At 50.0% G+C, this 71,444-nt stretch overlaps 1 protein-coding gene across 1 annotated transcript; it reads left to right on the top strand.

Annotated features, from left to right (window-relative positions):
- Positions 1 to 47,028: 47,028 nt before the first annotated feature.
- Positions 47,029 to 50,670, top strand: APLNR (apelin receptor). The gene has a single exon (XM_019975655.2). The coding sequence runs from the start codon at positions 47,296 to 47,298 to the stop codon at positions 48,493 to 48,495; it is 1,200 nt and encodes a 399-aa protein (XP_019831214.2). The 5' UTR covers positions 47,029 to 47,295; the 3' UTR covers positions 48,496 to 50,670.
- Positions 50,671 to 71,444: the final 20,774 nt, after the last annotated feature.

Raw genomic sequence — 71,444 nt, 5'->3', positions numbered from 1 at the left:
CCCAGGGATCGAACCCACGTCTCTTACCTCTCCTGCACTGGCGGTTGGGTTCTTTACCACTAGTGTCTCCCGGGAAGCCCCTCAGGAACTGTAATTCCTCTGACTTTAAAGTCTTCCCTGAGTGTTTGTGCAGGGGGCAGGGCAGAGGCACAGAATGGGAAGTCATGAGCTCCGAGGGCCCGGGACCCAGCCAATGCTATGCTGAGACACTCCACAGACTTCTCCATGCAGTGCAATCCCACAGACGTTTATCGGGCCATCTGTTACTCATGCTGGGGATGTGGAGATGAGTCAGGAATAGCCCGCATCTCAGTCAAGAGAGATGACTACAGCAGATAAACTGAAATCCGGTGTCTTAGAGATAGCTGTGGTGACTAGGTACAGTGCAAGACAGGGCAGAGTGCTGTGCTGACCTGGGGGAGCTTGAAGGGAAATATCGTTAACCACTTAACAAAGTGCGCAAGGTGGAGCTTGTCGGGGGCAGGTGGTGAGTGGGAGAAGAGCGAAGGAATAGCACCCCAGGTGGGTGGATCGAGGGTGGTCAGACTGGGCAAAGTCAGGGTGAAAACCTGTGACGCTGACCATGGGAGCTGTCTTAGTCTGCTCTGGCTGCTATAAGAAAACACCACGGCCAGGCAGCGTAAGCAGCAGGCCTCTGTCCATGGCTCGTAGGTGCCACCATCTCCTGTGTCTTCCACACGGTCTTCCTTCTGTGCGTGTCTCTGTCCTAGAATCTTCTTCTTCTTTTTATAAATATGTATTTATTTATTTGGCGGCACCAAGCCTTGTGGCATTCGGGATCTAGTTCCCTGACCAGGGATTGAACCTGGGCCTCCTGCTGTTGGGAGTGCAGAGTCTTAGCCACAGGACCGCCAGGGAAGTTCTTCCTCTTCTTATAAGGACACTAATCATATTGGCTTGGGGCCCCACCCACACACCCTCGTTTTCATAGAAGCCCTCTCTAAGGATGGTGTCTGCAACCATGGTCCCAGTCCCAGGTGTTTCTACATGTGACTTCGGGGCGGAGGGTACAGTTCAGGCTGTGGGAACAGGAGTTGTTTGTGGAACTCGGAGGACCGCTGGGGGTGGGCGTGGACAGACCTGGGTCAGCAGAGGCCTTGGCTGTCAGCGTTAAGCTCTACCTTACAGGACTTCGTGGTCCTAAGCTGGAAAGTGAAAGTAGCTCATCTGTTCCTGTTCCCAGCGCCCTGGAAATTCTGGGCGGGGTGCGATCTCACAGGCCTACTGCTCCCCGCAGGACTGCTCATCGGGGCCCCGCCCCAAGGAGGGGCCAGCCCCCCCATCCACCCGGGTCCTGGGCATGTGGGAGCCCTGCCCCACCCCGCCCCACCCCGCCCCGCCCGCTGTGCGAGTCCCAGATGCCTGTCTTGTAGGAAATCTTCCTGCTGTCCAGGAAGTCCCATCTGCATGAGCAGGGTTGTACGAAGACCTCTCCAAGCAGAGCCCGGTGGACAATGAGCGCTCAGGCCTGCTCGCCAATCACAGGAAGCTGGGCGGAGCTCTGCCTGGAGGGCGTGGGCCATCCCGGGGCTTGGGCCCCGAGGAGGTGTGAGGTCCCACGTTCAGATCCCTCCACTGTTCTCTTTCCTGCTTCCTCCTCCTTAACAAGAGGGCCCTTCCTCCACTAGCTTTAGGATTCCGAACCGAGAAGGAAATGGGGGCAGAAGGGCCAATTGAGGGCGTGGAGCAAGGCACCCGCCTCTAGTAAGAGCCTTTCCGCGCCACCACCCACCCAGGACTGGGGAGGCACCGGAAGCTGGCTGGCCGGGGATGGAGGGTGAGGTGAATACTTCTGCTGGGTGATTAAAGGAAAAAAAAACAGTTTGTTGACTTAGGGTGTCCGATTGATGAATTTTAAGCACAGAGCCTTGATGAATGTTTGCATACGAATAAGTTTGTGTAACCACCACTCAGATCCAGATATAGAATGTACAGAGCCCAGAAGACTCCCTCCCTGGTAGCCTTTGCACCCCACCCGCGCGTCACCACTATTCTGACTGTAGATTAGTTTCCTCCTTGAAGGTCCATCAGTGGGCTTTCTGGGTGGCTCAGTGGTAAAGAATTCACCTGCCAATGCAGGAGATGCAGGTTTGAGCTCTGGGTCAGGAAAAGGGCATGACGACACACTCCAGCGTTCTTGCCTGAAAATTCCTTAGGCAGAGGGGCCTAGTGGACATGGAGTCCCAAAGAGTCAGCCACGACGGACCACGCACACACATCACATAAAGGGAATCATAGGGGACCTACACTTTTACCTCTGGCTTCTTTCGACACTTGTTGTTACATCTGAGAGATTCTCCCACTGGATTCTGCAGGAAACAGGGCAAACCCTCCTCAGTCTCTTCCTTATACGCCCCTGAACTTGGCCCCCAAATTCCTTGGCATTTCTCCTGGCAATGTGTCCCTGCCCTTGAATCTGGGTGACTTGTGACTGCTTTGACCAAGAGTGTGGAGAGCGATGCTGGATTTCCGAGGTGAGGCATAAGAGGTGAGGCAGCTTCTGCCTGATTTGCTGGAAGGCTGCTGGTTGGAGTGCTGGCTCCCCAAGGAAGAAGTCTCACCACCTCCATGTTGTGAGGAAGCAAGCCGCAGGGGAGACCACGTGGGTGCTCCGTCCGTCTCGGAGTCTGTGCAGCCCAGGCGTCCGGCAGGTGGGTCAGCGGGTCCCTGAGGGTTGCAGCCCCCAGGTGTCCGTCATCCTCGGCCAAGTCGCTGCCCTGATTGACCTGTGTCCCAGATCCCTGACTCACAGAATGCACAATTAAACGGCTGTTTTAAGTCGCCAGGTTTGGGAGTCGTTGGCTACCCCGATAATAACTGGAATACCGGGTGAGAAGTGGCTGGATTTGGGAAGGCTGAGTGTAGCCTTCTCCCTGGGTGGGAAATGGCGAGGAAATCTGCTTTCTGGAGCCTGCCAGCTGCTTCAGAGCCCTCCTGTGGTCCCATCTTGTGGCCCGCTCTTCAGACCTAGTCTTCCTGGTTTTAGGCCAGTTGTCCACTGATCCTCTGCCTTCCTCACCCCAGAAGCCAAAGGCTTTTCCTAGTGAGGATGTGATTCCTCCCTATCAGAAACTCCTGAAAAGGGCTATGTGTGGAATATTGGGGGAGTACAGACAATCTCTGAGGTGTGCAGAGAACACAGAACACAGCTCCAGGCACAGAGTGCTCACGAGAGGAGGGTGTTCGTCGCTCAGTCATGTTTGACTCTTTGACTCCATGGACAGTAGCCTGCCAGGCTCCTCTGTCCATGGAATTCTCCAGGCAAGGATACTGGAGTGGGTTGCCATTTCCGTCTCCAGGCAGTGCGTGAGAGACCTGTGTATCCAAAGCACCATCATCCGCACCCCGCCGCCTCCAGGGGTCCTCTCGGTGGGTGGAGACCCTGCTCCAGGAGCAGGACTTCGGTATCCTGGCTCTTGGAACTCTTTTCTGAGAGTGCAGCTCTGGGTCACACTCATTACCTACACTGTGAATGTCATCCTCGGTGGGGGATGGAGTGTAGGATGGCACTTAAAGAGACAGACAGAGGTGGCACAATGGCTCTCCCTCCTATTGGCTGTGTGACAACCGAGAAGCTGTCTGACCTCTCTGAGCCTCCAGTCCCCAATTTTGTAAAAATGGCATAGTAAAAAATAGCCCTGGCTTTGTCCAGGACTGCAGGAAAGACTAAATGAGGTAACAGTGCATTGACAGCATCAGCTTGGTGCAGAGTAAGCCTTCCATAAATGCCAGCCCAGCCAAACTAAAGGAAATGGAGTGGGGAGGAGGGGAATTGTATATGATAGGAATTATTATCGAATTTTTTCAGACGAAGAAAAGCCCTAAGGTCGCGGAACTAATAAAGGGAAGCGGTGTGGTGCCAAGTCGGATCTGACCGTTGGTGGATGCCCACACTCCTCTCACTCTGTAATTCTGTCGTCAGAGCAGGTCTGGAGCCCATGCATGACCTTGCAGGGCTTCCTGACCCGCCCAGGCTCACAGCCATGTCCAAGGTCAGTAGAGCTGGCTTGCTCTCTTTGCAGTGTGGTGGGCAGCCCACTGCAGTGTGTCCTCCAGCCCCAGTGAGCCAGGCCCTGCCGGGCTGCAGCCACCGAGGAGCCCTCTGGGTCTAGAAGGTTGTATTGCAATACAACTGTCCTGCCTTCCAGAAGGCTCTTGATTTTTTTTTCGTAACCTAGACTGAATACAGGTGCTTAGAAGTTGTGCTTGCTTCAAGCAGGTGTACCAGTAACAGTCTGACTGATATTATTATTTCTAACAGCTTTATTGAGATATAATTTACATATACAAATCACCCATTTAAAGTGTGCAATTCAATGGCATTTAGGATATTAACAGAATGGCGCACACTCCATCAGTTTTAGAACATTTGTGTCACCTCATGAAGACACATTGCACCCCTTTCGCATAACTGTCTGCCCTCCCCTGACCCCCGACCCCAGGCAACCACGAGTCTACTTTCTGCCTCTATAGATACGTCTCTTGTAGACATTTCATATAAATGGAATCATGCGTGTGCTTTTGTGTCTGCTTCTTTTACCTTGCCTGTTTTCAAGGTTCATCCATGTGTGGCAGGCACCTTTCCTTTTTTATTGCCGAGTAATATTCCGTGTAGGACTACACTCCATTCTCTTTGATAAGCTTGGGTTGTTTTCACTCTTTGGTTGTTCTGAAGAGTGGTTTTATACATATTTGTGAAACAGGAGGGAAAGGGGCCAGGGCACACCCTCTGAAAGGGTGACCTAGCCCGAGGCCACGACAGAAACTGATTAGAACCAAACAGGTCCACAGTGGTGGACGAACTGACTTCCACTAGACTGCGAGCCTCAGTATCTGCTCACTGTAACACATCAGCAAGCTAAATGACACACCCACAGCTGCCATGACAGTCGCCAGGCTGACAATAAAGACCAAAAAGTGCACAGTAGCCCAATTCCTGGAAATCCCTACCCTTGCCCCCAAATAGCTGGAATACTTCTCCCACTCATTAGTTTATGAAATTACCCACTCCTATAAAACTGACAGCCTCATCCCGTGGTGCCTCTCTACCTTCTGAGATGGTCCAGGCTTTGTGGAGTGTGTTTCTCTTTAAATAAATCCACTTCTTACCTATCGGTTTGTTTCCCACTGAATTCTTTCTGCGATGAGACATCAGGAACCTGAGCTTCATTAAGTCCTGAGACCAGGTGTGTGTGTGACCTCAGTTAGAAGACTGCATGTTCAAGACTCAACCTGAGTTTCAGTTTCATTTGTGCACATATTTCTGTGTGGACATATGTTTTCATTTCTGTTGGGTACATACCCGGGAGTGGAATGCCTGGTTACACGATAACTCGATGTTTAATCTTTAGGGAAAGTGCCAGGCTGTTTTCCAAGCAGTTGCACCCTTTTACATTCCCACCAGCCATGCAGGAAGGTTCTGATTTCTCCAGCTCCTCACCAACAGCTTTTTTTTGATTCCAGCATCCTCACGGGTGTGAAGGGGTGTATGTTTGTAGTTCTGCTTTGCATTTCCTTGATGGGCACCGATGATGGCCACCTTCCATTTGCATTTTGACCTTTTGTATATTTTTTTTGGTGCAATGTCTCTTCAGACCCTTTTCCGATTTGTCTTTCTGTTACTGGGTTGTAAGAGTTCTCTACATATTCTCCATATGAGTTCCTTATCCCGGTTGATTTGGAAGAGTCTTTAGGTAAGGCCATTTCATAACTTCTCCGATCCTGTGTTTACTGGCTGGAGAATTGCATCAGAAACAAAACATTGCTTCATTCCTGGGGCAGAGCTGATACCTCTTGGAAGCAATATACATTCCTGGTGCTGGTGAAAACAGATGAGATCGTCCTGCTTCTCATTTCTCGAGCTTCACTTAAATCAGTGAGTCTCATATGGTATAGAGGGGAGGTACATGTCAGAAGCACCTGTTGGACTCTTTCTTGTTTTTTTTTTAGAGAGAATTAAAAAACTTGCTTTATTTATTTGGTTGTGCCAGCTCTTAGCTGCAGCAAGTGGGATCTCGTTCCCTGACCAAGGATCCAACACAGGCCCCTGGATTGAGACTGCAGAGTCCTAACCACTGGACGACCAGGGAAGTCTCTGTGGGACTCTTCAATCCTCAAAAGCCTCAGCTTCCTCCGAAAGTTAGATATGCTTTCATCTTTCCTCCGGTCCCCGTTATCTTTTTGAGAACCACTGTCCTAAAAGGAATGCTTTGAGATTAACACTGGCATGACATGAAATGGCCCCTATGTTTGTTGCTGTTCACTTGCTCATTCGTGTGCAACTTTGTGACTCCATGAACGGCAGCATGCCAGGATTCCCTGTCCTTCACTATCTCCCAGAATTTGCTCAAACTCTTGTCCATTGAATCGGTGACACCATTCAACCATCTCATCCTCCGTCATCCCCTTCTTCTCCTGCCTTTAATCTTTCCCAGCATCAGGGTCTTTTCCAATGAGTCAGCTCTTTGCATCAAGTGGCTGAACTATTGGAATTTCACCTTCAGCATCAGTCCTTTCAATGAATATTCAGGATTGATTTCCTTTAGGATTGACTGGTTGGATCTCCTTGCAGTCCAAGGGACTTTCAAAAGTCTTCTCCAACACCACAGTTCAAAAGCATCAATTCTTCGGCGCTCAGCTTTCCTTATGGTCCAACTCTCACATCCATACATGACCACTGGAAAAAACCATAACTTTGACTGTATGGACCTTTGTCAGCAAATTGATGTCTTTGCTTCTTAATACGCTGTCTAAGTTTGTCATAACTTTCCTTCCAAGAAGCAAGTGTCTTTTACTTTCATGGCTGCAGGCACTGTCCATGGTGATTTTGGAGCCCCCCCAAAATTAAATCTGTCACTGCTTCCACATTCCCCCATCTCCTTGCCATAAGTGATGGGGCTGGGTGCCACAATCCTAGTTTTTTGAGTTAAACAAAAGTCTGTATTTCTTAGTCTGTGTCAAGTCTTAGTTGCGGCACTTGGCATCTTCACTGCATTACGTGGAGCCTTTCACTGAGATACATGGACTCTCTAGTTGCTCCAAGGCATGCGGGATCTTGGTCCCCAACCAGGGATCAAACCAGTGTCCCCTGCATCACAAGGCGGATTCTTACCCCAGGCCCGCCGGGAGTCCTCAATGTTGAGTTTTAAGCCGGCCTTTTCACTCTCCTCCCATCGCCCTCATGAGGACGCGCTTCAGTTCCTCTTCACTTTCTGCCATAAGGGTGGTGTCCTCTGCGTGTCTGAGGTTGTTGATCTTTCTCCCAGCAATCTTGATTCCAGCTTGTGCTTCTTCCAGCTCAGCGTTTCTCATGATGTACTCTGCATAGAAGTTAAATAAGCAGGGTGACAATATACAGCCTTGACGTACTCCTTTCCCAATTTTGAACTGGTCTGTTGTCCCGTATCCGGTTCTAACTTTTGCTTCTTGTCCTGCATACAGGTTTCTTAGGAGACAGCTAAGGTGGCCTGGTATTCCCATCTCTTTAAGAATTTTCCACAGTTTGTTGTAGTCCACACAGTTAAAGACTTTAGCGTAGTCAATGAAACAGAAGTAGATTTTTTTTCTGAAATTCCCTTGCTTTTTTAATGATCCAACAGATATTGGCTCTGGTTCCTCTGCTTTTTTTTTTTTTTTAATTTATTTTATTTTTAAACTTTGCAATATTGTATTAGTTTTGCCAAATATCGAAATGAATCCGCCACAGGTATGCATGTGTTCCCCATCCTGAACCCTCCTCCCTCCTCCCTCCCCATACCATCCCTCTGGGTTGTCCCAGTGCACCAGCCCCAAGCATCCAGTATCTTGAATCGAACCTGGACTGGCGACTCATTTCATACATGATATTATACATGTTTCAATGCCATTCTCCCAAATCTTCCCACCCTCTCCCTCTCCCACAGAGTCCCTAAGACTGTCTCTACATCAGTGTCTCTTTTGCTGTCTCGTACACAGGGTTATTGTTATCATCTTTCTAAATTCCATATATATGCGTTAGTATACTGTATTGGTGTTTTTCTTTCTGGCTTACTTTACTCTGTATAATAGGCTCCAGTTTCATCCTCTGCCTTTTTAAAATCCAGCTTGTACACCTACAAATTCACAGTTCACCTACTGCTGAAGTCTAGCTTGAGGATTTTGAGCTTATCTTGCTAACATGTGAATGAAATGAGCACAAATGTTGGAACATTCTTTGGCATTGCCTTTCCTGGGTATTGGAATGAAAACTGACCTTTTTGGAGAAGGAAATGGCAACCCACTTCAGTATTCTTGCCTGGGAAATCCCATGGACAGAGGAACCTGGTGGGCTACAATCCATGGGGTCGAAAAGAGTCGGACACGACTGAGCGACTTCACTTTCACTTTCAAGAAATAAATAAATGTATTTATATTGCAAAAAAAAAATTAAAAAAAAAAAAAGAAAACTGACCTTTTCCAGTCCTGTGGCCACTACTGAGTTTTCCAAATTTTCTGGCATATTGAGTACAGCACTTTCACAACATCATCTTTTAGGATCTGAAATAGCTCAACTAGAATTCCATCACCTCCACTAGCTTCATTTGTAGCGATGCTTCCGAAGGCCCACTTGGCTTCACGTTCCAGGATGTCTGGCTCTGGGTGAAGGATCACACCATCGTGGTTATCTGGGTCGTGAAGATCCTTTTTTGTATAGTCCTTCTATGTATTCCTCTCACTTTTCTTAATCTCTTCTGCTTCTGTTAGATCCTTGCTGTTTCTGTCCTTTATGGAGCCCATCTTTGCATGAAATGTTCCCTTGGTATCTCTGATTTTCTTGAAGAGATCTCTAGTCTTTCCCATTCTGTTGTTTTCCTTTATTTCTTTGCATTGTTCACTTAAGAAGGCCTTCTTATCTCTCCTCGCTATTCTCTGGAACTCTGCATTCAGTTAGGGATAGCTTTCCCTTCCGCTTCTCTTCCTTTCTCAGCTATCTGTAAGACCTCAGACAGTCACTTTGTCTCCTTGCGTTTCTTTTTCCTGGGGATGGTTTTGGTTACTGCCTCCTGTACAATGTCATGAACCTCTGTCCATAATTCTTCAGGCACTCTGTCTATCAGATCTAATCCCTTGAATCTATGAATCTAGTTCTCACCTCCACTGTATAATCATAAGGGGATTGATTGAGGTCATACCTGAATGATCTAGTGGTTTTCTCCACTTTCTACAATTTAAATCTGATTTTGGCAATAAGAAGTTCATGATCTGAGCCATAGTCAGCTCCCAGTCTTGTGTTTGCTGACTGTATAGAGCTTCTCCATCTTTGGCGGCAAAGAATGTAATCAATCTGATTTCGGTGTTGACCATCTGGTGAAGTCCATGTGTAGAGTCTTCTCTTGTGTTGTTGGAAGAGGGTGTTTGCTATGACCGGTACGTTCTCTTGGCAGAACTCTGTTAGCCTTTGCCATGCTTCATTCTGTACTCCATGGCCAAACTTGCCTGTTCCTCCAGGTATGTCTGAGTGGCAGCAAAACTGAGATGAAGACCCTGGGATTGGCAGCTACGGCCACTGCTGATCCTGAGACAGAGAAGAGTATGGAGTTTCCTCCAAAAATTAAAAATAGAGCTGCTCTATTTTTCAGCAATCCCACTTTTGGGTGTATAGACAAAGGAATTGAAATCAGGACGTAGAAGAGATACCCACACCCCATGTTCACTGCAGCCGTGTTCACAATAGCCAAGACACAAAACATGCATCTGCTGTTGTTCAGTTGCTCAGCCGTGTGTGACACTTTGTGACCCCATGGGACTGCAGATGCCAGACCTCCCCGGCCTTCACCAACGGAATGTTATTCAGGTGTGAAAAAGAAGGGGCTCCTGCCACTTGCAGCAACATGGACATTTGTGCTCAGTGAAATAAGCCCGTCACAGAAGAAAAATACTACATGCCAACACTTACATAAGTCGTGTAAAATAGTAAAACTCATAGCAGCAGAGAGTAGACTGGTGGTTGACAGGAGTTGGTGGGGAAGTGAGGAGATGTTAATCAAGAGGTACAATGTTTAGGTTATACAAGATTAGTAAGGACTACTGGATGGCCTTGTGTCTATAGTTAATAATACTGTGTCGTATACTTAAAAATTTGCTAGAGGGTAGATCTGTTATTAAGTGTTCTTATCACACACACAATGATGAGGATAGGAGGAAACCTTTGGAGGCAATGGATAGACATATCGATGGCACAGTACAGATGATGGTAATGGTCTCATGGGTATACAGTCCAGTTCAGTTCAGTCTCTCAGTCGTGTCTGACTCTTTGTGACCCCATGAATCGCAGCACGGCAGGCCTCCCTGTCCATCACCAACTCCCAGAGTTCACCCAAACTCATGTCCATTGAGTCGGTGATGCCATCCAGCCATCTCATCCTCTGTCGTCCCCTTCTCCTCCTGCCCCCAATGTCTCCCAGCATCAGGGTCTTTTCCAATGAGTCAACTCTTCGCATGAGGTGGCCAAAGTATTGGAGTTTCAGCTTTAGCATCAGTCTTTCCAATGAACACCTAGGACTGATCTCCTTTAGGATGCACTGGTTGGATCTCCTTGCAGTCCAAGGGACTCTCAAGAGTCTTCTCCAACACCACAGTTCAAAAGCATCAATTCTTCGGTGCTCAGCTTTCTTCACAGTCCAACTCTCACACCCATACATGACCACTGGAAAAACCATAGCCTTGACTAGATGGACCTTTGTTGGCAAAGTAATGTCTCTGCTTTTGAATATGCTATCTAGGATGGTCATAACTTTCCTTCCAAGGAGTAAGCGTCTTTTAATTTCATGGCCACAATCATCATCTGCAGTGATTTTGGAGCCCAAAAAAACCAAGTCTGACACTGTTTCCACTGTTTCCCCATCTATTTCCCATGAAGTGATGGGACTGGATGCCATGATCTTTGTTTTCTGAATGTTGAGCTTTAAGCCAACTTTTTCACTCTCCACTTTCACTTTCATCAAGAGGCTTTTGAGTTCCTCTTCATTTTCTGCCACAAGGGTGGTGTCATCTGCATATCTGAGGTTATTGATATTTCTCCCGGCAATCTTGATCCAGCTTGTGCTTCTTCCAGCCCAAAGTTTCTCATGATGTCCTCTGCATATAAGTTAAATAAGCAGGGTGACAATATACAGCCTTGATGTACTCCTTTTCCTATTTGGAACTAGTCTGTTTTTCCATGTCCAGTTCTAACTGTTGCTTCCTGACCTGCATACAGGTTTCTCAAGAGGCAGGTCAGGTGGTCTGGTATTCCCATCTGTTTCAGAATTTTCCACAGTTTATTGTGATCCACACAGTCAAAGGCATTGGCATAGTCAATAAAGCAGAAATAGATGTTTTTCTGGAACTCTCTTGCTTTTTCCATGATCCAGTGGATGTTGGCAATTTGATCTCTGGTTCCTCTGCCTTTTCTAAAACCAGCTTGAACATCAGGAAGTTCACGGTTCACGTATTGCTGAAGCCTGGCTTGGAGAATTTTGAGCATTACTTTACTGCGCCTGAGATGAGTGCAATTGTGTGGTAGTTTGAGCATTCTTTGGCATTGCCTTTCTTTGGGATTGGAATGAAAACTGACCTTTTCCAGTCCTGTGGCCACTGCCGAGTTTTCCAAATTTGCTGACATATTGAGTGCAGCACTTTCATAGCATCATCTTTCAGGATTTGAAATAGCTCCACTGGAATTCCATCACCTCCACTAGCTTTGTTCATAGTGATGCTTCCTAAGGCCCACTTGACTTCACATTCCAGGATGTCTGGCTCTAGGTGAGTGATCATACCATCGTGATTATCTTGGTCGTGAAGATCTTTTTTGTACAGTTCTTCTGTGTATTCTTGCCACTTCTTCTTAATATCATCTGCTTCTGTTAGGTCCATACCATTTCTGTCCTTTATCGAGCCCATCTTTGCATGAAATGTTCCCTTGGCATCTCTAATTTTCTTGAAGAGATCTCTAGTCTTTCCCATTCTGTTGTTTTCCTTTATTTCTTTGCATTGATTGCTAAGGAAGGCTTTCTTATCTCTCCTTGCTATTTTTTGGAACTCTGCATTCAGATACTTATGTCTTTCTTTTTCTCCTTTGCTTTTCGCTTCTCTTCTTTTCACAGCTATGTGTAAGGCCTCCCTAGGCAGCCAGTTTGCTTTTTTGCATTTCTTTTCCATGGGGATGGGCTTGATCCCTGTCTCCTGTACAATGTCACGAACCTCCGCCTATAGTTCATCAGGCAATCTGTCTATCAGATTTAGTCCCTTAAATCATGGGTATACACTTACCTCCAAACTCAGCAAGCTGAATAAACTAAATACGTACAGCATTTTATGCACCAAGTATACCTCAATAAAGTAGTGTAAACAAAAACAAGAACAACAGAAAAAGAAAGAACGTTCCTTTTTTTGCAGACAGCTGCTTAGGGTTCAGATTTTTCTGTGATTGAAGCCAAGAATGTAGCATGGTAGGCACCCTCATGCCCTGGGGAAGAAGGAAGGGGATTAGGGCCATCATTATGTCTCTAAGAAGGATCTCAGCAGCAGCATCCAATATTTATTAAGCTCTGACATTGAGCCAGGCGTTGTACTCAGCTCAGTTCAGTCGCTCAGTCGTGTACGACTCTTTGCGACCCCATGGGATGCAGCACGCCAGGCTTCCCTGCCTGTCACCAACTCTCGGAGCTTGCTCAAACTCATGTCCATCCTGTCAGTGATGCCATCCAACCATCTCATCCTCTATCATCCCCTTCTCCTCCTGCCTTAAATCTTCCCCAGCATCAGGGTCTTTTCAAATGAGTCAGTTCTTCGCATCAGGTGGCCAAAGTATTGGAGCTTCAGCTTCAGCATCAGTCCTTCTAATGAATATTCAGGACTGATCTCCTTTAGGATGGACTGGTTGGATCTCCTTGCTGTCCAAGGGACTCTCAAGAGTCTTCTCCAACACCACAGTTCAAAAGCATCAATTCTTCGGTGCTCAGCTTTCTTTGTAGTCCAACTCTCACATCCACACATGACTGCTGGAAAAACCATAGCTTTGACAAGACAGACATTGTACTAAGCGTTTTATGTTTGTTATCTCCTAAGTCCCCACCGTGGCCTTACGGGTTAGGCACAGTTTTGTCATTGTTTCCAAATGAGGGGAGTGAGCCTGGATGGGTGGACTCACCAACTCTCACCCAGACCGCAGGTGGCAGAGCTGGGATTCAAACGCAGGCTGTCTGCCTTCAACTCTTGCACGCTGAAACTCTTCCTTCTCAAATTCAAGAGCGACCAGGCTCTTGAATCCAAACCTGATGTTCATTTTCACATTGTCAATTTCCATAGAGGTTTGCCTAGGAGGCAGCTGAGCTGTAGAAGGACCCCTGAGCACGGGTTCAGGAAACTGGCCCTGAGAACTACCCTCGCACACTCAGGTTTTGTGTGATTTTGGTCCATGACATCATCTCCCTACAAATTTCCTTACCCTACAATGGAGATAACACATCTACGTCATAGGGTTATTGTGAGGGTCAGATGAGATTATGGCTGTGAGAACGCTTTGTAAATGCTAAAGTCTGAAAAGTCAAGAATTGTTATCCTTATTGCATTGTTCCCTTAATTCAGGTCAAATCCTGTAATTAGCAGCCTCAAATCTAGATAACAAGAGTTCCGAGTCTTAGCCAAGAAGTTCAGCATTGGCTCACTCATTTCAGAGCAATATTCAAGACAATAGCAACAGGGCCCCGCCTAAACACTGGAGTTTGGGGCTTGCCGTACTCGGTCAAGCCTTGACTTGGGCCCATCGCTGCCTACTTCCCATCCACCTTCTTGAATCTTGGTCCTTTTGCCTTCATCCCCTTCCTCCCATCTGCACTGGTGGGCTGAGCTGATTGTCTTGGCCTTTTATCCTTCACCCTTGGCAGGAGCTGTGTGGTTCTTTGTGGCAGAGACAGAATGTGTTTATCAAATGTCCGCACGCTAATTGGTCAGGGCCAGTGAAATGTAAGCAGAAAGGACGTGTGTTCCTTCCAGATCGAGGCAGTAAAGTTCCTGTGTTCCCCTTCCATCTCTTTTTCCCTGTGCTGGAAGCCATCTCTAATAAATACATTTTGTTGTGATGAACCACTGAGACTGGGACTCATTTGGTAAGCAATGTAGCCTGGCATGGCCCCGACAAATGTATTTTCTGCTATCAGTGTACCTAGAAGAGGGGAGGGAAAATCCTGCTCCAGGTAGAGCAGCGTGAGTAAGATATGCCTTGTTAAAAGAAGAATGAAAACAATGGCATGGATGGAGCTGAGGTTTCCTCACACACAGGGCCGTACAGCACAGTTCACGTCATGTGCGTGGAGTCCTGACTGTGCGTGTCGGACAAATTACTGCTAAATCTTGGTTTCCTTAAAACCATAAATGTAAGACAATAGCAGAGACAGTAACAGCTCCCCGATCGGCCCATGGAGATGGGTGAAGATTCTGAGAGCGCCTTACTCAGTGTCTGGTAATAATTAGCCATGGTAAATATCAGTCATTGTTACAAGGGAGGAATGTGCGATCTCAGGACAAAGGAAAGGGTGCTCTAGTCTTACAGGAATCTGGAGCCTAAGATGGTAAGTAGGAAAAGACGTGGAGATAGAGTGTCCTGAAGGCACCTAGAACTGATTCATCCAGCCTGCGTTGCATCCATCTATCCACGCATCTGTCCATCCATCCATCCATGCAGTGATCTCAACAAAATATTAAAACGTCACTCTCTGGATTTTGCAAGGGTGTCTCTAACCAACAGGGAGTTAAAGCCCGAAATTACTGGGGTTATTGGAGAAACTCTCTTATGGTTCTGCTGTCTCCTTAGTAGGAGCTAGAAAAACAGAACTATCTGGAAGGGAGCCAAGGTCAATGACGTCTTGGTGGAAAGGGCAGTAACAGGAAGCCAGCATCAAGGCTAAGCGCCTCTCCTGGGGGTGAGTTCTCCTGTGCGAAGAGTTGCATGGGGAGGGGTGGGAGACTGTCCACCTCGGGGCTCCACAGTTGAGGGTCTCTGGCTTGCAGCCCACCAGTTTCTGGGCTGGTGGAACGAGAGCAGGATGGTGGGAAGCTGGGAGGTGCTTCACTGAAGTTACATCTCAGAGGCAAGGAGAAGGGGAAGTGCCACCATCTGCAGCTGCACTGCTCGCAGCCTCATAGGAGGGTCAGGAGCCGTGACTCCCAAGGGAAGAGTGAAAACAATTGGTGTGGATAGAGCTCAGTTGTAAACATTAGTCAGAATGAACACAGTGGGTCTTTTCTGCCCTGTCTCCTGGTTACCGAGCCGCTGTAAACCCACAGGCTCAGCGCAGCTGGCTCCAGCTCCAGAGCTGGGCAAGTGACCCGAACCTGACCGATTCCAGCATGACTTCTTTTGGGCCGTTGTGGTTGGTTCAGGGGTTACTCGACTGGTCAGATGGGATTTGGTTTCTGATCTTTTGTTTGAACTGTGGGGCAATAGAATCTCTCTTTTCACTGGACTCATGGCTGGGAGAATATGAGCCTGGAACTTCTGGAAGCTTTTAAGTACAGGGAGGAACTCTCCCCAAGGCTAACCCAGCAAAATGTAGTGTTGAGAGAAGGACAGAGGTCACATCCTGATGCTATTGTGTGTAAGTTCCTGGATCAAACCGTACCTGAAGGCTGAATGAATTTTTCAGTGATTTAAGAGTCCTGATTGATACACTGGTTCTCCAAAATACATACATGGCTCTCTGAACAGTAGTGATGGGGGATATCTCTCCACCAGAATGCGTTTTCACTCTCCTCACTTCCTCTCCATTCACAATGGGTTGCTTATTCTGCAGCAGCATATGGGCTGGGCTCCTGGCTTAAAAAAGGAATATGACCTGGGTTTTATCTTCAGAGTCATGATCTAGAAAGAGGGACAAAGATAACTAGAGTAGCTCATTGTAAGTTGTGCTGAGATAAAAATTAACTGTCATAGGGACTAACTGGAGAAAGGAAGCCTGGATCTCAGAGGGGCAGGGGTGTTAATTAAGGCTGTGGAGAGGATGTAATACTCATTAATTTCAATGGCTTATTTATTTATTTAGCTGCACCAAGTCTTAGCTGTGTCATGTGGGGTCTAGTTCCCTGACCTGCGTTGGGAGCATGGCATCTTGGGCACTGACCCACCAGGGAAGTCCCTGAATAGGTATCGACTGAGCATCTGCTACATGTTATATATGTGTGTGTTATACATACATGTGCTCAGTGCTGGGAATACACAAGCAGGTATTTATAAACAGATACAGTCCCTGACCTCGAGGAGCTGATAGTGTAGTGGAAACAGGGTGACTCGACTTCCCAGAATAAGGTATGAGGGTAGGAGGATCATGGACCTATGAGAACAAATAACCAAAGAACTTTGGGATTTAGGGGAGGCTTCTCCACAGAGGAAACACTTGCGCGTGTAGTCGAAGGATGAGCAGGAACGAACTAAGATCCAGTGGAATGGACCCTTGGTAGAAGGGGAGACGTCCTCGCAGCTTCCGTGGTGGGAAGGAGTGAAATAACCAAACAAGCAGACAAAGCATTTGGCTGTCTCACTGAGAGGTTAGGACCCATGATTCTTAACTCCAGGGCTTTCTCACTCACAATTTATTTTTTCTCCTGGTCACCTTGAGTATCATTTTCTTCATCTATAAAATGGGAGAACAATACTCACTTTCAGGGACTTCCCTGGTGGTCCAATGGCTAAGACTCTGCATCCCCAACGCAGGGGATCTGGGTTCGATCCCTGGTCAGAGAACTAGATCTTACATGCCGCAACTGAAAAAAAAAAAAAAAAAGATCCTGCATGGCACAGCTAAGGCCTAGCGCAGCCAAAACAAAACAACCCAAAAAACCCCACTCCGCAGGCTCGCTCAGGGAGGGCCTGGCACAGAGAAGGTGGGCAGCAAGTACCGTCTCCTGCCCGTGGGTCCCGTCCCCTCATCCTTGGCGAGCTGTGGCTGGAGCTGTCCCTTGGTCCCCAGAACGTTCGCTTTCCTTCTGGGCGCCCCCCCACTCCGCCCCCGTTCACCCGCTCCCCACAGCCCTGCTCCCTCGACTCCTCCAGGTTGGGCAGTGAGCCCAGAGACGGGCAAGTTCTGGGCAGAACTGGCTCCTAAATTCCCGTGTTAGAGTCCTAACCCCTGGGCCTCAGAATGTGATGGTGTTTTGATATCGGGGTCTTTAAGGAGGTCATTAAAGTGAAAATGAGGTCAGGTGGACGTGTGTGCAAGCATGCTGAGTCGCTTCAGTCATGTCTGAGTCTGTGCAACCCCATGGACTGCAGCCCGCCAGGCTCCTCTGTCCGTGGGATTCTCCGGGCAAGGGTTGCCAGGCCGTCCTGCAGGGGATCTTCCTGACTCAGTGATCTAACCTTTTCTCCTATGTCTCCTGCCTTGGTGGGTAGAGTTCTTTACCACGAGCGCCCCCTGGGAAGCCCATTAGAGTGGACACTAACCTAATATGTCTCTCATGAGAAGAGGAAATTAGGATTTTGAAACCTGCAGAGGGAAGGCCCTGTGAAGACACGGATGGGCATCTGTGAGCCAAGGAGAGAGGCCTGAAATAAGCTCTTCTCTCCCAGCGCTGAGGAGGCGCTAACACCGTGGACAGCTCAATCTTGGATTTTGACGTTCCCAGACTGAGAAATGTATATCTGCGTAGTTCAAGCCACCCAGTCGGTAGACCTGGCGGCCCGAGCAGACTAACAGAGGGTGATGGTGAGCAGGTGGGGAGAACACCGGGGCTGCAGGTCACTGCCCTGCCCTCGAGGCCAGGAGAGCCGCCTGCACTCTCCTCTCCTTGGACACAGACCACAGAGAAAGACAGAGGCCCCGGGGACAGAGGGGCTTTGTCCTCCATCTGTACTGAGGGGTGGGTGAGCGGAGCCTAAGATCTCTAACCAGGCAGTCAGGCTGCTTCTGTTTTCACGTCCTGACTCCTGGCTGTGTGACTTTGCAAAAGTTGCTTACCCTCTCTGGGCTTCACCTCCCTTATTACTCCTCAGTGTGCCTACTTGCAGGGGTTGTTGTGGAGATGAGATTCGCATTTAGGACAGTGCCTGCACCAGAGGCAATGCTGCGTGCGTGCCAGTGAGCGTCAGGACGGCTTCCCTCTTACAGCCTCACTCTTAAAGTGGCAGGAATGTTCCTGGCTTCCCGGGATCAGGCTGAGGCTGAAACCTGACATTTCAGGCTGTTTCAGGCCATCAGGCAGGAAAGAATCCACAGATGTTAGCAGCTGAATTATTAACCCAGCGCAGGTCCCAGTTCCGCCAGCCTTTTGAGAGGTTGGGTAACCTCTGGGTCTCCATGTGCCTATCTGTAAAATGGCTCAGCTGGCTCTTCATGCCCCGTGCCTGCCTCGCAGAGCCGTTGTGAAACGCAAATGAGGGAACGATTGTGAAATCGCTTTGTAAAATGAAAGACTCACGTCAGTGGGAATATACGCCCCCACAGACATAATAAGAGCTAACATTTAAATGCTCACCATTATCTGGCATTCTTCTAAGTGTTTCCCATCTATTTCTCATTTAGTCTTTATAAGAACTCTATGAGCTGGGCGCTATGATCCCCTGTTTTGTAGGCGAGAAAGATTACCAGTAAGGGGTGGTGCTGCAGTTTGCACTCACGAGTCAAACGTGGGTGCTCATACCTTTCATCAGAGGGCAGAGCTGTCCAGTAGAATATTCTGTGATGGTGGAGATGTCTCAGAGCTGCCTGTTCACTACAGCAGTCCTCCGGAACGCTTACATGTAGCTAGTGTGACGGAGAAACTGAAATTTGAATCTAATTTTTTTTTTTTAGACGTTGGGATCTTAGTTCCCCAACCAGGGATGGAACCCACACCTGGTGCAGGGGAAGCGAGGACTGTTAGCCACTGGCCCGCCAGGGAAGTCCCTAATTTAATTTTAATTAATTAAAATGAAACTAGCTCTTATAATCCGTGTGGGCACATGGGTACTGTGCCATGTGGGCACAGCAACTAGGCTGTAGTGCCTCCTAACTGAAGCGCTAAAGCTGAATTTCAGACAGCCTGCCGACGAGAGAAAGGAGATGCTGCGGCTGCTCACGGCTACTAAGCCCGGGTGCTGAGGCTGCGACTCACTGCTCCTGGCTTTCACCCCAAGCTTCAAGCCAGTCCGGACTCTTCCTTCTTGGACCCACAGAGGCAGGCTGTCCGCTCCCTAGAGAGGACAAAGGTCCATTTTCTGCGGGAGCGACCAGACCTCCTATTTCTCCCTGATGGTAGGTGCTGGGGGGAGGCTGGGTGCCCCTGTCTGGTCCCCCGCACCCCCGGTCCTTACAAACCACCAGCTATGGCTGCTTCCCAACCCCCCAACCCTCCATCTCCACCCCCACCCCTCACCCCCCAAGAGAAGAGCTGGAGACAAGCTCCTGCACTCCCTCTCTGAGTTGGAAGCCGAGCTGGCTGGCGCTCAAGGCTTAATTAGCTGAAATAACTGTGAATAATCATCTTTAAAATGAGAGTGGTTAACGCTCAGGCCTCGCTGCTTCTGATTATTCAGCGGCCCCGCGGGAGCATCATGTTGTCAGCTCAGTTGTGCCAAGACCGCCAGGCTGCGCGGGATGACCGGGGTGCCCCACGGAAGCACTTCTCTGCCTGCCCTGCCCTGATGTGAGAGGCGAGGCTCAAAGTCTTGTGGGAGGCCCTGGCTCTGCACCGGCGAGAAGGAGACCACACCCAAGCAAGGTGGTACTGAGGGGTCAGAGAGACGGTGGCAACCGGGAAGATTGTCTCGGAGAACACCCGTTAGGTGGGCTGCATGGATGTCACGGACAAGGGCACACTAGTGCTTGCTGCTGAGGGACCGTGAACTTGGCTCTTTCTGTCTCTGAGCCTGTTTTCTTTTCTGGAAACCCGGGGCTCTCACTTTCAAAGGTGGTCCTGGAGGAGTGGATGTGCATGCATCCACACAGCGCCTGCACCCCGCAGATGGTCAGCAAAAACCGACTTGCCTTCCTTTTTGGTTTTCCCTTTCTTTCTGCTGCGAGAGAAGAGGGCAGGCCTTGGTCGAGAGCTTGCAAGAAGCTGAAGTTCCAGTAGTGCGCTCTCCCCTAACACCTGCCGACACCCTCTGAGGCAGGTGGATGTCGCGGCAAGCTGGGCCTTCCGGGTTTCAGACCAGAGCAGAAGAGGCAGTGAGTGGCACCCTGGTGTGGACAGGTCGTGTATGCTCTGCTCCAGAACCTGCCCTCCAGAGTCAACAGATCATGTTTCACACTAGATCAGGTCAAACCACAGGAGACTGCCATGTTTCTAGGTCAAAAGTTGGTTGAACTTAAGTCTCGTAAGATAACTAAGGCTTGACTTTGAGTCTTTAGCAAGCAATGTGATGTTTGTGTGTGTCTATTTAAGGACAAGACAAAATACACAAATATTTTAATAATGAGACTTAGCTAGCTCTGCAAAACACAACGGAGACAGACCACCAGGCAGGATATAGCAAACTGCTAAGTTATTTGTGAGAACGTGACTGGTGCAGGAATTGAGAGGAGGGGCAGTGTGCTCTGGAGTAGGTGGGGTAAGGGGCAGCTTAGCAGAAGGAAGTAGGGTCTGAGTTGTGTCTGCAAGGATAGTTAGTCACTGAAATAAGCAGTAGGGGGTGGAAATGATGCTTTGGGCAGAGAGAAGTGGTGTGACCAAAGTCTGGGACTCTGGGAACCACCAGGGCAGGGAGACCAGGACTGGTGGACATTTCTGCACCTGCACAATCCCCAGGAAAGAGTGGGTGCCGCTGTGGAAGAATGAATGTCCAAAAAATGAAAAGCATGTGGGGATGAGTGAGCAAATTTAGCTGTTCTGGGGGTAGTGGGAGATAAAGCTGCAAAGATTGATCGTGGAGGGTTCTGAGTCCAGACAGAGGAGTCTGGGTATTATGCTGAGGAAACAGGATTCTCCAACTATGAATTCAGCAAATACATATGTGTTTAGTACGGTTCTAGAGGTCAGAGAAAAGCTATCTAGGATCTCAAGATTTGCTGATTTTAAGTTGATGTGGTCCTGGAAAACAGAGGCTATTCTGTGTTAGTCTGGGTACATTGATTATGTTACAGTAACAAATAAGCTTAGAATTCCAGTGGCTTAGAGCAACAGAGATTTATCTCTTAGTAATTTCACAGTTTCAGCCACCACAGCAGTGTGTGTGTGTGTGTGTGTGTGCACGCACGCGTTGTCGTGTCTGATTCTTTGCAACCCCATAGACTGTAGCCCACCAGACTCTTCTGTCCATGGGATTCTCCAGGCAAGAATACTGGAGAGGGTTGCCATTCTCTCCTCCAGGGGATCGTCCTGAACCAGGGATGGGACCCAGGTCTCCTGCATTGTCAGGCAGGTTCTTTACCACTAATGCCACCTGCGAAGACCACTATAGCATCGTGTGTTAAGTCGCTTCAGTTGTGTCCAACTTTGTGTGACACAGTGGACTGTAGCCCGCCAGGCTCCTCTGTCCGTGGGATTCTCCAGGCAAGAATACTGGAGTGGGTTGCCATGCCCTGCTCCAGAGGATCTCCCTGACCCAGGGATTAAACCCATGCCTCTTACATCTCCTGCATTGACAGGCAGGTTCTTTACCACTAATGCCACCGGGGAAGCCCACTGTAGCATTGCCTTATGGTTCTTCACTCCCAAATCAGCTGATGGGGCAGCCCTATGTTAGGGACGTTACTACTCTTATAATAGAAGAAAAGTAATACATGGTAAACCACATTCTGGGTCTAACAGCTTCTGCCTAGAAGTGACACATTTCCTTGACGAAAGCAAGCCTTGTGACCCAGCCAGATGTCAGTGGGGTGGGAGGGCACAATTCTCCCCTCCCAGAAAGCCAGCAGTAAATGTTTCTGAACAGCAACATTACCCCAGGTCTTCCTGGAAATTTTGTGTAAAGTAAGGGTAAGTAGGCTAGGGAGATAAGTAGATGCATAGATAGTAGGGAGATAGGTGGTCTGATCAGAGGATTCTTTCTTGAGTTAACCTAAGTCTAAGCTTTATAATCTTTCCCTCTAAGCTATACAGAAGTCATTTTTTAGGCTAGGGTAGCTGTTCTGGGCCCAGATCTGGATGGATGAGTTTTCTTTAGCAGGTAGGATAATTTGGGGGGCCCATTGCAAAATGACCAACCTAGACAGCATATTAAAAAGCAGAGACATTACTTTGCCAACAAAGGTCTGTCTAGTCAAGGCTATGGTTTTTCCTGTGGTCATGTATGGATGTGAGAGTTGGACTGTGAAGAAAGCTGAGCGCCAATGAATTGATGACTTTGAACTGTGGTGTTGGAGAAGACTCTTGAGAGTCCCTTGGCCTGCATGGAGATCCAACCAGTCCATCCTAAAGGAGATCAGTCCTGAATATTCACTGGAAGGACTGATACTGAAGCTGAAACTCCAGTACTTTGGCCACCTGATGTGAAGAACTGACTCATCAGAAAAGACCCTGATGCTGGGAAAGATTGAAGTCAGGAGGAGAAGGGGACGACAGAGGATGAGATGGTTGGATGGCATCACCTACTTGATGGACATGAGTTTGGGTGGACTCTGGCAGTTGGTGATGGACAGGGAGGCCTGGCGTGCTGCAGTCCATGGGGTCGCAAAGAGTCGCAAATGACTGAGCGACTGAACTGAACGGAACCGATTGCAAAATGAAGATATGAAGCCCGTGTTCAAAAGTTATTAAGAATTTCAAGACAGGGACAGTAAAGCAGCCGGCCAAGCATGGAGCTACTTTCAGTGCGGGTGCTGTGCAGCTGGACAGGGCGGCTGCCCAGGACGCTGTCCTGTGTGTGGGTGCCCGCTGGTTCAGAATATTCCAGGTGGCTAGCACTTGCCTCTCCTCCTCTTCTACTTTTTAAAAATGCTTTGTTAATTTACTTTTTGGCTTCAGCACATGGCATGTGGGAGCCTAGTTTCCTGATCAGGGATCGAAGCCTCACCCCTTGCCCTGGAAGTGACTGTTTATTTTGTACTGGGGTGTAGCCGATTAACAACGTTGTGATGGTTTCAGGAGCCCAGTGAAGGGATTCAGCCACACGTGTATACATGTACCCGCTCTCCCCTGAGAAGTGCAGCGTCTCGGTTGCTGGACCATCGGGGGCGGGGGGTCCCTGCTCTGCTTTCCACTCTGAATTCCTCCTCCCGTCGGGAGCCTCCCCACTCGCTGCTTGCCAGATCTGAGTAAGCTCGTCCATTGCTCGCTGGCCGGATCCCCACTTCCCTCCACCCCCTAAGAAGCGCCTGTGCTCGAGAAGCCCTTGAATCGTGTGAGGACCGCAGCGAGCCGTAGGGAAGGGGAGTCAGCCTTCCCAGCAGTCCTCGTCTCAGGTCCATACGGTGCTTCTGACCCTCACCGTTCTCCTCAGGCCTCTGTCTTCCCGTTCACCCACAGACGAGAGCAGCCACCTTCTCAAACCTCTGACCTCCCGACTGCTCACGACAGACGAGAGCGGCCACCTTCTCAAAGCTCTGGCTTCCACTCCAACCCTCTGAGGAACCAGGGTCCAGCCTCCTGCCTCAGCCTTGGACCCCCCCACGCCCACTAATTATTTTTTAGGCCTTTTTGCTTTCATCTGTTTTACTTTCTTTCAACGGGATCCTCCCTGTTGACTTTTATTTTTAAAATAACACCTTTAGAAAAAATAAAAATATTTTAAAAATATAATTCATATACTATGCTGCTGCTGCTAAGTCGTTTCAGTTGTGGCCGACTCTGTGCAACCCCATAGGCGGCAGCCCAACTGGCTCTCCATCCCTGGGATTCTCCAGGCAAGAACACTGGAGTGGGTTGCCATTTCCTTCTCCAATGCATGAAAGTGAAAAGTGAAAGTGAAGTCGCTTAGTCGTGTCTGACTCTAGTGACCCCATGGACTGCAGCCCACCAGGCTCCTCCATCCATGGGATTTTCCAGGCAAGAGTGCTGGAGTGGGGTGCCATTGCCTTCTCCTTCATACACTATACAATTTACCTATTTAAGTGTACTCAATAACCCTTAGTGTATTCAGTTATGCAATCATTACAGTTTTTTTTTTAAAGAGACTTAAAAATACTTTGTTTCCTTCCAGTTTTACTGAGATATAACTGACATACAGCATTATATAAATGTAAGGTATTCCGTGGTGGCTCAGTGGGTAAAGAATCTGCCTGCAAAGCAGGAGACCCCAGTTTGATTCCTGGGTTTGCAAGATCCCCTGGAGGAGGGCATGACAACCCACTCCAGTGTTCTTGCCTGGATAATCCCATGGACAGAAGAGCCTGGCAGGCTACAGTCCACGGGGTCACAAAGAGTCAGACATGACTGATCGACTAAGCACAGCAGATATGGCATAAGAGCTTAGTGAATATCCACCATCTTATATAGGTATTGATACAACATTAAAGAAATAGAAAAAATGCAAGTCTGATCTCTTTTTCTATGAGTTCTTTTGTTTATTTGGCTCATTGATTGCTTTTGAAGTATGATCAACCTACGGCAATGTATTTCTTCCTATTATACAACACCATGATCAATTTTACTTTATTTACTTTTTATTTTTTCTGATTTTGTGGATGAAATTTATTTTACAGAAGAGACTATTTAGAATGAGAACAAATCACAACACATTAAGAAATTTAAAAAGATGGCAAATGCTACAAACTCACAAAATCCAGAAAAGTAACACTGCAACCAATTTTAGAACATTTCATCACCTTGAAAAACTCTCATACCCATTAGCATTTTTTTCCCTTTTTCCCTCTCCTGCCCCACAGCCCTCAGTTCAGTTCAGTTCAATTGCTCAGTCGTGTCCGACTCTTTGCGACCCCATGAATCGCAGCACTCCAGGCCTCCCTGTCCATCACCAACTCCCGGAGTTCACTCAAACTCACGTCCATCGAGTCAGTGGTGCCATCCAGCCATGTCATCCTCTGTCGTCCCCTTCTCCTCCTGCCCCCAATCCCTCCCAGCATCAGAGTCTTTTCCAATGAGTCAACTCTTCGCATGAGGTGGCCAAAGTACTGGAGTTTCAGCTTTAGCATCAGTCCTTCCAAAGAAATCCCAGGGCTCATCTCCTTCAGAATGGACTGGTTGTATCTCCTTGCAGTCCAAGGGACTCTCAAGAGTCTTCTCCAACACCACAGTTCAAAAGCATCAATTCTTCGGCACTCAGCTTTCTTCACAGTCCAACTCTCACATCCATACATGACCACTGGAAAAACCATAGCCTTGACTAGACGGACCTTTGTTGGCAAAGTAAAGTCCCTGCTTTTCAATATGCTATCTAGGTAACCACTAATATACTTTGTTTCTACGATTCGCCTATTCTGGACATTTTAAGTAAATGGACTCATACCTTGTGATTCTTTGTTACTGACTTCTTTCCAGTAGTAAAAAGCAGCTTTCATTCTCAATGCTTTGAACAGTCAGCATGTTGTACCATGCATCGCTGTGCTTAGTTGCTCAGTCGAGTCTGACTTTTTGCAAGTGCATGGCCTGTAGCCTGTCAGGCTCCTCTCTGTCCATGAAGATTCTCCAGGCAAGAATACTGGAGTGGGTTGCCATGCCCTCCTCTAGGGTCTTCCCAACCCAGGGATCGAAGGCAGGTCTCCCACATTGCAGGTGGATTCTTTACCATCTGAGCTACAAGGGAAGCCCAAGAATACTGGAGTGGGTAGCCTATGCCTTCTCCAGGGGATCTTCCTGACCCAGAAATCAAACCGGGGTCTCCTGCATTGCAGGCAGATTCTTTACCAGTTGAGCTACCAGGGAAGCCACATGTTAATACTTTATTATGAAAAAATTGCCAAATAATATTCCCTTGTATGGCTATACCACATTTCACTTGATGGGTATGTGGGTTGTTTCCTGTTTTTGGTCGTTATGAATAATGCCTGTATGAACATTTGTGTATGTGTTTTTGTGTGGAAATATAGTTTCATTTCTGCTGGGTGCATGCTGAGGAGTGGAATTGCTGGGTCATATGGTAACTCTAGGCCTTCTCCGGTCACTCAGCCATAAGGAATCCATCTGCAATGCAGGAGACACAGGTTCAGTCCTTGGGTTGGGAAGATCTCCTGGAGAAGGGAATGGTAACTCACTCTGGTATTCTTGCCCGGAGAATCCCAGAGGAGCCTGGTGGGCCACAGTCCACAGAGTCGCAAAGTCAGACACAACTGAAGTGACTTAGCACGCATGCACATGGTAACTCTATGGTTAACATTGTGAGGATCTGCCAGAGAGCTTTCCAAAGTGGCTGCATTATTTTACACTCCCACCAGCAGCGCGTGAGGTTTCAATTTCTCCACATCCTTGCCAACACTTGCTATCATCTCCCCTTTTGATTACAGCCCTCCTTGTGAGTGTGAAATGGTATCTCATTGCAGTTTTGCTTTGCATTTTCTTGATGGATAATGAGGTTGATTATCTTTTCCCGTGCTTATTGGCCATTTCTATATCTTCTTTGGAAAAATGCCTGTGAAGATCTTTTGCCAGTTTTTAATTGGGTCATTTGTCTTTCCATTATTGAGCTGTAATAGTTCTTCATTATATTCTAGAAACAAGCCCTTTATCAGAAATATGACTGTAAACATTTTATCCTGTTCTAGGGGTTGTCTTTTCGCTTTCTTGATGGTGTCTTTTTTTTTTTTTTGGCATGGATAAAAACATGCAAGGAAGTTTTAAATTTTGCATGAAGCCTGATTTATCCATTTTTGGGCTTTGTTGATGTTGCAGTTTGTGCTCTGGTGTCATATTAAGAAGCTGTTGCTTAATCCAAGGTCATGAGATTTACTCCTATGTTTTCTAAACAACGTTACAGATTTAGCTCTTGGATTTAGACATTGGCCCATTGTGAGTGGGCTTCCCAGGTGGCTCAGTGGTAGACACTCCTGATGCCAATAGAGCAGATGCAGGAGGTGGGAGTTTGATCCCTAGGTTGGGAAGATCCCCTGGAGGAGGAAATGGCAAATCCATTCCAGTATTCTTGCCTGGAAAATCCATCCTATGGACTGAGGAGCCTGGTGGGCTACATCCCTGGGGTCGCAGAGAGTTGGACACGACCGAAGGAACTGAGCATGTATGCACACACACTGCTGAGTTAATTTTTCTATGTGGTGTCAGATAAGGAGTCAACATCATTCCCTTGTACCATTCTCTAGGACTATTTGTTGAAAAGATTTTTCTTTCTCCACTGAATTGTCTTGGCAAACTTGCCAAAAATCAATGGACTGTAAATGTGAGGGTTTATTTGTGGAGGCTGTATTCTACCCACTGAAATGCATGTCAGTGCTGTCTGTCTTTGTGGAGCTCTCCATTTCTTACTGCCTTTCCTCTGGGGTGAAATCTCAGAAGCCCTTCTCCAGAGCTGGGGGCAGGGACTGTGGTCCACTCTTTCAGCGGACACTCCTGATTTATGAGCAGGGCGCTGAGTGAAGAGGGTGGTCTTGCGTCTTCTCAGCTCGCCTTTCTTTTTTTCACGTAACTTTTTTGGCTGTGCTGGGTCTTTGATGCTGCTGCCGCTGCTTCTGTAGTTGTGGGGAGCGGGGACCGGTCTCCAGTTGCCGTGCACAGGCTTCTCTTGTTTCAGAGCACGGGATCTAGGGCAGTCAGGGTTCAGGCATTTTGGTTTGTGGGCTCTGTGGTTGTGGCTCGGAGGCTCTAGAGCGCAGGCTCGGTGGTTGTGGTACACAGGCTTAGTGGCTTCGTGGAACGTGGAATGTTCCCGGACCAGCGATTGAACCTACGTCCCCTGCACCGGCAGGTGGATTCTTATCCACTCCACCACCAGGGAAGTCCTCAGCTTGCCTCTCTTGACATGAACTTGGGTGAGGGCAGTCAGGGTCCCCATCTTCTTGGCTGGCAATGCCTGGCGTGGAGGCTCTCTCCGATCATGATTAAGACTTGGTGGGGGTAAGTGCGCCCTGATATTTTGGTTGCCTTTCCAAGAGTGGCTCAGTGGGAAAGATTCTGCCTGAAATGCAGGAGTCACAGGAAATGCCTGGGTCATCCCTGGGTCATGCATCTCCTGGAGAAGGAAATGGCAACCCACTCCAGTATTCTTGCCTGGAGAATCCATGGACAGAGGAGCCTGGCGGGCTACAGTCCATGGGGTCGCAGAGTCAGACACGACTGAAATGATTTAGCTCGATCACATAGGCCAGGAGTTTAGCTTCTGCAACTTGGAGTTTGGGGAAATGAGAAATGACAGTGGTTTGCCTTTCACAGTGAAACAGTTTACCCCTTGACTGGGAACTTAGAGGGTAGGAAGGCTCATTTTTTAAGCACAGCTGTTCAGATTGGAGCTGCCATTGTTTTGTTGAGACGTGGAGAGAGGGAATGTGTTATAGTTCAAGTTTCACAGACGCTTGTGTTATAGTTCAAGTAAACAGATGCTTACTGTTCTCCATGAGGTTTAGTTCTTGAATAACTGTTTCTTCATTGGCTGTCCTCCCATAGGACACCTCCTAGCGACTTGAAGTGGCTGAGTTTAGTAACTCATTAGTTAAGCTTGTTTCCTGGGGGGCAGGTGGAACCCCTCATCTTGTAATCTGGGAAGTCCCCACTGGCTTTTAAACTCAAGTTTTTGCCACTAGAGAAAAAAAAAATTCTATCTGGCTCCAAGCGCTGCTCTGTTTCTCTTTGCTTTCACTGCCAAAGTTCTAGTAAAAGTTCTGGACCTTTCCAACTTTCTACTCAGTGACCTCAAACAGGTTTTCCACGCCCATTTGTCCTGAAAGAACAGCTTATTTCTAAGGTCAGCGGTGATTTCCATGTCTTGATGTCCTTCAAGTATTTTTCTCTCATCTTATTTCAGCTGTCAGCAGCATCCCACCATCATCGACTGTTCCCTCCTCCTTGAACTGTCCTCTGCTCCTGGATGTGGTGACTGGACACCCACCTGGACCACCTCCTTTCCCTCCTCTGCAGGTTCGTTCCTCTCTGCCAGCCACTGAAAGAGAGGGGTCCTCAGGACCCTGGCCTGGACTCTGCCTTAATTTTCAGTTGCTGAGAAACAAAGGAACCTCAAATGTAGCAGCTTGGAAAGCAAGCGTTCATTATCTGCTTCTCTGGGTCAGGGGCCTGGCTCTTGCACAGCTAGGTGTCTCCCGGTAGGAGTCTCACAAAGCTGCCGTGAAGACCTTGCCTGGAGCTGAGTCATCACCCGAAACCTCCACCAAGGCCGTTGAGGCTGCTTTCAGTCTCCTCCATGTGGTTACTGGCAGGAGTCATTTTCTCTCAGGATGTTGGACGGAGGGTGTCAGGCTCCCATCGGCTGTTGGTCAGAGGTCTCCTTGGGTCCTTGCCATGTGCGTCTATCTGTAGGGCAGCTTGCACCATGGTAGGCATCCCTCAGAGCAAGTGACTTGGGGAAAGGACAGCCAAGGTGGAAGCCAGTCTTTGTAATCTAATCTCGGCAATGACAACCCATCACTTTTACTATACTCCGTTTTTTAGAAGCAAGTCAGTATGTTCCAGCCCACATTTAAGAGATACTGTTTGCGTGCTAAGTCACTTCAGTCATGTCTTTGCGACTCTATGGACTGTAGCCCACCAGGCTCCTCTGTCCATGGGATTCTCCAGGCAAGGATACTGGAGTGGGTTGCCATGCCCTCCTCCAGGGGATCTTCCTGACCCAGGGATTGAACCCGTGTCTCTTATGTCTCTGGCACTGACAGGTTCTTTACTGGGAGGTGGAGATTATACTGTGGCTATCTTAGCAGTTGCCTGCCACAGGCTCCCTTCTCTTCTCACTACACCTTGGATACTTTTAAACTTTAATTACCAGCCACATGGGAGAGCGAGATGACTTACAAATTTATATTTGCAGTCCAGACCTCCCCTCTGAGTTCCAGACTTATGTCTGACTGACCAGTTGCCATTTCACTTGGATTTCTCAAGGGCTACTCAAATAGAGACTGTCTGAAGCTGGACTCGTGGGCTTCCCCCAGACCTGGCCTTCCTCCTCTCTGCCCTACTTGTGGGTTCTGGTGCAGGGGGAGCTGTGAGAGGGAGAGGCAGGTGGGCGGCTCAGCTCTCCTCCAGGAGGGGCCCAGCTGCTCTCCACTCCCGCAGATGTTGTCTTCCTCCACCCGGTCAAAGCTGACTCACCTGGGCCATCATGTTCCAGACCAAGGGCTGGGGCAGGTGGGAAGAAAGAAAGTGAAGAGTCAGCAATTTCCTTTTTAAAAGACGCGGAAATAGAGACAGACACAGAGAACAAACGTGTGGACATCAAGGGCAGAAGAGGGGGTGGGATGAGTTAGGAGACTGGGACTGACATATACACACCGTGAAGTCGCTCAGTCGTGTCCGACTCTTTGCGACCCCATGGACTGTAGCCTACCAGGTTCCTCCGTCCGTAGAATCTTCCAGGCAAGAATACTGGAGCGGGTTGCCGTTTCCTTCTCCAGGAAGGAATTGAACCTTCTTCCCGACCCAGGGGTTGAACCCGGGTCTCCCGCATTGCAGACAGAGTCTTTACCGTCTGAGCACCAGGAAGTCCACAGGTACACTACTATACATAAAACACGACTGATGAGAGCCTGCCCTATAGCAGGGGCCCCTCCACCCAGCGCTCTGCGGGGACCTAAAAGGGAGGGCAATCAAGAACCGGGGATATGTGCTTACGTCCGGCTCATTGACCTTCCTGCACCACAGAAAATAAAACTACTCTGTAAAGCACCTATACTCCAATAAAAATTAAAAAAAAAAAAAAGATGTGACCCAGAAAAAACGTATAACGTCTACTTCTGTCCTGCGACCCGTCCGGAGGCCGAAGTTAGGCAGCGGGCTGTAGTGGAGAGGCTGGGCGCTCCGCCTTGAGTCTTGCAGCCGTGTCCTCAGTTACAATTTGCGGGGTTATATTACCGCCTAGACCGGGGTCCCCTAGGAGAAAGATCTGAGGCAGGGGAATTCTGTGCTCATGTTTTATTAGGGAATAAAATCCCAGATAGAAGACAGAAGTACATAATAAGACAGAAGTACGTAGAAGTAAGGAATAAATACGCGATAGAAGACCACTTATTCTGTTACATTCTAATAAGGGGTAGGAGTAAGTAATAAGAAGCGTGAGGCAGGAAGAAGGGAATGTCAAGAAGACGATGCATATTATGAATTGGCCCACGTGTAGGAAGATGACTCTGAGTTATATAAACTTCCTGCGCGGACCAGCCCTCTGGGAGAGAATGCCGGAAGAATTTTTCCACTGGCTTCTGTCTCCCAGCGGTCAACAGTCTGTCCCTTGGGGTGCTCACCCTTTTGTTTTTCTAGCTCTGAATTCGAGGACGCCAGGCAGCGGCCCTATCAACAGGAAGCCCCAGGGTGGGCGAGGAGAGGCGTGGTCTGCACCGGCGGTCTGGAGCCGTCCGCACGTCGGCCGTCCGCCCGTCCGCCCGTCCGCCCGTCAGCCCGCCCCAAATATCTCCGCAATCTACTCGCTTCTCTCTCTCCATTTGGACCCCCTTAATCAAGGCTCCTCTCATCTTCTCTGGGGACAAGCTTCTCTTAATTGAACTCCCTCGTATCCATTTCCCGCATACGACCCAAACAGCTTTTCTGTAACACCCACTGGATCTTGTCACACGCCCTGCTAACTTCAGCCCTTTGACAGCTTTCCACGGCTTGGAGGACAAAGATGAAACGCCTCCAGGTGGCCCACAAAAGCGCGTGTGGCCTGGCTCCTGGCCGCCTCGTGGGATAAGCGCCCCACTGTCTTCTGTTCCAGTCTCACCCGCTGACTTCCGGCTTCAGCTGCCTGAAGCTCCAGGCTGCCACAGGACCTTTGCACGTGCTCTGCCCAGTACTGGCCAGCCTTCTCTCCTATCTGCCTTCTCATCTTGATGCTCCCAGAGATGTTACTCTTTTCTCAGGGAAGTCTTTCTTAATTCCTATTATATATATATCCAGTCCTGGATTCCCCAAGAGGCAGACTGAGTATATATTTTGTATTTCAGGTGTTAGTGAAACACGGTCACTCCTAATTTTTCAAAAGATGCTAATTTCAGAGAAGTCATCATGGGAAAGACAAGACTTTGTGAAATTTCACTATCCTTATCTGGTTTTTGTTTGTTTGTTTTGACTGTGCTGCAGACTTGCAGGATCTTAGTTCCTCAACCGGGGGCTGAACACGCAGCCTCAGCAGTGAAAGCATGGACTCTTAACCCCTGGACCACCGAGGAATTCCCCTTTACTTATCTTTTGCTTCTGTTTGTTTTCATCCTACATTGCTTATGGGGACTTCCCTGGCACTCCAGTGGTTAGGACCTCATCCTCCAGTGCAAGGGGTGCGGTTCAATCCCTGGTTGAGGAGCTAAGATCTCACACGCCTCTCGGCCATAAAACCAAACATAAAACAGAAGCAGTACTGTGTGTGCGTGCTCAGCCGTGTCCAACTCTTTGCAACCCCACGGACTATAGAAGCAAGTCAGTAGTCCAGTCCATGTTTAAGAGGTGTTGTTTGCGTGCTAAGTCACTTCAGTCATGTCTGACTATTTGCGACCCCATGGCCTGTAGCCCACCAGGCTCCTCCATCCATGGAATTTTGCAGGCAAGAGTACTGGACTGGGTTGCCAGTTCCTACTCCAGGGGACATTCCTGACCCAAGGATTGAACCCACATCTCTTGCGTCTCCTGCATTGGCAGGTGGATTCTTTACTACTGTGACATCTGGGAAGCCCAAGTAACAAATTCAATAAAGACTTTAAAAATGGTCCACGTCAAAAAATCTTTAAAGAAACGATTGTGGAGGAGGTCATAATCTTTTCAGTACTGAAAGCCTCTAGGAGTCAGGATCTAAACCTCTGGCTGTGGAACTAATAGCCAGATTTGCTTCCACATTTGGAGGTTTGCTTTTTTACATCATTAGTTAGTAGCAGTCTGTCTCCCCCACAAGGCTCTTGGTCTTTTTTCCTTCCTTCCTTTCTTTCTCTTTTCATCCCTCCATTTTCCTTCCTTCATTTCTTTCTTTCCTTCTTTCTTTCTGTCTTTTCCGAAAGCTTGGCCTCTCTGTACATTGATGCCATATCAAATCCTGGGGACAGAGCTTTGGGTGAAGTGCAAAGGGATAGCTTTATAGCTTTGCCAGGTAAAGGGAGACACCAGACTCCCACTTCCAAAGACTACGTGTCCCCAGGCTCCCAGTCTTCTGAAGGTAGAGGCCTCGACAGTGTTCTGACTCACAGGTAAACTTAGTGTAGCATCTCCTACGGAGGAGAAACCCAGGAAACCTTTGCTGAGTGAGTCACGAGAGCCCAGCCCTGCAGCCTGGCTCGGTCACTAAGTAGCTTTGTCTCACACCTATCTGTGCTGGAGATCACTTCTTATCTAAGTGGCTGGGGCCTGAGAAACAGCGAAAGATATTTCTAGAGAGAGAAAGAGGAAAAGAGAAAAGGCATGCATACCTGTTGAGATGTCATTAATTAAATCTCTATGTGGCTAAGACTGGAATAGCTAAGAGGAATTATGAAAAGTGAAGTGAAAGTCGCTCAGTTGTGTCCGACTCTTTGTGAACCCACAGACTATACAGTCTGTGGAATTCTCCAGGCCAGAATACTGGAGTGGGTAGCCTTTCCCTTCTCCAGGGGATCTTTGCAACCCAGGGATCGAACCGGGGTCTCCTGCATTGCAGGCGGATTCTTTACCAGCTGAGCCACAAGAGAAGCCCAAGAATACTGGAGTGGGTAACTTTTCCCTTCTCCAGAGGATCTTCCCGACCCAGAAATTGAACCGGGGTCTCCTGCATTGCAGGCGGATTCTTTACCAGGTAAGCTAAAGGGGTTATGGGTAAAGAATATTTCTAGATTCACACTTCTTGCTTGGGCACTTGATTGTGTTTCTGCCTGTTTTTTCATGCTGCAAATTAGTGGGTGTAATAGGAGAGGTTTCAGTACAAATTTGATGAAAATAAAAGATCCTGATCAGTTCTCAGTTATATATTCTTCTAAAGGGTGGATGATGGATAAGGAAATGGCAACCCACTCCAGTGTTCTTGCCTGGAGAATCCCAGGGACAGGAGAGCCTGGTGGGCTGCCGTCTCTGGGGTCGCACAGAGTTGGACACGACTGAAGCGACGCAGCAGCAGCAGCAAAGGGTGGATGATGGGTCATGTAGGCAGAGTGGAGGCTGGGCTTGCTGTTCTGCGAGGAGCCACAAGGTGGCGCTGGGTGCCCAGCCATGAGACTCTTGCCTCAGGACTAAACCTTCAACCTTTCAAGAGTTAGTTTATTTAAACCAAGATTCCTTAGTTTCTTTCTAGTCCATAATTTTCTTTAATGAAACAGAGTTATGCTTTTCCTCTTCATGTGTATCTTTAGAGAAAGACATGCTTGTTGAAGAGTCATGAATAATACCGAGGATGATTCAATGTCTCTGGGTTTTATGCAGGCATCTTCCAGAGAGAAAATGATAACATTTCCTTTCCTATATGGGGGTCATAAAATGATACTGGATAATTGCAGGGCAATATAACCACATTTCAGGAGAGAATGCATAGCTCAAAACTCTGAGCTGCGTGTCGGGGCCAAGCACTTGACTCTCCAGGAGACTGGAGGCCTGAGCTGAGCTCTAAGACACGGTCAACCCCAGAATCATCAGCTGGTTTGACTGTGAGTTCTCTTTGCTGGGCTTTCCAGGTGGCACAGGGGTAAAGGACCCGCCTGCCTGTGCAGGAGACACAGGAGACGTGGGCTCGATCCCTGGGTCAGAAAGATCCCCCTGGAGGAGGAATTGGCAAGCCGCTCCAGTGTTCTTGCCTGGAGAATCCCGTGGACAGAGGAGTCTGGCGGACTACAGTCGGCGGGGTTGCAAAGAGTCCGAGAAGACTTAGCCACTGAGCCTGCATGCACCTCTTTGCTAAGGATTCTTAGTACAGCCCCAGAGCTGGAAGATTCTGGTGTTGACAATTCCAAGATGCCTTGGGAGCCTAGAGGGAGGACAGGTCTGCCTTGCCTGAGCCCTCTTAGGGGCTCAGCTGGTGGAGTCTTTGCCCATCAGCAAGGCCACAAGGCAGTGGGGCTCAGAGAAGGTGGAGACTGAGTTCCAGCTCGTGTCCACCAGGGGGCAGCATGGCACAGCCGTCGGGGGCATTGCCGCAGCCTGTCAGGCCCGGGGTATCAATACCCCAAGAGGTTGCTCTGCACTTCTGTGCAGCTCTGTGTGGTCTCCAGTGCTCGCTTCCATCTCCCAACCACCCCTGGTCCCCTGCAGTCACAAAGGTGGCAGGCGCTGCAGCACCTGCCTCGTGCCTTCCTGGCAAAGATCGAAGCCCTTGGATACCCGTGGTGCCCCTGGAGCTGATGGGAAAGTCATCAGCGGAGCCCTGTGGCGTCCAGGACCCATCTGTGCTCACACCCAGCAGCTGACTATCCCACTGGCCGCTCCCGAAGCCCTGGGCAGGCAGATCAGCTACCTATCCTGGCTCGAGAAACTAAGAAAATTTCATTAAAAAAGAACAAGGAAAAAACAATATGACTTTATAGATTGTTCCAAAAAGCAGAACTTCACAGACTCTATCAGTGCAGTGCAGTTCAGTCGCCCAGTCGTGTCTGGCTCTTTGCTGCCCCATGGCCTGCAGCATGCCAGGACTCCCTGTCCATCACCAACTCCTGGAGCTTACTCAAACTCATGACCATTGAGTCAGTGATGCCATCCAACCATCTCACCCTCTATCGTCCCCTTCTCCTCCTGCCTTCAATCTTTCCCAGCATCAGGGTCTTTGCCAAGAGTCAGCTCTTCGCATCAAGTGGCCAAGGTACTGGAGTTTCAGCTTCAGCATCAGTCCTTGCAGTGAATATTCAGGGTTGATTTCCTTTTGGATTGACTGGTTGGATCTTCCCGCTGTCTAAGGGATTCTCAAGAGTCTTTTCCAGCATCACGTCTCAAAAGCAGCAATTCTTCAGCACACATTCTTTCTTTTTTAATGAATTTTTAAAAACTTTGTGAAATTACATGGGGAAGAGCATTTACACGTTTGTTTCAGTGCCCGACAAACTTTACCTAATAGCTTTGGTGTGATAAGTTTTACTTACTACTAGTGGTTATATTTATGTGGAGCTTAAGGAGAAGAGAAGTCGCTTCCCTCTCGAATCTACCTGTGGCCAGAAAATCCCTGAGTCCTCTCTGTAGGCTCTGTTTCCTAACAAGCATCTCTATTCCAACACCCGTCAAAGATGCCTTCATCTTTTTAAAATTATGTATTTTTATTCATTTGTGATTATTTTTGGCTGTGCTGTGTGGCTTGTGGGATCTTAGTTCCCCGAGCAGGTATCGAACCCAGGACCCCTGCATTGGGGTGAAGACTTAACCACTGGACCACCCGGAAGGTCCCCAGAGTGAACATTCTAAAGCTTGGATCTGATCCTTTTAGCTCAGCGCCACCCCGTGGGAATATAATAGGAACGACATGTGTACTTTTACTTTTTCCAGTAGTCACACTGAAAAAGTGAAGGAAACAAGTTAAATTCGTTTTAATGCATACTTTATTTGCCTCAATGTATCCGAAACATCAGTTGATGTGCAATCAGGATGAAGGCCCCCTAATGTGGTATCTTGCATTGCGTTTTTATTTATTCATCAGCAGCACTAGTTGGCATTTGGGACGTTTCCTGCGTCCCCTGCAATGGAAGGGCAGAGCCTTAGCCACTGGACCACAGGGAAGTCCCTCTCACATTGTATTTTATCCTGCAACTTATCCCCATTCACCCTGGCCGCCCTTCAAGGGCTTGACCGCGACTGCGGCGAGTGGGTATCACACCGGACGCTGCAGGTCCAGCTCTTCAGCGTCTCTTTTTTATTTTACTTTATTTGGCCATGCCCCTTGACTTTTGGGATCTTAGTTCCCCGAGCAGGGACTGACCCCAGGCCCCTGGCAGTGAGCGCACTGAGAGTCCTATCCACTGGACTCCCAGGGGATTCCTCGATGTCTCCGTAATGGCAGCACATGGTGGACTGGACTCCCAGGGGATTCCTCGATGTCTCCATAATGGCAGCACATGGTGGACTGGACTCCCAGGGGTTCCTCGATGTCTCCGTAATGGCAGCACATGGTGGCTGGCTTTCCCAGCCTTGTCCTTGTCCTGTCTTTGGCCCCAGGACACTTGCTGCTCTTTCTTTCCTATCTCTGTACTTCTGCCCACGTCTTTCCGCCTCCCTGGCATTGTCTCCAAGTACCTGATCACTACTCTCTTGCTGAACCTCATACCAGCCCTGTAAGGTAGATACTACAATGACTCCCATTGTACAGACGGGAAAACTGAGGCTTGAAATGATAGGGTGGCTCACCAATGCGACACGACTGGTGAGCGGCAGCTCTGGGCTCTGAACCACTCTGCTCTATTGAAGGAACCGTGTGGATGGAGCAGGGATGCTCCAGATGGGACTGGAATGGCCTTCCAGGGCAGGAGTGAGTATCTGGTCAGCAGAGGTATTCAAGAAGCTGCTGAATGACGGCCCGTGGACTGGGGTGCCGTGGAGAAAGTTTCTGCACATTACCTACTCACCGCAGTCGCTATCAGGCACTCCAAAGGTGGCCAGGGCGAATGAGGTTGAGCTGCAGGTATAAAGTACAACATGAGGAGGATTGCGCTCCCTCGTGTGAGGAGTGTGTGGCTTCTGTGTAACAGACGGAGGGTGTGAGCCCTCAGCTTAGACTGCAGGACTGGGGCAGGGTGGCGGGCTTACTGCACGCTGAGCAGGTCTGAGACTCCGGGATGCCTTCCCGCCCTGGGAGGGGGGGACGGACTGCAGGCAGCCTGGACGGGCAGGGCTAGCTCGGGCTGTGGGCCGGGTGGGGGAAGCCTTGACTTCCTCGTTAGTGGCATGAGTCTCTGCGTTGGTCTCTCCCCTGCACGGCCGGGCCACACATCCTCCCATTGTCAGCGCCCGTCCAGCACCTCTGTTAGTTTAGACTCGCTGTAAATATTTTTGGCAACACCGGGCAGCTCTCCTGCAGGCTGGTGCCGCGGGGCGTGAGTGGAGGTCCGGCCCGGCCGCCCCTTCCTGCCTTCTTTCCCGGCTCTGCTGTTTCCCGCCCTGCTCTCTCCTGCTCGAGGGCCCCTCCCCTCCCAGCCTCACAGGGATGGGAGGGGGAGGCCGAGGGGCGCAGGGGACAGGGGTGCCCATGGGGACGCCTGGAGGCGTTCCCTCTCCCTCCTCCGGGCTCCTCACTTTACTCCCGGGCAAAGTCGAGTGTGCACAGCAGGTCAGCGGCTGCAAGCTCCTCGCCAGCAAAGGCCACTCTGCCCGCTTTCCTCATCTCCCCTCGCTGACTTTGGAGGAGTCTGTTTATCCAGCCCACTCCATTTGTTAAATAATGATGGATGCGTCTTCCCAGCTTTTGTTCACCAGGGCATCCTGAGCGGCATGGAGTCACCAGAGCCAGCACGTCGAGGTGTGAAATCCAAGCCCAGCGGGCAGAGAGGGTGACCTCCTTCAGGGGCGGTGGGGTTTTATGAAACGCTGATGCTGGGCCCGGAGACTTCCTCTTCCCCTTTACTGGCCTCGCAGGGCCCCTGACCTCAGCTTGGGAATCAAAGGCTTCAGTGCCTTTTAGGAGTCTTTTCTCTTCGAAGTAATGGGAAACTTGCTCCCCATCCAGGTGGTCTTCAGGAAAGCCCTGAGTGCCTCTGAAGGTATAGAGATGGTGCTCCTTCTGGCTGCAGCCCAATCATCCCTGCGTATTTATTAGTGATCCGTTAAGTCTAGGGTGGACTGCAAGAAGATCCAACCAGTCCGTCCTAAAGGAAATCCGTCCTGAATATTCACTGGAAGGACTGAGGCTGAAGCTGAACTTCCAATACTTTAGCCACCTAATGCGAAGAGCTGACTCACTGGAAAAGACCCTGAGGCTGGGTCTTTTCAGGAAATTAGGGAAAGACTGAGGGCAGGAAGAAAAGGGGGCGATAGAGGCTGAGATGGTTGGATGGCATCACCGGCTCAATGGACATGAATTTGAGCAAACTCAGGGAGACAGTGAAGGACAGGGAAGCCTGGAGTGCTGAAGTCCATGGGGTCACAAAGAGTCAGACATGACTTAGTGACTGAACAAGTGTGGGGTTCTGTGCTTAGTAATGGGGGCAAGTGGGTAGTGATGGGTAAGGAGCTGAGAGAGGCGGGTGTGGAGATAAGGAGAGGCTTCCAGATTCCTCTTACTCACAGTCTAACAAACAGCCCATTAGATGGAGTTTGGTTCCATGACAGGGAAGACGACACTGCCCATCCCCGACTTCTCCACCCAGAGAGTCAGTTTGCTTCCGTCTTTTGACTTTTTTTTTTTAACAGGAAATCCATTTCTCCAATCACCTCTGGGAGTCACTGCCACAATCCCCAGAGTCGCAGAAAGCTAGTTCCTACTGGCTCAGCATCCTCATGGACTGACAGGGAAACTGAGGCTCAGAGAGGGGAAGAGCCTTGTCTAGGGGCACACAGCAAGCCAGTCATTCAGGTTTCGGCTCGAGCGTTGGTGACTCCTAGGAGGGCCCCAGGTTTCGGTGGTCTGCCTTGTCAAAAACCGGCCCCTTTCCTTGTGTTTCCTCTGTTATCGTCCATAACTTGCTGAGTTCGTTGCATTTACTGACGGCTTATTTATTTTGCCTGTTTCCTGCCTCTAGAAGGTATGTTCAGGGGATCGGGGGTTTGGTCTGAATTGTTCACACTATAGTAGCTGCTCAATAAGTATTTGCTTATTGAGTGAATGAATCTGTGATCGAGATGAAACTGATCATCTTAGAATATGAAGGGGCTCATGTTTGTCGGCCCCCAGGCCAGTGGGTTTTCCTGCATTTGCTATCCTGAGATCCCAGGACATCCAAGAGTCCCGGCATCCGGCCTGGGGCTTTGAAGGAACACCAAATGGCCAGGGGGGCAGACAGGGCCCCTGAGGATGGGGGTCTGCTTCAGTGACCAGAGGCAGCTGGCCATTTGCTGTGGTCAGATAAGCCGAGACGGGCACCCCGCCCGCTCCCCCGCCCCACCCGCCGCTGCTCAGAGGCCATGTCCAGCTGTGAGGGGCGCAGCTGGTGCCTGAGGGAAGGGGGCAAAGGGCCCCCGGCCCCGGGTGGGTCCCGACGCTGGAGTGCAAAGCAGAGCTGTGGTGCCAGGGGGCTGCTGCGGGCGGTGGGGAGGAGCGAGAGCCTGCGGGGCAGGGAGGCAGGCGTCCACCCTGAGGTCCTGGCCTGGGGCCGGGCCGGGCGAAGCTCCGCTTTGCCCTCGTCCCAGCTCTCAGAGAGAGGTGCCCCTTCCTGTCCTCACAGAGCCCTCAGCCCAACACACATGTGTACCCCAGGCACACCCAGCTCCTGTCTGCTCACAGCCGCCCCGTGTGAGCCTGCCCGCTGGCGAGTGTACACGGCCACACACGGCCACACACAACTACACACAATCACACACAACCACACACAGCCACACACGGTCACACACGGCCACACACAACCACACAGGGACACACACAGCCACACACAACCACACCAAACCACACATGACCACACACGGCCACACATGGCCACACACATTCACACACAGCCACACACAAACACACACGGCCACACACAAATACACACAAATACACAGGGACACACACGGCCACACACAACCACACACGGCCACACACGGCCACACACAATCACACACAGCCACACACAAACACACACGGCCACACACAAATACACAGGGACACACACGGCCACACACAACCACACACGGCAACACACGGCCACACACAATCACACACAGCCACACACAAACACACACGGCCATACACAACCACACAGGGACACACACGGCCATATACAATCACACACAATCACACACAGCCACACACAAACACACATGGCCACACACAACCACACATGGCCACACACAATCACACACAGCCACACACAAACACACACGGCCACACACAACCACACACGGCCACACACAATCACACACAACCACACACAACCACACAGGGACACACACGGCCACACACAATCACACACGACCACACACGGCCACACACAATCACACACAACCACACACAACCACACAGGGACACACACGGCCACACACAATCACACACGACCACACACGGCCACACACAACCACACACAACCACACACAACCACACACAGCCACACACAACCACACACAACCACACACAGCCACACACAACCACACACGGTCACACACAGCCACACACAACCACACATGGCCACACATGGACACACACAATCACACACAGCCACACACAATCACACACAGCCACACATGGCCACACACAATCACACAGGGACACACACGGCCACACACAACTACACACGGCCACACACGGCCACACACAACCACACACGGCCACACACAACCACACACAACCACACACAGCCACACACAGCCAGACACAACCACACACAGTCACACACAGCCACACACGGCCACACATGGACACACACAGCCACACATAATCACACATGGCCACACACAATCACACACAGCCACACATGGCCACACATGGCCACACACAATCACACAGGGACACACACGGCCACACACAACCACACACGGCCACACACAATCACACACAACCACACACGGCCACACACAACCACACACGCCACACACGGCCACACACAGCCACACACAGCCCGGGCCGAGCCAGTCTCTGCTTTCTGGGCCTGGGACCACAACCCAGGGTGGGGAGGGTGAGGGCAGTAGACTCCCTGACTCAGAAACCCCCCACCCCCAGCGGTCTGGGCGCTCCTCAAAGGAACCCGCAGCAGGTCCTGGGCGCCGGGCTGCCAGGCTCATCACAATACCCTGGAGAAATCACCCAGGAGAGGGAGAAGGCCCCCGGGAAACCCGCCTGGCCTCTCCAGGGCCGGCCAGCCCAGGGGGACACGGGCCAAGGCTCCGGCCTTACTGCTGATCTGCCAGATGGCTCAGGGTGGATGCTTCTGGTCGACTCAGCAAAAAGGTCCCCTCGGTAGTTCAGCAGAGCCGCCCTGAGGTGACGGCCCCATCTTTCCCTGAGCACATGTTCCCTCGGCTCTAACTCAGCAGACACAGCAGTGCCAAGCTGAAGGGGACAGAAACGAAAAGCAGGTTCTGCCCAGGCACGCTCTGCCTGGGGAGGGCTGACTTCTTTTTCTTTCTTTTTTTTCTTAAAGCACTTTTTATTATATTAAAAAAAACCTTTTATTTTGTATTAAGGTATAAGTGATTAACTCTGTTATGATAGTTTCAGGGGGATGGGGAAGGGGCTCGTCCATGCATATACGCATATCCACTCTCCCCCAAACTCTCCTCCCATCCAGGCTGCCACACGACATGGAGCAGAGTTCCCTGTGCTGTACAGCAGGTCTGGTTGATTATCCTCTAAACACAGTGGAGTGTACACGTTATCCCAAACTCCCTAACTATTCCTTCCCCCGTGGCGACCATAAGTTCGTTCTGGAGAGGGCTGACTTCTGAGCCCTCGGTGCGCATAAGGTCATTCTCCCGTGACTGGTCCTGTTGACCCAGCGTTCATCCTCTACACTTGGGTGGCCAGGCGCCTTGGGTGTCAGCCTCGGAGAGGAGTTGGGCTGGCTGCTCCGTGCAGGCTGCCATCTTTGGGGCGCTCAGACCATCTGGTTCCAGCTGGTTCTTGGCCGGGGCAGGGGTGGGGAATGGGGGGCAGATCTTATCAGCATTCCACCCCCTCTGGCCCCAGTCGATAGCCCCCTCCCGGGCCTAGCTCCCTAGTGCCTCCCATTTCAGTGAGTCTGGTTCCTCTGGTGAGATTAACTGTTTCTCTGAGTCAGAGAGCCTGGAAGCCAGAGGATTAAAGATATGGATGAGTATCCTCTCCTGCAGGGTCTCAAGCTCCCGTCTGCCTCGGGATTCAAGTGGGAGCAGCCATGAACAGCTGGCTGATTTGGGGACACTCCGAGCTCACTCGCTCCCCTCTTGTGTTCCTAACTGCAAAGAGCACATCTTTCTGAGAGAAACAGAGAAGCTCTGGATTCACTGGTAGTCTTGATTTTGGCCTTTATCCTGGAAGGTCCTGGGTGGTCATTTTTATTCACAACAGGGCCATCTCTTGTGACCTGACCTGAACTGGTCCCTACAGAGCCCTTAGGTCCCTTTTGACCGGTCAAGGTCATCATTGATGAAGTCTTTTGTTCAGTCGCTCAGTCGTGTTCCACTCTTTGCGGCCCCATGGACTGCAGCACGCCAGGCCTCCCTGTCCATCACCAACTCCTGGAGTTCACTCAAACTCATGTCCATTGAGTCGGTGATGCCATCCAACCATCTCATCCTCTGTCGTCCCCTTCTCCTCCCGCCTTCAGGCTTTCCCAGCATCAGGGTCTTTTCAAATAACATGGCTGAAAGTTAACCATTTTCATCCAAGCTTGCAGTCAGGTTATGATGACAGCCATTATGCCACTTGTACATTCTTCTTCTTCTTTTAAATGGCTTTCTTCTTATTAGTTTTTGCTCATTCAGTCCCTGTAACTTTATTTATTTATTACTCTCCATTATCTTTTTGTTATCTTTTTTTCCTGGTTGGTAAACAGCAAAGGAACTCAGCCATACATATACATGTATCCCTCCTCTCCCAGACTCTCCTCCCATCCAGACTGCCACATAACACTGAGCAGAGTCCCCTGTGCTGTAGGGTAAGACCTTGTTGATTATTTAAATATCGCAGTGAAACGAGGTGTGCCTGTCCTTTTCTTTTTTCATCTTTTGGCTGAGCCGCACAGCATGTAGGATCTTAGTTCTCTGACTGGGGATCAAACCCCTACCCCCTGTGTTGGCAGCTCGGGGTCTTAACCACTGGGCCACCAGGGAAGTCCTCCTGTACCATCTTTGCTAGACAAATGTGCCGGAGCAAGCAGACCCCAGGCAATTCCTACTCTGTGTCTTGTGAGATCAAGGAGGCTCCAGATGGATCCTCTTGGATGCCCGGACCTCCACGTTGCAGATGGCAACCCTTCCAGAGGCTGGTCTTGCTAACTTTCCACCTGGCGTCTGACCAGGGGGATCCTCTGTGGGGAAGGCAGGTGGCAGGGCAGTTTTACATGCACTGTCTGTTGCCTGGCAGGGGTCTCATACACAGTTCAATCAAGGGTTGGGACGATCTCGAAGCTATTTGTCAATCTATTTTTAATTTCACCAAAGAGAGGTTGTTTTGAAGTCAATCTCGGATACCCTGGTACCATCCTATCTTTTTATGATGCTCAACAGAGGACAGCTGCCTCAATATAAAGAGCTGGAGGGACTTCCCTGCCGGGCCAGTGGTTAAGACTCTGTGCTCCCAGTGCAGGGAACATGGGTTCGATCCCTATTGGGGAACTAAGATCCTGCATGCTGCCTGGCGTGGCCAGAAAGTGTTTGATTAAAAAACAAACAAACAAAAAGTTGGAGTTCTTCCTCTGGGAATGTAGTGGTTTAGTTCATGGACTTGGTTCAAAATCTGATTTGACCTTGGCCAAATCACGTCACATCCCTGTACCTCAGGGTCCTTATCTGTAAACTGAAATGAATAAAGGTATCTACTTTCGAGAGGGATTCTGCCAATTGAAAGAGATAAGGAAGACATAAAATAGGAAATGCTTCAAGGAATGCCTAGCACGTGGTAAGTAAGTGCTTCATGAGAAAGACCAACAGGCTCTCCTTGGCGCGTTGCCTTTAGGGAAAGGCCGTCCAAGATCGCCTTATTCCTTCTCTCTCCTTTCCTGCCTCTCCCCACGGCACCCCGAGGCTCTGACCATGCCTGTTTTCATTTCCCTGTCTTTGCATTTTATGTTTCTTCTTCCTGACCTGTCCTTCCTGTTTTTCTGCTTCCTTCTATTCCCGGTAAGTTCCCACTCGAAGGGCACCGCGTGGGGCCTGGGAACATGTTTTAGTTATCCTGCCGAATCATTTTTATAAGTGGAGTCCCCCAAATTTACAAACATGAGAATTTCCCATTACATTTAGAATCTGGAATTAGGTTGAAAAAAACAGACGTCAAGCTAGGTTCCCCATTGCTGGGTGGTAACCAGACACTGGGCGTTGGAGAGGCCTCCTTTCGATGGAGTGGTAGAGTGGATTCTCGTTTTTCATTGTCTCACCTTTCTTGTTTTGTTGACACATTTCATTTGGCGTTGCGGTATAGCCGATTAACGATGCTGTGACAGTTTCAGGCGCTCAGCCACCTGACTCAGTCACCCATGTACATGTATCCATTCTGCCCCAAACTCCTCTCCTACCCAGACTGCCACGTAACGTTGAGCAGAGTTCCCTGGGCTCTACGGCAGGTCTTTGCCGGTTATCCAGTTTAAAAAATTTTATTTATTTGTCTGCATCTCAGTTGCTACACACGGGTTTCTCTCTAGCTGTGGCTCGCAGGCTCCAGAGCGTGCAGATTCAGTGGTTCTAACACATGGGCTTAGGCGCCCTGTGGCCTGTGGGATCTCAGCTACCTGGCCAGGGATTGAACCTAAGTCTCCTGCTTTGGAAAGTGGATTCTTAACCACTGGACCACCAGGGAAATCCCTGGTTATCCATTTAAGATACAGCAGCATGTGCACGTCAATCTCCAACTCCCCAACTATTTCTTGCCCCTACTCTTCCCCCCTGGAAACCTTGGGCTCCTTCTCTTAAGTCTGCGAGTCTGTCTCTTTTCTGTAAATAAGTTCGCTTGTGTGATGGAGTTTTGCCACAGTCTCTACCCCTCCCTATTGTCTCAAACTTATTGTTTTCCCCATACACATTTTTAGCCTGGCCCTTGTGAGTATTTGAGTTTGAGGGTCCCTCGTTGAAGACCTCTAGAGAAGATTTTCGGACCAACTCTTGCTTGAGATGACGGATTCTAACTTTGTAAGCCTTGTGCTTTGAATGTGGCCAAGACTCTTCTCCTGATTTTGCTCCCTCTCACGCTTGCCCAACGTAGATGGCAATTTTTAACCCTATCTTGTTCACGGCTCCCTCCTTCCTGCCCAGAGGTCCTAGAGAGGCAAATGGACAGGCCAAGGTCATTTTCTATGGGATGCTGCCCATGGCATGGACTGTCTCTTTTTCCATCTCCTCCTTCAGTTTTAACTTCCTGATCCCCACAAGGTCTTATAGAAACTTCCTGGTCCATGCAGAGCAGGAAGAACTCAAGGACCAAAATGTATCTGTGTTCTCACTGCATAGTAATTCAAACAGCCACTCTTCCATATATGGACTCCCCTTTTCCTTCATCCATCCGCTTACTCATTCACTCAACCACCATTTAGTGACCACCTACTACACGCCAGGCACTGCTTCATGCTAGGAGCAGAGGAAAAGCAAAGGGACAAAACCAAGGGAAAATTTATCCTGTGTCTTTGGGCAAGACCTTTACCTTGTTCAGCCTCAGTTTTCCCATAGACCTGATGGCTGGATTAGACATCCTTCAGCCTAAGAAACAGGGTTTCTTTCTGCTGTGACCCTGCCCCCGCATCCTCTGATGCTTCCCGTGCTCTCTGAAAACTGTAGTCCGCTCACAGCTGATGGATCCTACAGATATCTCTCTGTCACTGGGTCTGTGGAGCACAAACACCCTCCTGGAGAGGCTCAAGGCTGAGGTGTTAAAGAGAATGATGGGCAGGGGAGGGTAGGGGAAGTCTGGTCTGGGTGGGGGCTGGGAGGGCAGGAGGGGAGCGGGGGAAGATGGACCTGAGGGGCTAGACTGGCCTGCCAGGTGGGCCTGCCAGATGCTCGGACCATCCTGCGAAATCTCACACCCTCCTGCCCCCTACCCTCCCAGCTCCAGCTCAGGCTGCCTTTCAACCTGCATAATTTGCCCCATTTAGAGGGGCTGGGAGGGGGTGAGAACGGGGGAGGGGGGGTTGGGAGCAGAGGCCTGATGAGAGGTTCTGCAAAAACCCGGAGGAATCCAGAGAGAGAGTGAGACAGAGAGAGACAGAGGCTGGGTCAGGCGCAGAGCAGGCTGCAAACCACAGATAACATCCTGCCCAGCACGGCAGGGGTCAATTTGGTCCACTTGCCCAGTGACAAGAAAAGAAAAAAAAAAAAAAGTGGGCTGTAACTTCAGGATGCTAAGCCTCACAAGTGAGGGGCTGGTCTGGAGGTGGGAGGAGGGAGGAACAGCCAAGGAGGAGACAGAGGCTCAGGAGGGCGCGAGGAAGTGTCTGAGAAGAGGCTGGGGCCGCTGGAGGGACGCCTGCAGGAGCCAGGCCTCCTCCTCCCGGGTCCTGGGAGCCGCCGCCGCCGCTGGACACCTCCAGCCCTGCCTGCTTGCCTCCCCAAGGCTGCCAGCCAGAGCTCAGGGTGCTTGGCTGAGCCCCGTACCCCCGGGGGGACCCCCAGCTGACCTCTGTGCACCCCAGCATGGAAGAAGGTGGCGAGTACGACGGATACTATGGGGCGGACAACCAGTCTGAGTGTGAGTACGAGGACTGGCAGTCCTCCGGCGCCCTCATCCCCGCCATCTACATGGTGGTCTTTGTCCTGGGCACGGCGGGCAACGGGCTGGTGCTCTGGACCATCTTCCGTAGCGGCCGCGACCGGCGGCGGGCGGCCGACGTCTTCATCGCCAGCCTGGCGGTGGCTGACCTCACCTTCGTGGTGACCCTGCCGCTCTGGGCCACCTACACCTATCGGGACTACGACTGGCCCTTCGGGGCCTTCGCCTGCAAGCTCAGCAGCTATCTCATCTTCGTCAACATGTACGCCAGCGTCTTCTGCCTCACCGGCCTCAGCCTGGACCGCTACCTGGCCATCGTGAGGCCGGTGGCCAACGCCCGGCTGCGGCCGCGGGTCGGCGGCGCCGTGGCCACGGCCGGCCTGTGGGCGCTGGCCGGCCTGCTCGCCCTGCCCGTGCTGGTCTTCCGCGCCACCAGCACCGTGCTGCAGGCGGAGAATGCCACCAAGGTGCAGTGCTACATGGACTACTCGCTGGTGGCCGGCCCCGACGCCGAGTGGGCCTGGGAGGTGGGCCTGGGCGTCTCGTCCACCGCGCTGGGCTTCGCGGGGCCCTTCGCGGTCATGCTGACCTGCTACTTCTGCATCGGCCGCACGGTGGCCGGCCACTTCGGCAAGGAGCGCGCGCGGGGCCTGCGCAAGCGCCGGCGGCTGCTGGCCATCATCGCCGTGCTGGTGCTGACCTTCGCGCTCTGCTGGCTGCCCTACCACCTGGTCAAGACCCTCTACGTGCTGGGCAGCCTGCTGCGCTGGCCCTGCGCCTTCGACCTCTTCCTCATGAACGTCTTCCCCTACTGCACGTGCGTCAGCTACGTCAACAGCTGCCTCAACCCCTTCCTCTACGCCTTCTTCGACCCCCGCTTCCGCCAGGCCTGCGCCTCGGTGCTCTGCTGGGGCCGACGGGGCTGCGGAGGAGCCTGGCGCGCGGGCGGCGGCGGCGGCGGCGGCGGCCGGGGCGGTGGCGGCGGGGACAAGTCAGCCAGCTCCTCCTCCTCGGCGTCGTCGGGGCACAGCCAGGGCCCCGGGCCCGGCGGCGCGGGGAAGGGCGGGGAGCCGATGCCGGAGAAGTCCATCCCCTACAGCCAGGAGACCCTCCTGGTGGACTAGGGCCGGGGTCCCCCGCCCGGGGCCCCTTGCTCTCTGAAGGGCGGGGAGCTGGCGAGGGGGCGGGGGCCCCCTTCTCTGGTGCACTTGACTCCTCTCCCTGCTCCCCGCATCGGTCTTGTCCTCCTTCCCCCCTGGGAAGTGCTTCTTCAGAGGTTTGTGGGTCTGGAGGGTAAGAGAGGGAAGCCCGCAGCCCCGAACTCCGCCGCTCAGTCTCCTTGAGACTGACCTTGCATGTCTCTGAAATGCTCCCAGCCTCAGTGTCTCTCCGTGCGGATAAGACGGAGGAACTGAACTGATGTGCGTCCAGGCTCCATCAACGTTCATTTCCCCCCAGCCCTTTTCCTGGATCTCCAGCTCCCCTTACCGGTTCCTTTTAGTTTTTACCCCCTTTTCCTCCTTCTGTTCCCCTCCTCGCCCCCACCAAGTGCAATTTCTCCTCTGAATCCTTACCTCTTGGCTCCCACATCCTCCCCCATGGCTCATCCTCCTTCTCCCTCAGTCTCTCTCTCTTTTTACTTCCTTGTTCTGAAGGGCCCCTAAGGGTTAAGGCGTCTGAAGCTCGCAGACACTGCCCGGTTCAAGCTCTTTGTCCCTGAGGCCCCGGGGAGGGGAGGGAATGGACCTGGCTGAGATGGGCTGGGTGTCACAAAGTTGCAGCTCCTGGCTCTGCAGCTGTGAGCTCCAGAGCTTCACTCCAACTTGGATTGGTTCGCAGGTGTTTCAGGCCCTGGAGGTTGAGCGATGCGTGAAGGGGGCGTCCCTTCTTGCAGCCCACCAGCTAGACACGCTTTCTACACGTGTCCTTAGCCCCTTTCCTTCATCCTCTCTTTTCCGCAGGAACTGGAAGGCAGTGGGGTTGGTGTAGCAATAGGCTCCTTGGTTTCATGATATGAGCGGGGAGTTGGGAAAGGAAAAGGAGAAAGAGGGGGCGTCTGCGTTTGGTCTAAGGGCTGCTCGGGCCCCCTCCCCAAATCCTCATCTCTCCAACCTCCTCCAGACCTGCGATCGGCCGACCTTTCCCTGTCTCTCCATCCGACATCCCCAGGACATTCTTCTTGGGCGCTGGCCTGAGTGGGTGCCAAGGATCCCTTTGATGGGGGGGGGGGTGGGGAACACCTGCTTTGTGTGTGTGCATGTGTGTAGACAAGGATGGGTGAAACCTGAAGAGCTGGGCGCCCAGGTCACTTGGATGAACACCCCTGCTCTGCACATCTCTGCTCTTCACACAATATCCTTGAGGGAAGAAGGGACATAGGAGGCAATTTAGAATGAGTCCACCCCCACTGGTTTGGGGGGCTCTGACGGCTGGTCCGCACGTTAAGAGAGAAGTGTGAGTGTGCACCCAGGCTCCCTGTAGGGAATCCCTCCTCAAGGCAGCTGGCGTGCAACGCTCAAAGAAGTCCTGGACCCTGGGTCCCTCTGCCGCAGTCCCTGGTTCTAAGAGGGAGATGGGAGAGAGCTTCAGAGGTTCCCTTGACTCCTTTCCCACGCCTGCCAACCTGTTTTGAATTTATAAGCATTTTCTTCATCACCCTTTGTTTTGTCAGGGTCTGTGGCCCTCTTCCTGGTGGGGGTGGGGGGCGGTGCCTGGGGTGGAAAGCACTGGCTGGGTTTTTCCTGACCTCCCCATCAGGATGGGAGCCCCGTGGCTTCTCCTGCTGGGCTGGGGGGCTAGGAACGGGCACTGGGGCAGACATGACCGCCGCACCGCCGGAGGATGGACATGCTGGTGGGGCTTTGTGCACCCAGGGTGCGCCCTGTGTATTCCGGGTTTTGTTCTTAGAGGACACGGAACATGAAGGACAAGACAGGAGCCGCGGGGGCAGGAAGAAGCCAGCCTGATGTCAGTGGATGTGCTGACCTTGGCTGGGATGGAGCCAGCTCCAGAGGCAGAGCGCGGGCTGGACAGAAGGGTCTCGGCTCACTCCTTCCATCTCAAGCCAGGGTCTTCACAGACTCACGTTCTCAGCCCAGGGCTGTCCCCAGAGCATCCAGGCGAGGCTGGAGGAAGCTTCCAGAAGGGAGGAGGGGCTCCTCTGAGGCCCCATCAGTGGTCTTGGACAGACGGTGGAGGAGGCAGCCGCTGATCCGCTCGCCCCTTCTTTGGAATGTCTGTGCTATTTTTTGACCTTGTTAGTCACTGTGGTTCATGAAAAATAAATCTTTCCATGTGTGTGTGTGTGTGTGTAGCTACTGTGTCTGAAGCTTTTTCTCACACGGCTGCCTTGGAATGAGGAAAGAACCCCCAGGTTGCAACTGTTATGCTGGGAGGTGGGCTGAGTAGGCTGAGGGGAGCCGTGGGAGGAAAGGGGGCAGAAAGGGGTCGAATGGGAAACTGGGGGCACGGGGTGAGGTCAGGGAAGACCAAGAAAACAGAGAGGTGGGCAGCAGCTGAGCTTCTGGGCCTGGGAAGCGTGGAGCATGTGGGTACATGTGCTGGAGTCCAGAGCACAGGCCTGGGGGACATGCCAACCCTCCTTTCCACAGGGTGGACTGCAGTCCATCCATTCAGCTGTCCCCTGTATTCATTTACTGTCGCTACTGACTCACTCGTTCATCCATAGTCACATGAGCATTCATTCAGTCTGGACCAGAAGTTCAAAGGCCTGTCCTCCACGCAGAGTCAACCTGTCCAGTTCTGTAAATACCCGTTTCGGAGGGTCACCCCAGACCGACGGAGTCAGAAGCTCCTGGAATCATCCCAGGTGGTCACGGCGACGAAAAGCCCCTCAGATGGTTTCTGAGGGTGGTCAGGTTTGGGAAATTGTGTGACAGAATTGGGAAAGTGTGACAGATTCTGCCACACTAGGGGACACAAAGCTAGAGAGAGGCAGGGGGAAGCGGGCTCTGGGCGGCCACTGATCTGAGAGGAAGGAGCAGAAGTGATCCCCGGGGGACGTATCTCACCCAGAGGGGGTCACTGCCTTGCACAAAGACCTCTGGTACTAATACTGTCAGCGTGACCCTTAAGCACGCACCACAGCAGCCCGAGAGGAGCGCTTCCCCTCCGTTCCCTCCTGGGGCCCTCTGCCAGCCGCCTCCCTTTGCTGATGACAGAGTGAAGACGCCCAAAGTCAAATGAGGCAGGGCCAGGGGGCTGGGGTGGACGTGAGATCTCATCCTAAGGCATCTGAGAGTCCTGGGGAGCCCTTGATGAAGGGGGCTGGGGCTGGGAGGGCAATGGAGGGAAATGCATGAGAGACAGAGAGAGAGGGAGAGACAGAGAGACAGAGAGATACACAGAGACAGAGACAGAGAGAGGGAGACAGAGAGAGACAGAGACAGAGAGAGAGGGAGACACAAAGAGAGATACAGAGAGACAGAGACAGAGAGAAAGGGAGAGAGATACAGAAAGACAGAGACAGAGAGACAGAGACACACAGAGAGAGACAGAGAGAGACAGAGACACAGAGAGAGGGAGAGAGACACAAAGAGAGAGACAGAGACAGAGAGAAAGGGAGAGAGAGAGATACAGAGAGAGAGACAGAGGGAGACAAAGAGAGGGAGACAGAGAGAGAGAGAAAGGGAGAGAGACAGAGAGAGAGACAAAGAGAGTACAGAGAGACAGAGAGAGATAGAGACAGAGAGAAAGGGGGAGAGAGATACAGAGAGAGATAGAGAGATACAGAGAGAGACAGAGACAGAGAAAAGGGAGAGAGAGATACAGAGAGATACAGAGAGAGAGAGACAGAGAGAGGGAGACAGAGCGGGGGGAGATACAGAGACACAGAGAGACAGAGTTGAAGAGAGACAGAGGGAGAGAGATGAGACAGAGGGAGACAGAGGGAGAGACAGAGGGAGAGACAGAGAGTGAGTGGGGAAAGAGCAGAGACGGAGGGAGGGGCAGCCGGGAGCAGAGCTGGGGGCCGGGAGGGGGCTGGAGGAGGGTCTGTGCTCGCCTGCCCACTTCTGAAACTCACCAGGGGAACCCAGAGGCACTGGCGGTGTTTGCTTATTGTTCTGCAGATGCTGTCACAGAACCTTACCCTCTCTCGGGGAGACTGGAGATGAGCTTTCCAGAGTGACAAGGTGGTAGAGCTCGTGGTGGTTTTGTGTGTTCACACGTTTCTTCGCCTGTTCGCTCAGGCATCTGCTTACCCCACGAGTCCTTATTTATTACCGATGCCCAGGCAGCGGGCTGGGCACGGGGTCAGACGGAGAACAGGCCGTCGGGGCTCCCGGCGGTGCAGACAGACCGCTAGATGAGCAGTTAGAGCGGAGTTCTGAGAGGGGGAGTGTGCAAAGTGTTCTGCGGGGCTGGTGGGGACAGTGAGTGACGGACTGGAGACAGTCCATGCCAGAGGACTTCAGAGAGCAGAGGCTGGGTGGTGAGTGGGGAGCCTTCTCTATGCAGAGGAAAACTCAGAGATAAGAGGTAGGAGAGAGTGCAGCCCATGCCCCCAGCAACCAGAAAGGTGCCCACCCCCACCCCAGCTCTGGCAGGTGAGCCAGAGACAGAGAAAAACTTGCCCAGATCTCTGTGTGGGTCTGAGGAGCAGACTGGGGGCTGGGACTATGACCCAGGTCTCTAGACCACTTTGCACGGTCAGAGATTTCTCTGCTTTTGGTAACTGAGCTGCCTTCTTCTGAGAGGTCTGCTGGGTCTCCTACACAGGGGCTGGGAGTGCTGGGCCCTCCAACTCTGGGCTTGTTGGAGAAAGAGGCTGAGAAGGGGTTGCTGGATCCCTGGGAAAGGCCAGCCCTAGAAGCTGGGTGATGGGGCGCGACACAATTTGGATGCAATGTCCCCACCATCTCAGCTGGTACCGCTGTGTCTGAGCTCCAGGGAGTTCAAAGCCTGAGGGTCCCGACCTCTTTCAGTTGCTGCTCAAATGTTTATAAAGTGACAATTAGCAATTGTAGAAAGACACAAAGGGAGTTTAAAGTCAAGTCCAAAAGGAAACAGATTTGGAGATGTTGGGCTGACTTTAGAAGTTTGCATTAATAGAATATCAAGCAATGTTTACTGAGTTATTTATTCAGCAAACTTTTATTCAGTGTCTGCCGTGTGCCTGGGGCTGTCTTAGAAGCTGGGGATACCGAGGTGAACGAGATGCCATCCTTGTCATCATGGAGAAACTTGAAAGACCTTTCTAGTCTTACCCACCCATTGAATAGATGGGTAAACTAAGGCCCATGGAAGGCAAAGGGTTTACACAAAGTCATGCAGTCGGATGATGGCAAAGGAACCCAGGCTTCTCACTGCTAGGCAAAGGGCATGCTCCACGGCTCCAGGCTTAGCAAAGAGAGGTCTTTTTTGGAGATGGTCACAGCAAGAACAGTGAAGAAGGGCTACTGGGCAGGGTGGGGGCACAAAGGTACTTGAGGATCATTATCCATATTTTTGTTAACTTTTTATTTTAGAAGAGTTTTAGATTTACAGAAAAGTTGCTCAGCTAGTACAGACAGTTCCCATAGATTCCACATCCAATTTCCTGTATTATTGGCAACTTGTATTAATGCCACACACTGGTCACAATTCATGAACCAATATTAGCACAGTAATGATTAATTAGGTCCACACCTTATTCAGACTTCCTCACCTTTTACCTACTGTCCTAGGACACCATCCAGGATACCTCATTGCGTTTTACAAATTTTTAGTTTGGAGGATAATTGCTTTGCAACGTGGTGTTGGTTTTTGCTGTGCGACAAAATGAATCAACTATATGAGTACACATGTCCCCTCCCTCTTGGACCCGCCCCACCCCCACCGCACCCGTCTGGGTGATCACAGAGCCCCGAGCTGAGCCCCGTGTTGCGCGGCAGCTCCCCACCGGCTCTGCTTTGCACACGGTGGTGCCCTCTCGGTTTACCCCACGCTCTCCTTCCCACTGTACTCACCTGTCCACTCTGTGTCTGTGCCTCTCTTCCAAGGAGGTTCATCGGCATTATTTTTCTAGATTGCACACGTGTGCGTTAATATATGATACTTGCTTTTCTCTTCCTGACTTACTTCACTCTGTATGACAGACTCTAGGTTCAGTCACCTCACTGTGACAGACTTGATTCCATTCCTTTTTTATGGCCGAGTAATATTCCACTGTATCGATCCGCCACAATTCTTTATCCATTCATCTGTTGATGGACACCAGGGTTTCTTCCATGTCTTGGCTACCATAAATAGTGCTATGCCTCATGCATTCTGTCTTCATGTCTCTTGAAGCTCCTCTTGGCTGTGACGGCTTCTCAGGCTTTGTGTTTGAGGACCCTGACAGTTTTGAGGAGTACGGGTCTGGTGCTTTGTTCCATTGCTTTTTAAAACAAATCTATTTTTATTTCCATATGCCAGGCACATGCTGGAAGATAAGGCTAGAGCACTAAAAAGCAGACAAGTGACTCCAGCTCTTTTGGAGCTTAGCAGTGAGTAAGAAAGTGTGATGAGTGTCACTGCAGGGCAGGTACAGGATGCCACGTGGGCAAATGCCCGTCCTCTGGGCTGCACCTCAGAGTGGTCACAGAGAGGGCTCGTTCTCTGGCTCAAAGAGCGTGTCCATCTCCAGTGCACGCAGTCTCCGTGTCTGCCACTCCATCCCACCTCCAAGCTCGTCCAGGGCTCCTTTTCTTATTCAGCTGGAAACCCGGGGACGTCAGCCAAAGGCGTATTTGTGTCCAGAGGGCATCTCACCCCATGTTGCTCTGTACTGTCTTATTTAGCTATGTGGCACGTCTCTTGCCTCCCTGAGGCTGCTTCCTTGGTGGACAGAGGATTATCAGAAGTGGCTCCCCCAAATCTGCTCGAGCCACCTTACTCAGCCAGCCCTCTGTTCCCCCACTGAATGCCTGCTGAGCACTGGAGATCTGCTTCTCGGAGAGCCCCGACCTGGCTGTAGTGTGACAGCTCTGTGTACTTACCTGTCTCCTCTGTTGGGAGGGCACCTCCCCCGTCACAGGGGTTGTGTTTAAAGTCTTTGTGTTCCCAGGACTTGCAATGTGGCGAGTGCTCAAAGGGTGTTTGCTTAAATGATTAAACAGCTGGATAAAGAAAGTGCAGGAGGAAACTGAGGAAAATGGATTTTTTTTTTGTTTGTTTAAAGCAAATGCATCGCTTGCCTTTCAAAGAGCCCAGAAAGATGAAGCAAAGGCCGGTGCCAGAGGAGATGCCCAGGGACTGATGAGAACTGAGATCACTAAGTAGTGACTCAGTTAAACCAGCTGGGTCCTCTTCAAGCCGCTGCCTCGGAACCACAGAGCCGGAATACAGGGCTGAGTGCGCCAGGTCCCGGGGGCCACTTCTGATAACCTTGTCAGTAGAGTTACTGAGCTTAGAGCTTTGCAAGGACCCATGTCAGTGTTTGTGCTGGAGGTCGTGCCTTTGAGTCGCCTTGGCTGGTGATGCTGTGGAAGCCTGGCTGGCTTCCGGGGGAAGTTATCGGTGAGCCAGCTGAAGCCGGCACTGAGTCAAACAGTGCTGGGAATCCGCGTGAGCACATCCACTCTCCTGATGGTGGGGGGCTGCACCAACTGAACAGAAAAAAAATCTCGGACTTCCCCCTTTATAAAAAGACTCGGGGAAAACTTTTCTTCCAGACCCTGAGGAAATCTGGGCCAGGTTTAAGGTCATCCAAGATGATCTGGCAATCTTTTTCTGTGCTTGGAACATGTCCATAAATTCAGAAGGGCTTCCTGTACGATGTGGATGAGACGGCCTCTGATGACAACAGAGAGACCCAGGCTTCACTGTTAGTGGATTGGGGCTGTTCTCTTTGGCAGAGAAATGACTTTGGCAGCAGGGACCACAGTGGCCCAGGGTTTGGGGGCTGTCATCCCAAGGTGCCAGGACTGAAGAGCGTGGAGGCAACCCTTGCCTTCAGACAAAGGACGCACCACCCAACATTTAGAGAAGTATTAACTCCGATCCTTCTCAAACTATTCCAAAAATTTGCAGAGGAAAGAGTACTTCTGAATTCATTCTATGAGGCCAGCATCACTCTGATACCCAAACCAGACAAAGATATCATACAAAAAGAAAATTATAAGCCAATATCATGGAGGAACATGGATGCAAAAATCCTCAACAGAATATTAGCAAACTGAATCCGACAATACATTAAAAGGATCCTGCACACACATGCACACACACGCACGCACACACACACACACAGTTATACACTATAATCAACTAGGATTTATCCCAGGGATGCAAATATTTTTCAGTATCCACAAATCAGTCAATGAGATGCATCATTAACACACTGAAGAATAAAAACCATATGATCATCTCAATAGATGCAGGACAAACTTTTGATAAAATTAAACATCTATTTATGATAAAATCTTCCCAGAAAATGGGCATAGAGGGAATATATGTCAATATAATAAAGGGCATATATGCAAACCCCACTGTTAACATCATTCTCAATGGTGGCAAGCTGAAAGAATTGCCTTTAAGGTAGGGAACAAGACAAAGATGCCCACTCTGACTACTTGTATTCAATGTAGTTTTGGAAGCCCTAGCTACAGCAATCAGAGAAGAAAAAGAAATAAAAGGAATGCAGATTGGAAAGGAAGAAGTAAATCTGTCACTGTCTGAAGATGGCATACATAGAAAATCCTAAAGATGCCACCAGAAAGCTACTAGTTCATCAAAGAATTCAGTAAAAAGTTGCAGGATATAAAATTAATATACAGAAATCTGTTGTATTTCTATACACTAACGATGAACTATCAGAAAGAGAAACAAAGGAAGCAATCCTATTTATTACAACATCAAAAGGAATAACGTACCTAACAGTACTCAAAAAGAATAAGCCTACGGCAGGAAGCAGAAGACCTGTGCTCTGAAAACCGCAAGACGCCGATGGAAGACGCCGAAAATGGCACGAGCAGGTGGAGAGGGACACTGCGCTCTTGGGCTGGAAAAGGTGATGTTAAAACGAGCACGCTGCCCAAGGCAGCCTGCAGATTCAGTGCAATCCCTGCCAAGTTACCAGTGCCGTTTTTCACTGAACTAGAACAAATAATTTAAAGGTTTATGTGGAAACACAAAAGATGCCAAATAGCCAAAACAATCTTGAGAAAGAACATAGCTGGAGGAATCTTGCTCCCAGACTTCAGGCTATACTGCAGAGACACAATAATCAAAAGAGGGTGGGACTGGCACAAAAACAGATGTGTAGATTGATGGAACAGGATAGAATACCCAGAAATAAACCCCCACCCTTCTGGTCAATTCATCTATGACAAAAGAGCCAAGAATACACAATGGAGAAAAGACAGTCCTTTCGATAAGTCGTGCTGGGAAAACCAACAACTACATGTAAAAAATGAAATTGGAATATTCTCTAACACCTTATATAAAAATAAACTCAAAATGGATTAAAGATCTAAATGTAAGACCGAATACTACAAAACTTCCAGAGGAAAACACAGGCAGGACGCTCTTTGACATAAATCAGAGGAATATTTTTTTGAACCTGGCTCCTAAAGCAGAGGAAACAAAAGTAAAAATAAACAAATGGAACCTAATTAAACTTAAAAGCTTTTTCACAACAGAGGAAACCACTGACAAAACGAAAAGACAATCCACTGAATGAGAGATGTTTGAGAATGACGTGACCGATAAGGAGTTAATATGCAACATTTATAAACAGCTCATACAACTCAACATCAAAAAAAGAAAAAAAGACGGCATTATTAAAAAATAGGCAGAAGAACTCAACAGATATTTCTCCAAAGAGGAAATGCAGGTGGCCTACAGGCATATGAAAAGATGTGCACTTTCATTAATCATCTAATCATCAGGGAAATTAAAATCAAAACCACAATGAGATACTACCTCACACCTGTCAGAATGGCCATTATCAAAAGGAACTCAAATGACCAACGTTGGTGAGTGTGTGGAGAAAAGGGAGCCCCCACACAGCGCTGGGCGTCCCTGTGGCTCAGCTGGTAAGGAATCCGCCTGCAAGGTGGGAGACTTGGGTTCGATGTCCGGGTTGGGAAGATCCCCTGGAGGAGGGAAAGGCTACCCACTCCAGTGTTCTGGCCTGGAGAATTCCATGGACTGCATAGTCCACGGGGTTACAAAGAGTCAGACATGACTGAGCGACTTTCACTTTCATATGGTATTTGGTGGGAATGTAATTTGGTACCACGACTGTGGAAAACAGTATGGAGTTTTCTCAAAAAATTAAAAGTAGAACTACCCCATGACCCAGCAATTCCACTCCTGGGTATAGATGCGAAAAAACCCCAAAACATTAATTCAAAAAGATACATGCATCTGAATGTTGATAGCAGCATTATCTCCAATAGCCAAGATATGAAAGCGACCTAAGGACCCATCAACAGATGAGTGTCAAAGCAGACAGGCGTTCAAATGTTGAGTCGACATGTCCAACTGTGTCGCTGAGGACTTAATCTGCTTTCTTCAAACCCACGATGCTTGTGTCTCTGCGGTCCATTCTTGGTTTTTTTTTGCATTCGCAAGCCCAGACTGCAGCTCCCCACCGCCCGCCCCCCCACCAGCTCAGTCCAGCCGAGGTGGACACTGAGTCACAGTCTTACGTGAGGTAAGAAGAGGTACCAGTTGTTCTCCTTAAAACATGTGTACCAGCTGCCCATGCTGTTCTGAGCACAGGCAGGTCTTGCCTGGATCCTAATTTTTCTCTTGTTTGTGTCATCAAGACCAGTGTTTCTTAAGATGTAGTGTGCAGAAGAATCACTGGGGTATGTTGTTAGAATACAGACTCGGATTCAGTAGGTCTTGGGTGTGACTTTAGAATCTTGTTTCTAAAAGACCTCTGGCAATGGTGCCTGCTGTTAGTCCAAGCGATACACTCAGAGGAGCAAAGATCTGGGGTGCAATACTTACCAATGGACTGTTTTCCCATCTGTAAAATGGGATAATAGAGCAATTACTCCATGGGACTGCTTCAAAGGTTCTATTAGGAAATGTCTGCAAGAGCTTTGCACAGTCTCTGGCATGTAAGGGGTAATCAATAGTGTTTTAGTCCATTAGGGCTAGTGTAACAAAAATATCATAATCTGGGTGGCTTATAAACAACGAACATTGATTTCTCATAGTTCTGGAGGTTGGGAAGTCCAAAATCACAGCCCTGGAAGACTCAGGGTCTGGTAAAAACCCACTTCCTCACTCACAGCTGTCTTCTCTCTGTTACCTCCTATGGTGGAAGTTCAAGTGAGTTCTTTGTGGTCTCTTTTATAAGGGAACAAATCCCATGGTTAGTTGAATCCAAGCCAGGCTTCAACGGTACATGAACCGTGAACTTCCAGATGTTCAAGCTGGATTTAGAAAAGGCAGAGGAACCAGAGATCAAATTGCCAACATCCGTTGGATCATCCAAAAAGCAAGAGAGTTCCAGAAAAACATCTACTTCTGCTTTATTGACTATGCCAAAGCCTTTGACTGTGTGGATCACAATAAAATGTAAAAAATTCTTAAAGAGATGGGAATACCAGACCACCTGACTTGCCTCCTGAGAAATCTGTACGCAGGTCAGGAAGCAACAGTCAGAACAAAGAAAACAGACTGGTTCCAAATAGGAAAAGGAGTTCATCAAGGCTGAATATCGTCACCCTGCTTATTTAACTTATACGCATAGTACATCATGAGAAACGCTGGGCTGGATGAAGCACAAGCTGGAATCAAGATTGCCGGGAGAAATATCAATAACCTCAGATATGCAGATGATATCACACTTATGGCAGAAAGTGAAGAGGAACTAAAGAACCTCTTGATGAAAGTAAAAGAGGAGAAAAAGTTGGCTTAAAGCTCAACATTCAGAAAACTAAGATCATGACTTCCAGTCCCATCACTTAATGGCAAATAGATGGGGAAACAGTGGCAGACTTTATTTTTGGGGGTTCCAAAATCACTGCAGATGGTGATTGCGGCCATGAAATTAAAAGACTCTTACTCCTTGGAAGAAAAGTTATGACCAACCTAGACAGCATATTAAAAAGCATAGAGACATTACTTTGCCAACAAAGATCCGTCTAGTCAAAGCTATGGTTTTTCCAGTGGTCATGTATGGATGTGAGAGTTGGACTATAAAGAAAGCTGAGTGCCAAAGAATTGATGGTTTTGAACTGTGATGTTGGAGAAGAGTCTTGAGAGTCCCTTGAACTGCAAGGAGATCCAACCAGTCCATCCTAAAGGAGATCAGTCCTGGGTGTTCATTGGAAGGACTGATGCTGAAGCTGAAACTCCAATACTTTGGCCACCTCATGCAAAGAACTGAGTCATTGGAAAAGAAAGACCCTGATGCTGGGAAAGATTGAAGGTGGGAGGAGAAGGGTATGACAGAGGATGAGATGGTTGGATGGCATCACCGACTCAATGGAAATTAGTCTGAGTAAACTCTGAGAATTGGTGATGGACAGGGAGGCCTGGTGTGCTGCAGTCCATGGGGTCGCAAAGAGTTGAACACGACTGAGCGACTGAACCGAACTGAATCCCACTGTTGAGGGCTCCATCCTCATGCACTAATCACTTCACAGGCCCCACCTCCAAACACCATCATCATGGGGATTAGATTCTGACATATGAATTTGCGGGGCATGGGTTCAGTGTATGGCAAATAAGTTTTAATTTTCTCCCATTCTCCCTTCGGAGAAGGCAATGGCACCCCACTCCAGTACTCTCGCCTGGAAAATCCCAAGGACAGGGGAGCCTGGTGGGCTACAGTCCATGGGGTCGCTAAGAGTCAGCCATGACTGAATTTCACTCTTCATTTTCATGCGTTGGAGAAGGAAATGGCAACCCACTCCAGTGTTCTTGCCTGGAGAATCCCAGGGACCGGGGAGCCTGGTGGGCTGCTGTCTATGGGGTCTCACAGAGTCGGACATGACTGATCGACTCAGCAGCAGCAGCAGCAGCAGCAGCAGCAGCAGCAGCATTCTCCCTGTTTACTTCTTTTATTACAAAGAAAAGCAACTTGATGAACTTTCCACTACAGAGAGCTTGGAAGATCTTTCCTTTTAAAAGAGAGCATAAAGAGGAAATGAGAGTTTAGCTCCAGGACTGTGTGTGCACTGGGTCCTTCAGTCATGTTTGGCTCTTTTGCGACCTCATGGACTCCGATGCCAGGCTCCTCTGTCCATGGGATTCTCCAGGCCAGAGTACTGGAGTGGGTTGCCATTTCCTTCTGCAGGGGATCTTCCTGACCCAGGGATTGAACCCTCATCTCTTACGTCACCTGCTTTGGCAGATGGGTTCTATACCACTAGCACCACCAGGACTGTGGCTGTTGGTAATCCTTCACCTTGTTTTAAAAATATTTTTATCTTGGTTGGTGGAGACAGCAAAATAAAAGTAGAAGCTTTTGACAGAAGTTTGCATGGAAAATCTGGTCAGAGGTTCATTGGAAGAGAAAGCTTAAAAATAATATACTGCATATATATTTCTGAAGTTTAAAATTCACAACCTCAATAGTCTTTCACATCTGTGTGAGCCTCAGTTTCTCTGGGAGTAGATGAGGTAGTCTGGTATAATTCCACACTGGTGGTCCAGAGACCAAAGTTCTGTTCTCAGCACCGCCTCCAACGACGTGTGTCCCCTGGAAAGTCAGCCCCCCCAGCCTGAGCATCGATTTCCCCACCTGTAACATCAGGGAAGCCATCCAGTTCCCACTGTCAGGATGACATTTTGTCTTAATTATGGGCCTAGACCCCAGGTTGCCCCTCAACACAGTGCTCTGTAGAGCTGGAGAAGCAAATGCAACTTTGTCTGCTTATTTGTTTGTTTGTTTTTGGCTGTACTGGGTCTTTGTTGCTGCAGGGGCTTTTCTCTAGTTGTGGTGCTCGGGCTTCTGATGGTGGCGGCTTCTCTCGTTGCAGAGCACAGACTCGAGGGCCTGGGGGCTCAGTAGTTGTGGCCCGTGGGCTCAATTCCTGTTCCCAGGCTCGAGAGCACAGGCTCAGTAGTTGTGGTTCAAGGGCTCAGTTGCTTGCTGGTGTGTGGGATCTTCCCCGTCAAGGGATCAAACTCATATCTCCTATATTGGCAGGTGAATTCTTCACCGCTAAGCCACCAGGGAAGCCCAGCAAATGCAATTTTGAACCACCATGTCTAAGAACTGACCCACTAGGATTCTAAGAACTGCTAATTGTGGAATCTCAAGGCATCAGAGTTGAAAGTGGACCTTGAAGGGTGACTAGGATTCTGACAACCTGAATGTGAACTGGGGGTGGCAGGAAGGTATCCAGATGGAGGGAACAGTGGGAGCAAAGGCAGGAGAAGGGGAAGGGTTGAGAAGTTTCAGAAACAGGTCTGGCTGACTTGCATGTGAAGCTGCTCAGTCGTGTCCAATTTTTTTCGACCCCAGGGACTATAGCCCACCAGGTTCCTCTGTTTATGGAATCTTCCAGACAAGAATACTGGAGTGGGTTGCCCTTTCCTTCTCCAGGGGGTCTTCCTGACCGGGGGATTGAACCCAGGTCTCCTGCATTGCAGGCAGATGCTTTGCTGTCTGAGCCAAAGGAAAGCCCCTTCCCCTACAAGACTTGCATGTGGAGGATGCATACAAGGAGTATGAGATAAAGGGGGGAAGATTAGACTAAAGACAAATCATGATTCACTCACTCGTTCATTCATTCAACAAATACCTATTAAACATTTACTGTACACCAATCACTTTGCTAGGCACCGGGATTGTAGCGGGGGATGAAATAGACATAGTCCTTCTTGGATGGAAGTTATCCTTTTTGTGGGGGTAGGTAGACAATCAACAGTTACATAAATAAGCACATGAATGGCAGATCACAGAAAATGCTGTGAAGGAGTGAAAAAGTTGGCTTAAAGCTCAACATTCAGAAAACGAAGATCATGGCATCCGGTCCCATCACTTCATGGGAAATAGATGGGGAAACAGTGGAAACAGTGTCAGACTTTATTTTTCTGGGCTCCAAAATCACTGCAGATGGTGACTTCAGCCATGAAATTAAAAGATGCTTACTCCTTGGAAGGAAAGTTATGACCAACCTAGACAGCATATTAAAAAGCAGAGACATTACTTTGCCAACAAAGGTTCGTCTAGTCAAGGCTATGGTTTTTCCTGTGGTCATGTATGGATGTGAGAGTTGGACTGTGAAGAAGGCTGAGTGCCGCAGAATTGATGCTTTTGAACTGTGGTGTTGGAGAAGACTCTTGAGAGTCCTTTGGACTGCAAGGAGATCCAACCAGTCCATTCTAAAGGAGATCAGCCCTGGGATTTCTTTGGAAGGAATGATGCTGAAGCTGAAACTCCAGTCCTTTGGCCACCTCATGCGAAGAGTTGACTCATTGGAAAAGACTCTGATGCTGGGAGGGATTGGGGGCAGGAGGAGAAGAGGACGACAGAGGATGAGATGGCTGGATGGCATGACTGACTCGATGGACGTGAGTCTGAGTGAACAACGGGAGTTGGTGATGGACAGGGAGGCCTGGCGTGCTGCGATTCACAGGGTCGCAAAGAGTCAGACACGACTGAGCGACTGATCTGATCTGATCTGATCTGAAGTAACATTTCAGCTAGAAAATATTAATAATGCTGAAGACAATTTCAGAAAAGGTGGTCAGGGAAGGTCTTATTGGAAGATGACCTTTCACTTGGTACCTGACATCTGAGAATGCACTGACCGTGCCAAGGACTGGCTGAGAGGTCTGGGGCAGGGAAGAGCAAACGCAGAGACCTCAAAGCAGGAAAGATCTCGGTGGGCTCAGAGCCACTGTCAGGGCGTCTGGAAGGTTGGTGAGCAGGAAGCCAGAGAGAGTGTGGCATGAGACACAGCCAGAGAGACAAACGCGGTTCAGGTTCATGTAGGACCTAGAAGGCCACAGCAAGGAGTGTGACTATTCCAAGTGCAACGAGAAGACATCAAAAAACTGATATGATCCAATTTGCATTTGGAATTATCCCTCAGGCTGCTTCCCTCATAGCTTCCTTCATAGTTCAGTTGGTAAAGAATCTGCCTGCACTGCAGGAGACCCCAGTTTGATTCCTGGGTGGGGAAGATCCCCTGGAGAAGGGAAAAGTTACCCACTCCAGTATTCTTGGACTTCTCTTGTGGCTCAGCTGGCAAAGAATCCACCTGCAATGCAAGAGACCTGGGTTTAATCCCTGGATTGGGAAGATCCCCTGGAGAAGGGAAAGGCTACCCACTCCAGTAGTCTGGCCTGGAGAATTCCACTGACTGTATAGTCCATGGGGTGGCAAAGAGTCGGATATGACTGAGCGACTTTTACTTCACTCACTCACGCTGCTTTGTTGAGAATAAATTGAAGGGAAGCAGAAGAAAAAGAAAGACCAGTTACCAGGTGACTCCAAAGGCCGAGATGGGAATAGACGGCGGGTTGCTAAGGGCGGCATCCATAGAGAATGAGAAGTGAGGCAAGGTTTGGATATAGAGTAAATACGACTTCTGACGGCTTGATGGAGGAATGGGTGGGTGAAGGCATGGTGGGGGATGGGGGGCACAGAGAGAGAGGGAGCGAGAAAGAGTTCTGTTTTCACTATTTCATGCCTGAAAGTGAAAGTGAAGTCATTCAGTCCTGTCGGACTCTGTGTGACCCCATGGGCTGTAGCCCACCAGGCTCCTCCATCCATGGGATTCTCCAGGCAAGAGTACTGGAGTGGAGTGCCATTTCCTTCTCCAAGGGATCTTCACGACTCAGGGATCGAACCCCGGTTTCCCGCATTGCAGGCAGACGCTTTACCCTCTGAGCCACGAGGGAAGCCCCACTTCATACCTGAGACATCAATAAGATATGCAAGTGAAGATGTTGGTGGTGAAGGATTTTCCTGCCAGCGCAGGAGATACAGGTTCAATCCCTGGTCCGGGAAGATCCCACATGCCTCGGAGCGACTAAACCCATGTGCCACAGCTACTGAGCCTGAGCTCGAGAGCCCGAGAACTGCAACTCCTGAGCCCAGGTGCTGAAACCACCGAAGCCCCAGTGCCCTAGCGTCCGTGACCCAAAACTAAAGAAGTCATCACAATGAGAAGCCCGCCTGCTGCAACTACAGTGACCCTGCTTGCCTTCCATCGTTGCCACGCTCAGATAAAACACCGCAAAGAAGGCTCCCGAGAAATCAGGGAAGAGACCTGGGAATTCTCCCCTGGATTTGGTGACCCGGACCAGTCAGAGTGGACTGTGTTGGGAGAAAGACAGAGAGTTGAAGGGCGGATGGGAGGCCGGGCGTGGGAGAACGCTCACAGAAGCAACGCTTTTCAAAAGCTGTGTTGGGAAAGTGAGCAGAGAAATGGGCAATCACTAGAGAAGGATGTGGGATGGAGAGCACACCTTCCAACAGTCAGCGATTCAAGAGCTTGTTTGTGTCTGAGCAAACCCAAGGCTGTGAGTGAATGACGCTTCCAAAGAGAGGGGATGGTTGGAGGAGAACAGTCTTCGAGAGGTTGAGAGAGGATTCGAGCTGGAACACGTGGGGAGGGACCAGCTTGATAAGAAGAGAGAACGGGGCTCAGCACATTGGGAAGGAAGGAGGAGAGGAGGAGATTCGGAACCAGCAGCTTGCTAGACTTTAGTGGTGGGAAGATGAGGGTGTCCTGGTTCTCTGACCCTTCTTTTTCTTTAAATTTATTTATTTTTAATTGAAGGATAATTGCTTTACAATATTGTATTGATTTCTTCCAGACATCAACATGAATCAGGCATAGGAATATGTTCCTCTCTCCCTCTTGAACCTCCCTCCCCATCCCACCCCTCTAGGTTGTCACAGAACACTGGTTTGAACTCCCTGGTGACTCTAAGCTTCTAAGTGAATTATAAGATGATGGCATCAGCTGAGCAAAGGGTGCATATCAAGTTCTGAAGGCCTGAACTACTATCTTGGACAAGGAGAAAGCAAATTTCCAAGGGAAGCATATGGCGCTGATTCCCTGCTTTGAGATCTGTCTTGGTGAATTTAAAGTGAAGTCATTTTGCAGGTTGCATGATTTTTCTCTGGTAGCCTTTAGCTACTGTGGCTGTTGGGTGCCGAGAAGGCGCCCAGTAGATGCTGAAGTTTTGCCAGGTGGCTGTGACAGACGAGAGGCATGCGAGGGTGTCGGGGCTATCTGCAGGAGCATCGTTACAGAGAAGGACCGCAGTGATAATTTATGTAGGGAAGGAAGCAAAGACTGGAGGTGGCTGCAGGCTGGCGAACTTGTGGTTGGATCAGTGGGTTAGTGGTCAGGATCAGAGACCAGGAATGTGGGAGTGGGGGTGGTTTACTGCAGCAAGTGCGTTGAAAGGATGGGGAGTGGAGGTCGGAGAGCAGGATTTCGAAACAGACTTCTGGGAATGGTCTGTGATGTGACTGCTGAGTGGGTGGCTGAGGAGAGAGGAGAAAAAGACTGTTGTGCTGCTGGACATCAAAGAACAGAGGCCATGCTGCTGGATCAGTTACGTGTGTGGATGCTGAAGCTCTGAGGATTATTGTGCGGGAGGGCCGTGCATGGGGCTGCAACCAGGAGCTAAGTCTGCAGCAGGCAGGGTGGTGACCAAGAGGAGGGCATGATGACCCCAGTGAGTAGGGCATGGAGGTGAAATAACCCCATGTTCACGCTCAGCCGCTCAGTCTCATTTGACTCTTTGCGGCCCTGTGGACGGTAGCCTGCCAGGCTCCTCTGTCCATGGAATTTTCCAGGCAAGAATGCTGGAGCGGGTTGCCATTGCAACTCACTCCAGGGAGATCTTCCCGACCTGAAGATCGAACCCTGTCTCTTGGGTCTTGGCAGGAGGATTCTGGACCACCAGCACCATCTAGGAAGTCTGAAATAACCAGAAGTGGGGCCCATAGGATGTGCAAATCAGGGAAAAACGTCCCTTTTCCGGAGAAAGCAGCCTCGCTCAGGATCACACAGCTTGGGGAATGGGGCTGCGTCTCACTCACCCCTCAGGTGGGCGTCCTTGGCAGGGCACGTGCTACCTGCCCAAGCTGGACAGCCATGCTCTGTCGCCCTGGTTCAATAGGTTTTACATCAAAAGAATTGGCATTTCGCAGGATCAGTGTCCCGAAAGGGACAATGGGGAGCAAAGAGCAACCGTCCAACTTCACAGACAGGGAAACTGAGGCCCAGGGAAGGTGAATAAACACAGAGGCAGTTTGTGGCCGAATTGGAAAGAAACTCGATTCTGATTCTCTGCGCTTTCTGCCACACCCCTTGATGGAGGTGAGAGTTGGCGCAAACGCTTCAAAACTGCAAATTCAGAAACGCGTTGTCCCTCAAAGTCGCTTCTGTGGGAGGTGACAGACTTCTTTCTAGTGATGCTGCCATTGTTCCAACCGTTTCTGGAAATTCCGTCAGAACGGGGATATTCAGAGCCAGCCTCTGAGTCACCAGCACAGCCCACGGCGCTGGAGAATCTTCTTTAACACGCTGGGTGGGACTCGTCCCTTCCTTCTCTGGTGTTGGATCTGAGAGACGGAGGCAGACTGGAAACATGCTTCTCTACGTTTTGCTCCAGCGCATGTTTATTTTGCATGTTTCAAGCCTGTGCGCGCCCCGTGGAGGTAATGGCCTCAGCCGATGTTCCGTCTGAGCAGGTTTTGATTTGCACGGTGGGTGGGTGTGAGGTTTGCATCCTTCTAGCATCTTAGGTGCAGAACGCAGAATGTTCCTCACCTGTTTATGCAGTCATACAGAGTGGAATAAGTCAGAAAGAGAAAAACAAGTATCGTATATTAATGTGTATATACGGAATCTAGAAAAATGGTACAGACGAACCGATTTCCAGGGCAGGAATAGAGACACAGATGTAGAAAAAAGACACATGGACCCAGAGTGGGAAGGAGAGGGTGGGACGAATTGAGGAGGTAGCACTGACATGTATACACCGCCATGCGTGAAGCAGATACCTGGTGGGAAGCTGCTGCGTGACACAGCGAGCTCAGCTCGGTGCTCTGTAATGACCGAGGCCGGGGCGGGGCTTCCCTGATAGCTCAGTTGGTAAGGAATCCGCCTGCAATGCAGGAGACCCTGGTTCGATTCCCGGGTCAGGAAGATTCGCTGGAGACGGGATAGGCTACCCACTCCGATACGCTTGGGCTTCACTTGTGGCTCAGCTGGTAAAGAATCCACCTGCAGACGGCAGAGCCTGGTGGGCTGCCGTCTATAGGGTCACATAGAGTCGGGCACAACTGAAGCGACTTAGCAGCAACAGCAGCAGCAGCAGTGCAGGAGACCTGAGTTCGATCCCTGGGTTGGGAAGATCCCCTGGAGAAGGGAAAGGCTACCCACTCCAGTATTCTGGCCTGGACTGTATAGTCCATGGGGTCACAAAGAGTTGGATAGACTGAGCAACTTTCACTTTCACTTTTCAGAGAGATGGGATGGGAAGGGGGGAAGGGGGGAAGGGGGGAACCGAGGGAAGTCCAAGAGGGAGGGGATGTATGTATACATATAGCTGATTCACTTCATCGCACAGTCGACACTAATACAACATTGTAAAGCAATTATACTCCAATTTAAAAAAAAGTAAAAAACATAAGGCGTTTCACAGAATCTCTGGGAATTCTGCTTTGGGAAGGAGCCATATTCGAATTATCTGATTCTATTAGGAGCCTCACTGCTTCTACCATGAAGCTCTGCTGGGGTCTAGACGCTGACTCTGAGACCTTGATGATTTTCTGCTGCTCCTCCTCCTCAGGTAGAAAACAGATTCCGTGTGGCTCTTGGAGGGCTGCAAAGGAGCTAAGGGAAAGTGGGTTCCAGCTTCTAACTCAGAAGATGGTACTCAGATGGCGGCTAAAATTTGGAATTTCCATGAAAAACAATGTCATTAATGGAGAAACGGGAAGTTATTTTTTTCTAGCCCCTGCAAATGGGTGGTTGCCACGGTCAACTGCTTCTGCTGGCAGACCCACGTCCATGCAAAGAGCTGGGATGTTCTATGTGGAAATGCCGTTCGTCAGTGAGTCTCGTCTCTCAAGTGTCTGTAATAAACAGAAGATAACCCGCAGCTCCCTGTGCTTGCTGAGAAGGGTTTCTATGAGAAGCGTTTATTGAGGGCTTACTGGGTGCCAGAAACTGGGGCTTAAGCCTGAGCTGAGGGGACTGGGAGGTCTCAGAGATGAATAACACACAGATTGTTTAGAGGAACTGCAGTCCAGTGTCAGAGACAGATCTCCGCTTTACTGTGTGGCCCTGGGCTGCAGGGAGTCAAGGAAAAGGACCTAGGGGTCTTTCAAACCTGGGACCATAAGAACTAGTTTTCTCATCTGCAAAGTGGGGATAATAAGACTTAGCTCCGATGGTGACCTGAAGGAGTGAGTAGTAAAAGTAGGTAGAGTAGCCAATGTCTGGAGCACGGACAGCACTCAGCAAGCCTAGCTTCCTCCACCCCCCCTCGCTGCTGTTTTTCTCCTTTAGAAGGCGGTGGTTAGTTCTGCCTGATGTATGCGAGTATCTTACTTGCTTTATCCATTTTTCTGTCAGTGGACATCTAGGTGGCTTCCACGTCCTGGCTATTGTCAATAGTGCTGCAATGAACACTGGGGTGCATGTGTACCACGGAATGTTACCCAGCCATAAATTCACAAAATAATCTGCAGTGACATGGATGAACCTAGAGATTGTCATACTGAGGGAAGCAAGGCAGAGAGAGAAAGGCAAATATGTGGTACTGCTTCCATGTGGAATCTAAAAACATGGTGCAAATTAACTTATTTACAAACCAGAAATAGAGTCACAGATGGAGAAAGCAAACTTATGGCTACCACGGGGGACAGGGGAGGGGAGGAATAAACTGAGAGGTTGGAAGTGACAAATGCACACGACTATGTATAAAGCAGGTAACTAGTAAGAGCCTGCTGTGTTGCACAGGGAGCTCTACTCAGTCCTCCGTAATGACCTGTATGGGAATGGCATCTAACAAAAAGTGGATATATGTACACGTATGACCGATTCACTTAACTACACTCCAATAAAAGTTAAATGAAAAAATTCTGCTTGATGGATTCTGGCTGGGCGTCTCATGATGAGAAGGGGTTCTTTAGGAGGAGGACAAGGGAGAAGCTTCGGTGAGCAGCATGATAAGAGCCCTGGGGTACTGTGTTTGGGGAATGGTGGGCTGACGGTCGAGTTGGAGGTATGTGAGTGGGAGAGGGGGCTGGAGGTGAGGTCGCAGGGGCAGTGGAGGGCTCTGTGAGTCATGCTGGGAGTCTGAACGTTCTCCCGTAAGTGTGGGTGGTCCATGAAGGGCTTTGAGGCAGAGGGCTGTTCCTGAAAGGCCGGCACAGCAGCTCTTTAGGCTGGTGAAAACACTCGGTCTTGTGTTTAGAGCTGCCCGGGACTTTGGGATCTCCATATCTCTGCTTTGAGAGATAAGGATGGAAGGAGGGGACTGTGTCTTGGCCTGCATTCAGCCTGGGGGTCCTATAGCTGGAAGTCTTGGAGAGATGCTTCACACCATCACCTTTTCAAATAGCACAATGCAGAAGAGTACTGTCCATTGGCCCTCTACCAACCTCCACGCAATGCTGGAATTTTCCACCGACAATCCCAGGTCCTTTTAATAACTCCATAGAGACAGATATTTATCTTCTCCATTTTGCAGAAGACATAGCTGAAGTGCAGAAATGTTAGGCAATGTCCTCGAGGTCACATAACCTCGAGGTCAGGATACGGCCACGCAGGATTCAGAGCTGGGCTTGCCTAACTGTGAGATCCAAGCGGGTCTCACCGGGCCCTCTCTCGGGTCCGGTCGGATTGTTTCTAATTGACGTGAAGACTTGCGATGTGAGGCTCTCTGTGCGTCTGTAGGTCTTTATCTTGCTATGCTTATGTTTACAACCGTCTCTAGCCACCTGTTTATCTAACGGAATGGCAGATATTTACCAGTATCTCAAAGTCTCTCACCTTTCATTTCCCAAATCTCTAGGAATTCAGGTGCGTTGGCCTTTCTGGAGGGGGAGTCTGAAACCTGGCTAACTTGTCATCAAGGGTGTCCTAGAGTGAGGGCGCCCTGCCTGCCACCTTGATCCTGGACAGGCCTGGGCCTG

The sequence above is a fragment of the Bos indicus genome, chromosome 15 (genome assembly GCF_029378745.1).
Source record: "Bos indicus isolate NIAB-ARS_2022 breed Sahiwal x Tharparkar chromosome 15, NIAB-ARS_B.indTharparkar_mat_pri_1.0, whole genome shotgun sequence".
Lineage (NCBI taxonomy): Eukaryota > Metazoa > Chordata > Mammalia > Artiodactyla > Bovidae > Bos > Bos indicus.
This window is presented reverse-complemented; position numbering and strand designations above follow the sequence as displayed.

What these genes read in the sequence shown, in the direction of transcription:
- APLNR (XM_019975655.2), top strand. Translation starts at nt 47,296, where the DNA reads ATGGAAGAAGGTGGCGAGTACGACGGATACTATGGGGCGGACAACCAG.